The following is a 72089-nucleotide window of genomic DNA, read 5'->3' as shown; positions in this document are numbered from 1 at the left end:
AGTGAGTTTACCCAAATAGTTGACTTTTTCAAATGTGGGGATTAGATACATTTCATTCTAAATGGTGAAACATACAGTGCCTTCAGAAAGTATTCACACCTCTTTCACATTTTGTTGTTACAGATTAAATTGAGCTTTTTTGTCACTGGTCTACACACAACAACCCATAATGTCAAGGTGAAATTATGTTTTTATATATATTTTTTAATTAATAAAAAGTTAAAAAGCTGAAATGTCTTGAATGTCAATATGTATTCAACCCCTTTGTTATGGCAAACCTAAATAAGTTCAGGAGTAAAAATGTGCTTAACCAGTCGCAATAAGTTGCATGGACTCACTCTGTGTGCAATAAAACATTTGACCCCAACTCCAGAATACTGGAGGACATACAGTGCCTTGCGAAAGTATTCGGCCCCCTTGAACTTTGCGACCTTTTGTCACATTTCAGGCTTCAAACATAAAGATATAAAACTGTATTTTTTTGTGAAGAATCAACAACAAGTGGGACACAATCATGAAGTGGAACGACATTTATTGGATATTTCAAACTTTTTTAACAAATCAAAAATTGAAAAATTGGGCGTGCAAAATTATTCAGCCCCCTTAAGTTAATACTTTGTAGCGCCACCTTTTGCTGCGATTACAGCTGTAAGTCGCTTGGGGTATGTCTCTATCAGTTTTGCACATCGAGAGACTGAAATTTTTTCCCATTCCTCCTTGCAAAACAGCTCGAGCTCAGTGAGGTTGGATGGAGAGCATTTGTGAACAGCAGTTTTCAGTTCTTTCCACAGATTCTCGATTGGATTCAGGTCTGGACTTTGACTTGGCCATTCTAACACCTGGATATGTTTATTTTTGAACCATTCCATTGTAGATTTTGCTTTATGTTTTGGATCATTGTCTTGTTGGAAGACAAATCTCTGTCCCAGTCTCTTTATCTTGGCCAGGTCGCAGTTGCAAATGAGAACTTGTTCTCAACTAGCCTACCTGGTTAAATAAAGGTGAAATAAAAAAATAAAAAATAAAAGGTCTTTTGCAGTCTCCATCAGGTTTTCTTCCAGAATGGTCCTGTATTTGGCTCCATCCATCTTCCCCATCAATTTTAACCATCTTCCCTGTCCCTGCTAAAGAAAAGCAGGCCCAAACCATGATGCTGCCACCACCATGTTTGACAGTGGGGATGGTGTGTTCAGGGTGATGTGCTGTGTTGCTTTTACACCAAACATAACGTTTTGCATTGTTGCCAAAAAGTTCAATTTTGGTTTCATCTGACCAGAGCACCTTCTTCCACATGTTTGGTGTGTCTCCCAGGTGGCTTGTGGCAAACTTTAAACGACACTTTTTATGGATATCTTTAAGAAATTGCTTTCTTCTTGCCACTCTTCCATAAAGGCCAGATTTGTGCAATATACGACTGATTGTTGTCCTATGGACAGAGTCTCCCACCTCAGCTGTAGATCTCTGCAGTTCATCCAGAGTGATCATGGGCCTCTTGGCTGCATCTCTGATTAGTCTTCTCCTTGTATGAGCTGAAAGTTTAGAGGGACGGCCAGGTCTTGGTAGATTTGCAGTGGTCTGATACTCCTTCCATTTCAATATTATCGCTTGCACAGTGCTCCTTGGGATGTTTAAAGCTTGGGAAATCTTTTTGTATCCAAATCCGGCTTTAAACTTCTTCACAACAGTATCTCGGACCTGCCTGGTGTGTTCCTTGTTCTTCATGATGCTCTCTGCGCTTTTAACGGACCTCTGAGACTATCACAGTGCAGGTGCATTTATACGGAGACTTGATTACACACAGGTGGATTGTATTTATCATCATTAGTCATTTAGGTCAACATTGGATCATTCAGAGATCCTCACTGAACTTCTGGAGAGAGTTTGCTGCACTGAAAGTAAAGGGGCTGAATAATTTTGCACGCCCAATTTTTCAGTTTTTGATTTGTTGAAAAAGTTTGAAATATCCAATAAATGTCGTTCCACTTCATGATTGTGTCCCACTTGTTGTTGATTCTTCACAAAAAAATACAGTTTTATATCTTTATGTTTGAAGCCTGAAATGTGGCAAAAGGTCGCAAAGTTCAAGGGGGCCGAATACTTTCGCAAGGCACTGTAGCTACATTTAAAACTTTAGCTTCGCTGCCCAAATACATATGGAGGTGAGGGTATGTTTGCAAGCCATACAATGAAAAAGCAAAAGAAAAGTGGCCCATTGTGCACTGGGGATTTGGACAGATACAGAACGTGGGGCCCTATGGTTTGATCACAGTTGTTCCGAATACGTGGGTTGGCGGGCAGAAGAAGTTTCCCAGGTGCATAAGAAGGGGAGAGTGATACAGAGGAGTGACAAAATATCCCTGTGGGTATCTAATGTGGCAACAAACCAGCTGTTGAACCAGCTGAGATGATGTTCTGTTAGACTGGTGGAGCAGGGCCAGGGAGAGACCGTCGCTGGTCTGTCTGGGTGTCTTTCACATCCAAGACAAGGCAGTGGGAGGGGGGTATGCCGAATAAACCCTCACTTGTCCCGAGAAATGGCACTATCGAGATCTGGCAGACAAAACCAGGGAGAGGGGAAAAACCCAAACAGGGAATTCTATCAGAGATAGGTTTTAATACAGTCCCCTCCAAACAAACCTGAGTATGGAACAAGCATGTATTGTCTGATGTAAGACTGTTTTATGCCATTCTGACTAAAATTAGGCCTGATCCACTGTTATGACACAATAACATGAGTAACCACGGACACATTAACATGAGTAAGCACATTCACATTCATTGATACACATGTCCCTCACAAAACAGCTCATTATGAATCTGTCAGATGCTTGGGTGACTGTGTCATTGAGGCTAACTGCAGGTACTTCCTTCTTTGTGTGGTCAAATCTACACGCCAAAAGATAATGAGTCTATTGCTGGAGCCTCTCCCATGATGTGTGGTTTTTGTGGTGATTTTTTTTTTTTTTTACTAGGTCAGCAAGCTGGGTTCATAACAGTCCACTCATCCATAGCCCTGGCAGCCCTCATCAGCACCTCTCCAACCTTCAGACGTGTCTCCAGGGTCCTCTCCTTCTGAGAGGATGGACACTCTGGTACTCTTCCTGCAGCCGCAGCCAGGCCTGCAGAGAGAAGAGGTAGACAGAGAATGGGACACTGAGAAACCCCAAGCCCAATACAACCTATATACCACCATTAGGTGATTCCACTGCAGGTTAATGTCAATGTCATTCCAGAACATCCATTTCTAGGGCATATGAGATGAGATACAAGAGTCGTATCATATATATACTTGTTACAACTTTCTAAAAGGAAAGCCAGCCAAAGTCAAAGGTTAATAACACCCCACAAAACTAGAGTGAAGACCAAAGGTTTACACATGTAAGGTGAAGCACCACCTGGAGCCCCTTGACTTCCTACCTTGAATGGCTGACAAAAGAGTCTTCGTGCTCCAAGTTCTCCAGAAAGAGCTTTAAGACAAACTATAAAATAAGACACATTATACCAAATCTGCTCAACTTTCCCTGTCTGAAATGTGTATCTCCATAGTGCTTACTATTTGTCCCAAAACAACCCTAACACATCTTCAATAAGATGAACATTAAAGAGGAACCCCACCCCCCACTAGGTATGGTACCCCCTAAGCTGAGACAGACGGACGGACGGACGGACAGACGGGGGACGGGGTCGTGGAAGGTGCACACAAAAGGGGGCTCATTACGCTGAATACTAAATGAGAGCCAGGCCCAGGGGTGATAATCCAGTCTCCTCCACCTCAGTCACATTAACAAGTCCCCATAGACACCACTGTCACGCCTAGGGTCTCTGATCAACTCCCCTCATCTATTAAACATCCTCTCCACCCAAACAGACAGCAGCACCCACACAGATTGGTACTGCTGCCTGCTACTGTCCATGCCTCCAGGGCCTGCGTGAGGCCCAAGAGAGGAGCCTCTTCAAGGCAACAGTACCAATCTGTGTGGGTGCTGCTGTCTGTTTGGGTGGATTGGATGTTTAATAGATGAGTGGAGTTGATCAGAGACCCTGAGCGTGACAGTGGGGTCTAAGTTCACCACCTCATTACTTAATAGTTTTTTGTCAAACTTTTACTTTAAAGCTGCAATATGTAACTTTTTGGGCAACCTGACCAAAATCAGTTATAGTTCTGTAACTCTCATTGAAAGCAAGTCTAAAAAGCAGTATATCTGTTCTATGTGCGTTATTTATATGCTTCCCATTCTTAAGTTAGTTTTTGCGTCTTTTAGTTTTGTACATCAGATTCAAACAGCTGAAAATATAATATTTTTGGTTATGGAAAATATATTTCACAGTGGTTTAGATGGTACAATGATTATCTACACTATTCTTGCTTGCTTTGTAACATAAACTGATGGCGGAGTGATTTCTGCATAGTGCATCTTTAAGCGTCTCTGTCCTCTCCCTCACTTTAAGAGCTCTAAGAATAGCAGTGTCTGTCTCTGATGAGGTAAAAGACCCAGGGCTAACACTGTGCCATTTTGCATGAGGTAAACTCTTCATGCTCAGATTAGGACATGTCTCTGATAAACTGGTCTCAGTTTGGTTGATAAGCAGTAATTTTAGACGTCTTATCTCTACTGCCATTAGCCAGGTTTTTTTTTAATGAAAACTTTTAAAAAAAAACGTTTATGTCTGTGTTGGTTTCAGGATGTGATGGAACTCTTTAGTGGACACCCAGTGGTAGGAAATGTGTGGTTTGTACAAGAAGTTGTCTGTCTGTTCTCTCCCAGGTGGTGGAGTTCATCGTGCCCAACCCGCAGAGGGCCTGTGTGGGTCTGGACAAGATCTGGGATGTTGAGGGGCAGGTGGAGACCGAGACCCTCAGTATGGGAATGGGCCTGGTGGCCACCCTGCTCTCAGGACCCTCATTGGTACACGCACGTACGTTCAGGCAGCAGGCTTTAACATTGATATTACTAATACTGCTACTAGTATGCTACTAGGTTGATGTGGTCATTCTGTGTAATATGTGGTATTTTGTTTTGATGTCTCTTTTCTTCGCTCTCCCTCTGTCTCTTTTGGTCTCCTCTCTCTTTCTCCTTGTCACAGTTGAGTGCTGATGACTACTCAGCAATGCCAAGGCTCCTCCCACCCTTGGAGGAGATTTACCAGAGGCACCCTGAGGTGGTGGTCCAGGAGCTGGCCTCAGACCGCCGCCATCACCACATGGGGCATACCACCCTGACAACGTGACGTGAGCCGCTACATACCAAAACCCCAAAACTGACAATAACATGCCTTCTGAGAAGAACCTAAAGATCAAGCGTCCCAAACAAGTCACTCACAAGTCACCCAAACTAGACTCCCCTCACCCACCTCTCATTCCAACCACAGCACACATACTTCCCAAATGCCTAACACCCCAGCCCCTATTCAGACCTGCATCCCCAACCTCAGAACCCAGCTCTGGTGATGGGGATAGTCTGGCCCAGAACACTCATCCCATCCCAGATAGGGTCATCTGGGGCTGGCCAGGGTCGTATAGGGATAGGAACAGGAACAGCAGGAGGGAGGGATGGCAGCAGGAGCAGTGGGCCCTCCAATGGCGTCCCCAGTAGGGCCCTTCTCAGACTGCCTGCTGTAGGCTTGTGACCGTGACATCCCCACCAGAACAGTAACCCTGAGAACCCTAACCCGGGCCATACATAACGGAGACAGAGAGGCACTACAGAACCAGGTGAAAGTCCTCACGGTGAGTAGAGAGGTAGCGTATAGCTTATTAAATATGACTGTGGTCTGACTGTGAATAAACCAGGGGACCCCGTACAGAAATGGGTTTAATGGGTTCCCTCTGATTCAGTAGTATCTATCTATCATCCCAATTGCCCCCAGGATCTCCATCTCCCATGAGAGGGGCCTCTAACACCGTAGCCTTGAAGAGGCTCCTCTCCTGGGCCTCACGCAGGCCCTGGAGGCATGGACAATAACAGGCAGTAGTACCAATCTGTGATGCATAGTTATGCAGTGAAAGGCAAAGACTATATTGGTTAACTATGGCTTGCGCAGTAGTAGAGTATGAGGGAGACCTTCACACATGACAGTCAGGACCTGCAGTAGAGCCAGCTACTGACCCCGCCCTGTGACTTTCCCTCCTTCTCCAGCTGCAGTAGTGTCATGGCTGACGTGTCCACTTCCTGCTCATCTTCCTCCTCAGCCCAGCAAGTCAGTGTCTGGCAGTTGAAAAGAACATCCATAGTTACAGACCAACCTCACCTGGGCAACCCAGCAGGACAATAAAGACTCATGTCCAAAGCCATAGGCTGCCTCTCTGTGTGTGGTACAGTAGCTACCTGCAGAAGCTCCAGGAAGAAGTCTCCAGGCAGGTCACTGTCTATCTCAGCCAGCAGCTGGGCCAGACACTCCACCCTCCACTGCTCCCCAGACACCCTCTCATACAGAGCATCATCCTCATTACTGAGACATGCAGGGTAGAGGAGAGGAGGGGAGAGATACATGAAGGGAGACACTTCAAACATGTTTGAATAGTTTTGTCTTTCTATCCCTCCTTGGAATACTCCATAACATGACATGATTGGATTGGTGAATGTGTGGTTTCCACGACATTAGTTTCATCAATCCCAGTCGCATCAGATCAATGATTACTACCCCCCCCCCCCCCAAGGAAGAGAATAATTGGGGACCAGTTATTGTGTGATGCTGAATAGGAAAGAGAGGAAAGGGGGATACCTAGTCAGTTGTAGAACTGAATGCCTTCAACTGAAATGTGTCTTCCGCATTTAACCCAAACCCACTCACATGAGCAGGATCTCCAGACAGGGGGCGCTGTGGAGCACACATCATACAGGGAAAAGATAGAAACTATCTAAAAAGCAGAGACCAATCCATGACAAGATACATGTGAAACCATTGTTACATTGCTGAAGTGACCATCACAAATAGGGCATGTTGAGAAGTTCACAACTGGCAGCTTGCACAAGCACACACACCAAGTAAATAACTAGACTCATTTTCAGAGCAGTAAGGGCAGAGCAATCTTTTTCTTTTGAAAAAGGAAATGGTAAGCAGCTGAAATCAGTTCTGCACACTATCAACAGTGGTGGTTATTGTTCAGTTATATAGCCTATATTATTTTCATTTTTAACAAACCAACATAGGTGACTAAGTAGACTGAACAAAAATATAAACGCAACATGCAACAATTTAAAAGATTTTACAAAGTTACAGTTCATAAGAAAATCAGTCAATTTAAGTACATTTATTACACCCTAATCTATGGATTTCATATGACTGGGAACACAGTGTCTTCACTAAAACTTCCATCCTCTTCCTGACACTGTCTGTAATACACTACATGACCAAAGGTATGTGGACACCTGCTCGTCGAATATCTCATTCCAAAATCATTGGCATTAATACGGAGTTGGTCCCCCCTTTGCTGATATAACAGCCTCCACTCTTCTGGGAAGGCTTTCCACTAGATGTTGGAACATTGCTGTGGGGACTTGCTTCCATTCAGACACAAGAACTTTAGTGAGGTTGGGCACTGATGTTGGACGATTAGGCCAGGGCTCTGTGCAGGCCAGTCAAGTTCTTCCACACCGATCTAGACAAACCATTTCTGTATGGACTTCGCTTTATGCACCGAGGCATTGATCACCAACAATGATGAGACAGCCTATAGGAGGAGGTCAGAGACAACAACCTCTCCCTCAATGTCAGCCAGACAAAGGAGCTGATCGTGGACTACAGGAAACAAAGCGCAGAGCACACCCCCATTCACATCAACGGGGCTATAGTGGAGCGGGTTGAGAGCTTCAGGTTCCTCGGTGTCCACATCACTAAGGATCATGGTCCAAAACGTCTTTCTTTTTCCCAAAGCAGTTACAGTGCCTTGCGAAAGTATTCGGCCCCCTTGAACTTTGCGACCTTTTGCCACATTTCAGGCTTCAAACATAAAGATATAAAACTGTATTTTTTGTGAAGAATCAACAACAAGTGGGACACAATCATGAAGTGGAACGACATTTATTGGATATTTCAAACTTTTTTAACAAATCAAAAACTGAAAAATTGGGCGTGCAAAATTATTCAGCCCCCTTAAGTTAATACTTTGTAGCGCCACCTTTTGCTGTGATTACAGCTGTAAGTCGCTTGGGGTATGTCTCTATCAGTTTTGCACATCGAGAGACTGAAATTTTTTCCCATTCCTCCTTGCAAAACAGCTCGAGCTCAGTGAGGTTGGATGGAGAGCATTTGTGAACAGCAGTTTTCAGTTCTTTCCACAGATTCTCGATTGGATTCAGGTCTGGACTTTGACTTGGCCATTCTAACACCTGGATATGTTTATTTTTGAACCATTCCATTGTAGATTTTGCTTTATGTTTTGGATCATTGTCTTGTTGGAAGACAAATCTCCGTCCCAGTCTCAGGTCTTTTGCAGACTCCATCAGGTTTTCTTCCAGAATGGTCCTGTATTTGGCTCCATCCATCTTCCCATCCATTTTAACCATCTTCCCTGTCCCTGCTGAAGAAAAGTAGGCCCAAACCATGATGCTGCCACCACCATGTTTGACAGTGTGGATGGTGTGTTCAGGGTGATGAGCTGTTTTGCTTTTACGCCAAAGTTTTGCATTGTTGCCAAAAAGTACAATTTTGGTTTCATCTGACCAGAGCACCTTCTTCCACATGTTTGGTGTGTCTCCCAGGTGGCTTGTGGCAAACTTTAAACAACACTTTTTATGGATATCTTTAAGAAATGGCTTTCTTCTTGCCACTCTTCCATAAAGGCCAGATTTGTGCAATATACGACTGATTGTTGTCCTATGGACAGAGTCTCCCACCTCAGCTGTAGATCTCTGCAGTTCATCCATAGTGATCATGGGCCTCTTGGCTGCATCTCTGATCAGTCTTCTCCTTGTATGAGCTGAAAGTTTAGAGGGACGGCCAGGTCTTGGTAGATTTGCAGTGGTCTGATACTCCTTCCATTTCAATATTATCGCTTGCACAGTGCTCCTTGGGATGTTTAAAGCTTGGGAAATCTTTTTGTATCCAAATCCGGCTTTAAACTTCTTCACAACAGTATCTCGGACCTGCCTGGTGTGTTCCTTGTTCTTCATGATGCTCTCTGCGCTTTTAACGGACCTCTGAGACTATCACAGTGCAGGTGCATTTATACGGAGACTTGATTACACACAGTTGGATTGTATTTCTCATCATTAGTCATTTAGGTCAACATTGGATCATTCAGAGATCCTCACTGAACTTCTGGAGAGAGTTTGCTGCACTGAAAGTAAAGGGGCTGAATAATTTTGCACGCCCAATTTTTCAGTTTTTGATTTGTTAAAAAAGTTTGAAATATCCAATAAATGTCGTTCCACTTCATGATTGTGTCCCACTTGTTGTTGATTCTTCACAAAAAAATACAGTTTTATATCTTTATGTTTGAAGCCTGAAATGTGGCAAAAGGTCGCAAAGTTCAAGGGGGCCGAATACTTTCGCAAGGCACTGTAAGCCAAAACCACGCCCCCGTTATTCAGAGGGGCATTCTACAACACTTTGATCGCTCTCCAAGTCCAGAAGTGAATATCATGTAGCTCAAAATTTCATCTTCCAAATACGGAAGTGAGTAGCACGAAATTTCAGTCACTGATAAATAACATTTGCCCTTGTATTTCAAGATTGAGTAACTTGAAAGATAGAAATGATTAGCAAATAAATATTTGACAAATTATGAATAATAAGCATATGCGTTTACCTGACAATAGACTACTAATGATAATATAACAACTTTAAATACAGAGCTAGTAACGTTAAGTAGCCTAGCTTAAGTCAGTTGACCTTCAAATAAGGGAATTCCTCAGTATTCTCTGAGACATTTTTACAACTCATTGAAACTCTGAAAATAAATATATGGGCAAATGTTGTGTTGCGTGTTCGTTCATCCATGTCTCTCAACAGGCTGTGAGGCAATGCTGTCGCGAGCCAACAAACGCTAGCCAATGGAAGTGTAGTAGAACAACCCTCTGAATCGCCAAACCCACTGGCTCCATGTCATCTACAAGACCCTGCTAGGTAAAGTCCCCCCTTATCTCAGCTCGCTGGTCACCATAGCATCTCCCACCTGTAGCACACGCCACAGCAGGTATATCTCTCTAGTCACCCCCAAAACCAATTCTTTCTTTGGCCGCCTCTCCTTCCAGTTCTCTGCTGCCAATGACTGGAACGAACTACAAAAATCTCTGAAACTGGAAACACTTATCTCCCTCACTAGCTTTAAGCACCAACTGTCAGAGCAGCTCACAGATTACTTCACCTGTACATAGCCCACCTATAATTTAGCCCAAACAACTACCTCTTTCCCAACTGTATTTAATTAATTAATTAATTTTGCTCCTTTGCACCCCATTATTTTTATTTCTACCTTGCACATTCTTCCATTGCAAAACTACCATTCAAGTGTTTTACTTGCTATATTGTATTTACTTTGCCACCATGGCCTTTTTTGCCTTTACCTCCCTTCTCACCTCATTTGCTCACATTGTATATAGACTTGTTTATACTGTATTATTGACTGTATGTTTGTTTTACTCCATGTGTAACTCTGTGTCGTTGTATCTGTCGAACTGCTTTGCTTTATCTTGGCCAGGTCGCAATTGTAAATGAGAACTTGTTCTCAACTTGCCTACCTGGTTAAATAAAGGTGAAATAAAAAAAAATAAAAAAAAAATAACGAGACGTGGTTTTGCTTAACTGCGTTGGGAAAAAGAAAGACACGGTCCAAACACATCAACACAGCCATGAAGAGGGCTGATGCCTCTTCTCCCTCAGGAGGCTGAAAAGGTTTGGCATGGGCCAGCAGATCCTCATAAAGTTCTACAGCTGCACCATTGAGAGCATTTTGATTGGCTGCATTAAAGCTTCATGTGGCAATTGTTTGGCATCCAACTGCAAGGCGTTACAGAGGGTAGAACATACGGCCCAGTACATCACATAACTTTTCTATTATTTCTCTATTTTCTTTCTCTCTGCATTGTTGGGAAGGGCCCGTAAGTAAGCATTTCACTGCTAGTTCACTGTATGTGACAAATACAATTTGATTTGACTAACCTATCATCTGGCCACAGTAGTGGAGGGAGCTGAAGAGGGGATGACCAGGTATTGCTGGGTAAACTCTGGGAGGTCCTGCACCATGGTGAAAGCTGCCCTGGTGGCCACACGCTGGAACTTCTAAGATGTCAGCTTGTTTCTGAAGTGCAGGAGCTCCAGAATGTGACCATTATGAGCTAATATTATTACCAGACTGAACCTATCATGACTTTTATGCCGGTATCTATGGCAAGTTCAATTTCCACAAATCTTTTACAATATGACAGGTTTACATGGGGGCAAACCTGGCTGTAGTAGCTGTGTGGAGATAGAGACTGCTGAGGGAAGGCTGCTAGGATCCTGGCAATACTATCACATTTCCTCCGGTCCAACTCTCCTTCTGTTAGAGAGGGATGGAACAAATGGTGAACCTGCATTATTATAAAACAGGTAAGGATGACACTTAATGATAATTCAACAAAAATGATAATGCCTAAGAGTTTGGTGGATATGTTTCTCTCCCTGCTCTGTCTTAAGCACTTGATATTTCAGATATTCTAAATGTTCCCTCCACGTCTCCAGCTCACCACTCTTGGATGGCGCACACCACAAACTGGACTCCATTGGGCTGCATCAGCCTCTCAGACAGCAGCTGCCCACACAGACACCTCAGACATGAGGAAGCCTGGCTCAGAGGGCTTCTACTGGCACCACTAGCACCAGGGCCTGGAAGGGCCTGCAGGAAGAGAGAGACATGAAGTATAAGACCATAACAGAACACAGACAAAGCACCATATACACATATGAAAACCAAACATACTGATACATAATGGTGTACAGATACTTTACTGCACTGTGCTCTACGTCTTTAGGACCTCTTTGGAGCATAAGAAAGTATTTGATGACGATTGGCTGATAAACCTTTCCCGGAAGGCTTTGGAGAGCGTTCCTTACTGCTGAGCTCCTATGTTTTTTTTACACGAGATCATATGAAATCAGTCAGTGATGACAAGAAGACAGCTCATCATCAGCCTGCTTGCCAATAAAAACATTGGACTTCATATGGCAAATAGGCTAAATGTGCATTTGTTTGTTCTAATTTTGCTAAAACCAGAGTATTTTCAATCTTCATGATATCTAGGACGATGTATAATAACATTCATATTCAACATGAAAAGGCCTGACCAGTGAATGACCTTCTCATCCTTAGTGGTGCATTTCTCAGGGCAGAGTGGGCGATTTCCCAGCTGGTATAGTGCTGCCATGACGTCTTCCAGGTGGCGAGTGAAGACCATGGTGGCCAGGGATGACAGCACAGATAGCTCCAGCAGAACAGTGGTGGTGGTCAGGAGACGGCACTCAGGGACAATGGCCACATCCTGACGCAGCAACACTGTACATAGCCCATCTGTAAATAGCCCATCCAACTACCTCATCCCCATACTGTGTTTATTTATTTTGCTCCTTTGCACCCCAGTATCTCCACCTGCACATTCATCTTCTGCACATCTACCACTCCTGTGTTTAATTGCTATATTGTAATTACCGCGCCACTATGGCCTATTTTATTGCCTTACCTCCCTTATCTTACCTCATTTGCACAAACTGTATATATACTTAAAAAAAAACACATTTTTACTGTATTATTGACTATGTTTGTTTATTCCATGTGTAACTCTGTTGTTGTAGTATGTGTCAAACTGCTTTGCTTTATCTTGGCCAGGTCGCAGTTGTAAATGGTGAAATAAAAATAAATTTTAAAAACACCTCCACCATCGCCACAAGGATGGCTGCCATTTCATGGGTTCTTAACCAACAGCGCGATTTAGTTCATTTTTTGCATTTTTATGTAACTTATTTTGTACATAATGTTGCTGCTACTGTCTCTTATGAAAAGAGCTTCTGGAAATCAGAACAGGGATAACTCACCTTGAACTGGACGAAGAATTTCTCTTTAATGAGTCGGACAAGAGGGACTTACTCCAGACACCCAAACAGGCCCTCATAACTGTCATTCGCAGGAGAAAAAGAGAAGAGGTATCGCGGAAAGAGATCGGGGTGACTTGTGAGGATCCGCCGGCGAGTGGCTTATCTGCTGGATAATAAATTGGACAAACTAAAAGCACGTATACCGTACCAACAGGACATTAAAAACGGTAATATCTTATGTTTCACAGAGTCGTGACTGAACAACGACATGAATAACATACAGGCGGGTTATACACTGTATCGGCAGGATAGAACAGCAGCCTCTGGTAAGACAAGGGGTGGCGGTCTATGTATATTTGTATATCCGATATCTAAGGAGGTCTCTAGGTTTTGCTCGCCTGAGGTAGAGTATCTCATGATAAGCTGTAGACCACACAATCTACCTAGTTTTCATCTGTATTTTTCATAGCTGTCTACAAACCACCACAGACCGATGCTGGCACTAAGACCGCACTCAATGAGCTATATCCCGCCATAAGCAAACAGGAAAATGCTCATCAAGAGGCGGCTCCCCTAGTGTCCGGGTAATTTAATGCAGGGAAACGTATTTCCTTTTTACCACATTTCTACCAGCATGTTAAATGTGCAACCAGAGGGAAAAAAAACTCTAGACCACCTTTACTCCACACACAGAGATGCGTACAAAGCTCTCCCTCGCCCTCCATTTGGCAAATCTGACCATAATTCTATCCTCCTGATTCTTGCTTACAAGTAAAAATTAAAGCAGGAAGCACCAGTGACTCGGTCAACAAAAAAGTGGTCAGATGATGCAAATGCTAAACTACAGGACTGTTTTGCTAGCAGAGTGGAATATGTTGCGGGATTATTCCAATGGCATTGAGGTGTAACCCACATCAGTCACTGGCTTCATCAATAAGTGCATTGATAACGTCCCCACAGTGACTGTACGTACATATCCCAACCAGAAGCCATGGATTACAGGCAACATCCGCACTGAGCTAAAGTAGAGCTGCCGCTTTCAAGGAGCGGGACTCTAACCCGGAAGCTTATAAGAAATCCCTCTATGCCCTCCGACGAACCACCAAACAAGCAAAGCATCAATACAGGACAAAGACTGAATCGTACTACACCGGCTCTGACGCTCGTTGGATGTGGCAGGGCTTGCAAACTATTACAGACTACAAAGGGAAGCACAGCCAAGAGCTGCCCAGTGACACGAGCCTACCAGACAAGCAAAATTACTTCTATACTTGCTTCGAGGCAAGTGTGATCCCGCTCTCCGCAGCTGATGTAAGTAAGACATTTAAACAGGTCAACATTTACAAGGCCGCATGGCCAGACGGATTACCAGGACATATACTCCGAGCATGCGCTGACCAATTGGCAAGTGTCTTCACTGACATTAATCAACCTCTCCCTGTCTATGTCTGTAATACAAATATGTTTCAAGCAGGCCACCATAGTCCCTGTGCCCAAGAACACTAAGGTAACCTGCCTATATGACTACCGACCTGTAGCACTCACGTCTGTAGCCATGAAGTGCTTTGAAAGACTGGTCATGGCTCACATCAACACTATTATCCCAGAAACCCTAGACCCACTCCAATTTGCAGACCGCCCCAACAGATCCACAGACCGCCCCAGCACTCCACACTGCTCTTTCACACCTGGACAAAAGGAACACCTATATGAGAATGCTATTCATTGACTACAGCTCAGCGTTCCAACACCATATTGCCCTCAAAGCTCATCACTAAGCTAGGGACCCTGGCACTAAACACCTCCCTCTGCAACTGGATCCTGGACTTCCTGACGGGCCGCCCATTTGGTAAGGGTAGGTAACAACACATCCGCCGCGCTGATTCTGAACATGGGGGCCCCTCAGGGGTGCATGCTCAGTCCCCTCCTGTACTCACTTCACTTCACTCATGACTGCACTGCCAGGCACGACTCCAGCATGATCACCAACAACGATGAGACAGCATATATGGAGGAGGTCAGAGACCTGGCCGTGTGGTGCCAGGACAACAACCTCTCCCTTAACGTTTTTACAAAGCTAACTAGTCACAGCTATTTCTCTTCTGACATGGATAAATGTAAATGTAGCATTGGGGTAGACAGCTTTCCCTTATTCATATGTGGCTTAGCTAGCTAGCTAACACTGTACACAAACAGTACCAGTCAAAGGTTTGGACACCTACGCATTCATTTTTACTATGTTCGAGAATAATATAATAATAGTGAATACATCAAAACTATGAAATAACACATGGGATCATAAAGTAACCAAAAAAGTGTTAAACAAATCTAAATATATTTTAGATTCTTTAAAGTATCCACTATTTGCCTTGATGACAGCTTTGCAAACTCTTTGCATTCTCTCAACCAGCTTCATGAGGAATGCTTTTCCAATAGTCTTGAAGCATTTCCTACATATGCTGAGCACTTGTTGGCTGCTTTTCCTTCCCTCTGCGGTCCAACTCATTCCAAACCATCTCAATTGGGTTGAGGTCGGGTGATTGTGGAGGCCAGGTCATCTGATGCAGCACTCCATCACTCTCCTTCTTGGTCAAATAGCCCTTACACAGCCTGGAGGTGTGTTGGGTCGTTGTCCTATTGAAAAACCAATGAGAGTCCCACTAACTGCAAACCAGATGGGATTGCGTATCGCTGCAGAATGCTGTGGTAGCTATGCTGGTTAAGTGTGCCTTGAATTTTAAATTAATCACTGACAGTGTCACCAGCAAAGCACCCCCACACCATCACACCTCCTTCTCCATGCTTCACGATGGGAACCACACACAGCAGAAATCATCCGTTCACCTACTCTGCATCTCACAAAGACACAGCGGTTGGAACAAAACATCTCAAATTTGGACTCATCAGACCAAAGGACAGATTTCCACTAGTCTAATGTCCATTGCTTGTGTTTCTTGTCCCAAGCAAGTCTCTTCTTCTTATTGGTGTCCTTTAGTAGTGGTTTCTTTACAGCAATTCAACCATGAAGGCCTGATTCACGCAGTCTCCTCTGAACAGTTGATGTTAAGATGTGTCTGTTACTTGAACTCTGTGAAGCATTTACTTGGGTAAATGCTGCAATTTCTGAGACTGGTAACTCTAATGAACTAATTCTCTGCAGCAGAGGTAACTCTGGCTCTTTCTTTCCTGTGGCGGTCCTCATGAGAGCCAGTTTCATCATAGCGCTTGGTGGTTTTTGTGACTGCACTTGAAAAAACGTTCAAAGTTCTTGAAATGTTCTGCATTGACTGACCTTCATGTCTTAAAGTAATGATGGACTGTCGTGTCTCTTTGCATATTTGAGCTGTCCTTGCCATAATATGGACTTGGTCTTTTACCAATAGGGCTATCTTCTGTATACAACCCCTACCTTGTCACAACACAATTGATTGGCTCACGCATTAAGGAAAGAAATTCCACAAATAAACTTTTAAAAAGGCACACATGTTAATTGAGATGCATTCCAGGTGACTACCTCATGAAGCTGGTTGAGAGAATGCCAACAATGTGCAAAGCTGTCATCAAGGCAAAGGGTGGCTACTTTGAAGAATCTAAAATATATTTTGATTTGTTTAACACTTTTTTGGTTACTAAATGATTCCATATGTGATATTTCATAGTTTTGATGTATTTACTATTATTCTACAATGTAGAAAATAGTACAAAATAAAGAAAAACCTTGTAATGATTAAGTGTGTCCAAACATTTGACTGGTACTGTACATAATAATGATGAGCGTCTTTCGCTAAATCACACTGAATATTAACTTACCTCCGAGAGGTTTAGTGAGAACACTACGTGCAGGCAGTATGGCATATTTATGTTTTATATTTCTTTAGCAGAGGTCCTGTACCGTTTTTATTTCAAGACCTGTTATCTTTTGTAGCCATGCTGCTAAAAACACGTCGCCGAAATTTTACCCACTTTTCATGTGGGTAGTTCAGGAGTGGATCCGATTGGTTATAATTTAATAGATCTGAAAACAGAAGATACCGGTAAAGAATTGTCGGACGCCTTCAAGCAATTCATCTGCGCTCATTCTCAAATCGTTATTATAAAAATCTCAAGAGTAAATGATTGGCTAATGTAATAACGAAGGCTGTCTTGATGTTGCTTTTTAAATAACCTTAGTATATATTATAACCCCGAAGATTTATCCACCTTTAATAATTTAGGTTGGCCTAAATAAAGCATGATCGGCAGATATTTCATTAGTAATCTTTATTAAGGAAACAACAATAACATTTCATAAATTCTGCTACATTTCTATAAATTCATCACCCACGTACAATTTGTCAAAATCAATACCGATAAATAGCCTAATCAAACGATTCTTATAGTATACTGCGTAAAATGCGCAGAAAATTCAAATATTTACCATTTCCAATTTCAACAGAGGCAGCTATCTAAAATGTTTGATTATGTTGATGGGAAAACAGGAACAGAAGAACACATTGATGTTGAAAGGAATAGGCCTAATAACAAAAGTCACCAAAAAACATCGATAAATAAATAGCTTGAGAACATAGTTCAATAAATAGTTCGTCTCTGAAACCCAGACCTATGAGCAACAGCCGGAACATTGGTACATTGTGGGAGGAAACCCGTCTGCCGAGACTAATAAATAGTTAATAGATCATCAAATAAATACAACCTTGCAACACAAGTACTACATTAATGTACCTAAGAGTGTCATGTAAAAATCCATGTATTCTCGATAGCTTCGTATCCATAAGCATAGTGTTATACTTTCAATAACTTAAGTGCATTTTAAAACAAACACAACAAAATGTGAAACATGTCACTACAGTTTGTCTAAAAAATATCCTCTATGAGAGGCACTTAATATGTCCTAGCCTTAACGCAGGTGCAGGCAATAGGCACTTTAATATAATGTGAGCTGAATGAATATTTTCCTGGGTCGGTCGTGCAGTCGGTCTTCATCAAAACCATCTGGGATTGCACAACAGGCACAGAGTTATATCCATAATCTTCGTATTCGGCCCCGTGATGTCCGTGCCCTTTGACGATGATACATCCCGTGCATAGACATTCAGCAACAACAATCTTCTCAGGGAATCGTCCCTCCTTGCTATCGATGCTGTGGGAAAAGTCACATTCCAATGATCCAAATAGCCAACTAATCAATTAATAATGACATACGAAAGTGTATTTTCTTTCCTAGCCATATGTCATGCACATTGACTCAAATTATATTATTGTCCGAATGAGAATACTATGGCTGCATGAGTAAAATTGTAGCCTCGTACGAACCATCCTGATCTCGGAGCTCACATTCTTTGATCACGTTCTGTGCCGAAACAGAATATGAGTTCGCGAGATCATGATGGTTCGTACGAGGCTATAAAATGTTAGACCTATCCAGAAAGTATTTACTTCGAGTAGAAAGAGATGCCTTACCTGTACCGCCAGGGGGAGACAGAACGGTTGTTGTAGTCAACTGACTGTGAATGAAGCACAGCAGGGCAGGTCTTCTTCGTACCCAGCTTGTGATACTGCGTTTCATCAATATGACCGTCTTTCAGGTACCGGTTTCGACGCAAGATCTTAAGAGCTCCATCCTCCAGTTCTTCTGCACTGAAGCATCCCTTATGCTTGTGTGTCTCTGATGCCAAAGTCAATTTATCAATAAAAAGTCCAAGTAAAAGTAGAGTCTGCAAAGGAGTGAAATAAATGAATAAAAACGAACAAACACCATTAATAAATTACCATTTGAATAAAAACCAATCCAAAACGATGGATCAAAACGTAATCCAACATTCATTCAGGTGTAGTTAAATTTCAAACAATCAGGGCAGTCAAACTCTCACTTACCTGCATAATCTTGAATAGACCTGGCATTTTCTAATATCAAATATATATTTGTTAGTAGAGGAGTCCAAGTGCTTATGCTCTGTTTTGTGCCATAATGCCAGTGATCCTACAATTTATAGCGGATGTACCTGGTTGGGGAAATCCGTATGTAGGAGGAAATGGAAATCACTATATTCAGTTCCCAGCTTCCTCTTTCCTACAGTGAGTGTCCCCACTGTCAGGACTTGGCTTGTGTTTACATCAACATTACATCACCTGTTATTACATTAATCTATATGAGCTTGTGTACACCTATACATACTTATTCATATTGATTTTATTAGCTGCTATAATCAATATATTGACCATAGGCATACTATCAGACAGCTTGCATCCATTGACAGACAGTAATCTTACTGATATGTTTCCATAGTCAAGACAGAAGCTAGGAATTATGAAGAAATGTAACAAAACTGTTCATTTATACACACACGGATAAAATAGATCAAATCTGAATCCATAAAATAAATGTAGCCTAATTTTGGCCTATCCTACTACACCTTTTCAGTTTTCTACCAATAATAAATGTAACCACATACTGTATGCTAAAACTTTCAGAGGGAAAAAAACTGTAAATATATTTTTTCATGTTTAATTCAGCATGATAAACGAAGGATGATGATTGATGTATTCTTATTATAGTATATTTAGCTCATTCACTAGACAACCTCATCAGCCTTCCTACAAGGTGAACACTTTCTCCTGCAGCCTGGATCGTCCCACTCTGATGCAAACAATGGTGTCATCACAATAACCTCATCTCTCACAGCACCTCCTAGTCATACCCTTACTGAACAAGGAGTATTTTTCATGTTTTTCCTGATTGAAACATTTCCAACATAGTTGGTTCCAGAAATACAAGTCAGTTACAAAGAAAGCAGATAAGGTGTGAAAGCTGGGCAAACCAGTAAGTATGCCTTATCAGTGCATTATAATGACAAACATCACATGAGATTGTCAAAATGACAGGTATCCTCACCATCAAGCCACATGGCTTCAATAAACTGTCAGAAGACAACATGCTTCATTATAAATAGGTATTTTTCTTTGTGATGAAGAAGTTCCCTCTATCTGTAAGCTAATGAGCTGTCAGGGTATGGGACTTTTAGTATGCAGAATAATCAGACTGTATGCAGATAAAGTAGTAGAGCATGTGTTTTAATATATTCTGGTTATGTTGAAACAGACCCTAGACTATTAGTCTGCTTACTGATTAACATGTCTGAGAGATATACATTAACATCTGCCACTCTAGAGATGGCTCAGTGTAAACTGAGATGAGTCCAATAAGGGCAAGTACCATGAACTTTCCAATGATCAAATCCCTGCCCCGAAGAACAAACACACTAAATCAGTAGGACTTGTACCATTGACCAGTTTAGCTGGGCTCATATTTCCACCTCACTAACATTAAATCAATATCATCACGTCTTCTATCACATTTGCCTCCAGTCTCTTTTCCAGAGTAATTGCCTGGAGCCTCGGCCCAGCCCAGCCATTTACTGCCAGTGGAAAAGCACCAAATATCATTGGTTAATCCGAATGCATCTGTGATGTCCTTGCCCCACCCTAGAAAGCCTAATGTGTCCTGCCCATTATTATTCATAAGATCTGAGGTAATCATGTGAAAGCCTTGTTTTTCAAATTATATTTGGTAGTGAAAATGTACATCAACATGCAATACATTGCACTTCATCTCCTGTGAAGAACAAGAGAAAACAAGTGATTGATGGAGCCATGTATCCAATTAATATAGGATTGGGGAGAGTGAAATTATGGAGAAGGAACAGACACACGACAGATGGTTTCTCTTTATCAAAATAGTTTATTTAGAAGCCTTTTGTCACAAAAGCAAGATGCTCCTTATCCTCCGGTGTCCCCAACCATCTCTCATACTCTGTCAACTAAAAATGTGAGAAAAATAAAACACAGTAAATTACTTGAGAAGAGCTAGAGATTTTTTGGGGTAGATTAAAAAAGCAATACTTCACATCACTATCAATTTGTTCTCTACAATCATACACTTGAAAAAAATGGGTGCTTGTCAAATGCTCACTATTATTGTACACGGTATGTAAAATGAACACTGCAAGAGAACACAGAGCACAGGCCTAGAACAGGAGAAGTCATTGGTTAAGACATAACCACCATGAACAAGAGGTCCTGTGAGCGTGTTTCTCATTCTGAATGAATGCAGACGAAATGTTTGTACAGAGAACCAGTTGGGAGACTAGAGGCAGTTTCCAGGATCTTCAGAACGGAACAAATGGGGCAAGAGCAGCACTCGACCCAACAGAAAGAAAAAAGGACATGAGATAAGAGACAGTAAAAGGGGCAGACAGAGAGAAACAGTGTGGATCAAAAGTATATAAATTCACCTTATCAATGAGACACGATGGGAAGATTGTTCCTTCTCACTAAATAGACAACAGTGAGCAACAGTGACACCCTGCTACTACTTCTTTTCAGCACTGTAAAACCTTTTAGACAACCTCTCTCTGAGGGCAAACAAGCAGAAATGTTTTGGTGGCCATTTTGTTCAGTAACAATTACACAATGGCCTTTACATTTAGGGACAGACACCTTTTTTTACATTTCCAGAGAATGCTAGGCTTCTTGACAGGTATTGGTGACTTATGTCCCTTGATGCTTGATGTTGCCTGGGCGACTTGGGTAGGCAGGCAGGCAGGGTGAGGGTTATTTCCCTGGGATCTTGGCCCTCTTGCGGGCGATGGCATCCTCAACAGCTTTGAGCTGCTTCAGCAGCTCCTCACGGCGAGACAGTGTGCTGCTAGGCTTGCCGGAGCCTGAGCCCGGGCCGCCTGGGGGCTGTTTGCCTGAGCCCGAGGACAACACCCCTGGACCTTTGCCAGACGACTTTGGTGGTGGGGACAGAGGACGTTTTCTAAAGAGAGAAATGACATGATTGGGCTTAGTGCCACATGCCTATGACAATTTACAAGGGTTATCATGGGGATTAATCTACCTGTATAGAGAGGGTGCGAGTAGATGTATAAATAGTGACGACAGGGTCACATGCCCTGTGTATTGATGTATATCATATACTTCTGGGGCTTCCACTTTTGTGACTTGTTCCACATTCAAAACAAAGGCTTGTGGTTGCTCTAACATCCTAAAATGACATCACTACTGCAGTGGTGAAGGGCAGCACCAACAAAGAGGCGTCAGATTGGGGTTGTGTGTGTAGTTTTGGACGAGAAGCAGCAGAGGGCACCTACCTTTCTCCCGGTGGTGGCATGGGGCGAGGGCCCTGGCCTCTGGGCCGGTCCATTCTAGGAGAGAGTGAGGGCCGTCCAGGCATCCTCCTGTCACCACGACCTGTAGGACATTGATGGGAAGTTGATTACATACAGCAGGGAATTGTGGCCTCAGATGAATTACTTGGTTCAACACAGACAAAGCATATAGAAAGAACAGATAATGCAGCCTACGGTAAGGTTTCTCTGGTAGTTGGATTTCCACATTTGGTATAACCAAACCACGTGTGTGTGTGTGTGAGTTCCTTGGGAAGAACACATCATTAATGTCAGACTAAGCGTTTTCTGAACAGTTTGAGGCCCTCACCTCTCTCAGGAGACAATGCTATCCTCTTGCTGAGTGGAGAGGTAGGCCTGTCCTTGTCTGAAGGCATGTATCGCTTCCTATTACCCCGCTCTGCCTGCTGCTACAGAGTGAGAGAGCGATACATTGTTAGTCAGACAGTTCACAAGCAACAAAATTAGACAAAATCACATTTGCTCAATGATCAATGGTGGCATTTAAATACACAGGATTTCAGCGATACCAAAAGTATGGTATATTAGTACTAGTATCTAGTTTTTTTTTTTTTTAAATGTTACCCCTTTTTCTCCCCAATTTCATGGTATCCAATTGTTTTTTAGTAGCTACTAGCTTGTCTCATCGCTACAACTCCCGTACGGGCTCGGGAGAGACGAAAGTCATGCATCCTCCGATACACAACCTTGGTTAGCGCGCACTGCGCCCGGCCCGCCACAGGAGTCGCTGGTGCGCGATGAGACAAGGATTTCCCTACCGGCCAGGCCTAGGCCAATTGTGCGTAGCCCCACGGACCTCCCGGTCACGGCCGGTTACGACAGAGCCTGGGCGCGAACCCAGAGTCTCTGGTGGCACAGCTGGCTGGCGCTGCAGTACAGCACCCTTAACCACTGCGCCACCCGGGAGGCCCAGTATCTAGTTATTCAGTCTGACTGATAAGAGTATGAGGAAGTCACATTGACTGTCCAACCTCTCCTTCGCACAAAGATACTCACACCTCTAAACTCTAATGCTATTAGTGTCACAGGGTGTGATCAGTGTCACTTGTATCTAAATTAATGTTGTCACGATACCAGTATAGCAATCCTACAATGCCAGATAGTGAACTCTGTGGTCATTTAAAACATACATTTGTAAAATAGTGTGTGCTATAGCTTGCAAAATAAATAAATGTGACTGTGGGTGGCAACATAAGGCAGTTTTTTTCCAACATGAACATAATTTCTGTCGATACTAGTCTCGGGACAACACTAATCCACATATTTTTCCATAGTAATTCAGAGACTCAGTCTATTTGAATTGAGAGCAGTTGACTTTCAACAGTAAATCCAGCAGCGGTCACCTTGTTGAGAAGCGTGAGTTTGATGTCTTTGTGCTGGCCATAGCCTCCAGGGGCTCCCATGGGGGGTCCGTGGGGCGGGTGCATGGGGTGGCCGCCAGGACCGTGCCCCCCTGGACCGTGCCCCCTGCTGCCAGGCCCAGATCTGGGCATGGGGCCGTGGGTGTGTCTATGAGGGAGGCCTGAGGTATCAATCTTCCTCCGGTCCTCTCTGGGGGGATGGGGCTCATCTTTCTTAGTGGGCTTCCCTGTGGAGAGCAGACCGTATACATCACTAACATACAACCCATAGAACCACCAGATGCTGCCATTCTGTGATGACACGTCAACCACAATACAATCAAGAGTGAATTGCAGAGTCTATGACAAAAGCCTAACTGCTACCTTTGTCCTTGTTGGGACCCCTGTCCCGTGGCGGGACCCTCTCCTTGCGGGCATGAGGCTGTCCGGGGGTGGGGGATTGGGAACTGGCTGACGACACAGGGCTAGCCAGGTCAGCGTACATGTCATCTGAGTCAGCGCTCCTCACTGAGCTGCTGCTGGAGGAGGCCGAGGACACACTAGACACACTGCTCACACTCAGAGACCTAAACAGGGACCACACAGGCCACAGGGAGAGAGAGACTCAGTGCTGTGTCACAAAAACCTGCACACACACTAACTCAGGCTGAAGGAAATATTGACAGAATATCGACATTTGTAGTGGGGGGGATTTTATTAAGCATGACAAATTATGATTAAAACACACAAGAACAGAAGGTGGTGACTGAGTGGGTGGTGGGGCAAAATGGGGGAGAAATCAATCAAACGGATGAATCACGGTTAAGATAAATGAAGAGAGGAGCAGGTGTACAAGCCAGGGTAATATAAATGGCAGATATAAAATGGCATAGTACCTGGATTTTCTAGGTAGTTGACCAGTGGATAAACAGCAAAGAAAAACAAGAGAGAAGGTATTCAATACATATCGGTTTCAAAGTGGTACCTGCATCAAATCAAAGTTGATATGTTACATGCACCGAATACAAACAGGTGTAGACCTTACCGTGAAATGCTTAGTTACAAGTCCTTACTCTACAATGCGGTTCAAGAAAAAGAGTTAAGAAAATATTTACTAAATAAACTAAAATAATAATAAAAGTTTAAAAAATTATATATATAAAAAAAAGTTACAATAAAATAATAACGAGGCTATATACAGGGGGTACCAGCACCAAGTCAATAACTCCTTTCTGAGGCAAAATTCTCTCAACTGTCAGCTTTTAAAGCAGTGTAGTGGAAGTTAGTGGAAGTGGGATCGATTCATCCTACCTAGACTTCTTGGATCCAGAGCGTGAGATGGAGGCAGAGGAGGAGCGGGATCTGGAGCGAGAGCTGGAGCCAGAGTAACTACTGCCGCTCACACTGCCACTGACTGTCCGCCTAAACAGCGGAATAGAGTGAGAGGAGAGAGAAAGATTAACATATTTCAGTGAGCGAAGAGATCATCATACTTTTAATAGTAGATTGTACATCACAGTAACAACGTGTCAGTCCAATTGATCCTCAACACTGGAGCTCCACAGGGGTGCGTGCTCAGTCCCCTCCTGTACTCCCTGTTCACCCACGACTGCATGGCCATTCTCTGTTTATCATATATGCATAGTCACTTTAACTATACATTCATGTACATACTACCTCAAATGGGCCGACCGAACCAACGCTCCCGCACATTGGCTAACCAGGCTATCTGCATTGTGACCTGCCACCCGCCACCCACCAACCCCTCTTTTACGCCAATGCTACTCTCTGTTCATCATATATGCATTAGAGGTCGACCGATTAATTTTAATGGCTGATTAATTAGGGCCAATTTCAAGTTTTCATAACAATTGGAAATCAGTATTTTTGGACTCCGATTTTACAATAATTTTTTTTTACACCTTTATTTAACTAGACAAGTCAGATAAGAACACATTCTTATTTTCAATGACGGCCTAGGAACGGTGGGTTAACTGCCTTGTTCAGGAGGCAGAACGACAGATTTTTACCTTGTCAGCTCAGGGATTCAATCTTGCAACCTTACGGTTAACTAGTCCAACGCTCTAACCACCTGCCTCACGAGGAGCCTGCCTGTTACGCGAATGCAGTAAGAAGCCAAGGTAAGTTGCTAGCTAGCATTAAACTTATCTTATAAAAAACAATCAATCATAATCACTAGTTATAACTACACATGGTTGATGATATTACTAGTTTATCTAGCGTGTCCTGCGTTGCATATAATCGATGCAGTGCACATTCGCGAAAAAGGACTGTCGTTGCTCCAACGTGTACCTAACGATAAACATCAATGCCTTTCTAAAAATCAATACACAGAAGTATATATTTTTAAAGCTGCATATTTAGCTAAAAGAAATCCAGGTTAGCAGGCAGTATTAACCAGGTGAAATTGTGTCACTTCTCTTGCGTTCATTGCACGCAGAGTCAGGGTATATGCAACAGTTTGGACCGCCTGGCTCATTGCGAACTAATTTGCCAGAATTTTACGTAATTATGACATAACATTGAAGGTTGTGCAATGTAACAGCAATGTTTAGACTTAGAGATGCCACCCGTTAGATCATATACAGAACAGTTCCGTATTTCACCGAAATAATTAACTTTTTGTTTTTGAAATGACAGTTTCCGGAATCGACCAGATTAATGACCCACGGCTCCTATTTCTGTGTTTTATTATGTTATAATTAAGTCTATGATTTGATAGAGCAGTCTGACTGAGCGGTGGTAGGCAGCAGCAGGCTCGTAAGCATTCATTCAAACAGCACTTTTGTGCTTTTTGCCAGCAGCTCTTCGAAGTGCTTCAAGCATTGCACTGTTTATGACTTCAAGCCAATCAACTCCCGAGATTAGGCTGGTGTAACCGATGTGAAATGGCTAGCTAATTAGCGGGGTGCGCGCTAATAGCGTTTCAAACGTCACTCGTTCTGAGACTTGGAGTAATTGTTCCCCTTGCTCTGCAAGGGCCGCGGCTTTTGTGTAGCGATGGGTAACGATGCTTCGAGGGTGGCTGTTGTCGATGTGTTCCTGGTTTGAGCCCAGGTAGGAGCGAGGAGAGGGATGGAAGCTATACTGTTACACTGGCAATACTAAAGTACCTATAAGAACATCCAATAGTCAAAGGTTAATGAAATACAAATCGTATAGAGAGAAATGGTCCTATAATTCCTATAATAACTACAACCTAAAACTTCTTACCTGGGAATATTGAAGGCGCATGTTAAAAGGAACCACCAGCTTTCATATGTTCTCATGTTCTGAGCAAGGAACTTAAACATTAGCTTTCTTACATGGCACATATTGCACTTTTACTTTCTTCTCCAACACTTTGTTTTTGCACTATTTAAACCAAATTGAACATGTTTCATTATTTATTTGAGGCAAAATAGATTTTATTTATGTATTATATTAAGTTAAAATACGTGTTCATTCAGTATCGTTGTAATTGTCATTATTACAAATAAATAAAATACTTTAAAAAAATGTAATGTATTTTTAAAATCGGCCGATTAATTGGTATCGTTTTTTTGGTCCTCCAATAATCGGTATCGGCGTTGAAAAATCATAATCGGTCGACCTCTAATATGCATAGTCACTTTAACCATATCTACATGTACATACTACCTCAATCAGCCTGAATAACCGGTGTCTGAATGTAGCCCCACTACTGTATATAGCCTGTCTTTTTACTGTTGTTTTATTTCTTTACTTACCGATTGTTCAGCTAACACCTTTTTTGCACTATTGGTTAGAGCCTGTAAGTAAGCATTTCACTCTAAGGTCTACCTACACCTGTTGTATTCGGCACACGTGACAAATGAACTTTGATTTGATTGCATACTTGGGCAAGGCATTTTAGGTCACATTCATATAACTTAAAACAAACTGTTGTCCCTGCAGTGGAGTAGAGTGCTGCATCACAGATGAAGGGAGATTTCCCTCAGAGCAGGAACAACAGCTGTGTTCATTTGACGCCACTAACATCAAGTCACGTCGTGACTGACGATACAAGTTCACCTGAGAGGAAAACCTACGAAACTGCCTACAACAGTCTTCAAGTCCTACTCCTCTTGCCAAGGGAAACTCCCAGCGGCACCTCAGGCGTCATTGTGCCAGTCAGCTGTGAACATTCATCTCTGAGTGACAGCATCTTTTGTTTAAATTAATTAGTCAGGTTGGTCCTAGCTATGTGGTAACACTAAAAGCATCTAACATCCATTGAAATAATTTCTTGACAGCCCTTAAGATGCACGCACATCAATCCTGTGCCCGTCTTACTTCCTACCCTTTTGCCTGCTCCTGTGACATGGATACCTGGTGAGCAGTGCTAAAGTCATCACAACATTCAAATCACCATTTCATACAACGATGGGCTTTAACATCAAAGTTAATAGAATGTGCAAATGTTTGTACTTTACTACTTTCCACACCAGTCCTCCATGTTTCAATTACATGAACACTCTAAAAAGAGATAGAAAGTAAAGCATTCATACATTATTCAAAATGTATCCATGGTATGAAATGACGTTATGGTTCATGTTCCACTAAAGGAAAAGGGTTGAGGGCAAAGGGTTGAGGGCAAAGGGTTGAGGGAAAAGGGTTGAGGAAAAGGGTTAGTTTCATTAACTATGAATCATTGCTGAACAAAATGACTTACATAAACATGCAGTCAAGTCAATAAATTAACATTTTACAGGGGAGCACAATGCATCTTTAGAGCTGCAGGACCCCCGGCCAACAGGTTTTACATGAGATTTTCCACAGGGAGAACCACGCCACCCACACAGCGTGAGCCTAGTGCATTCTACCCATGCAGGCAGAGAAACCACAGCCAGTGGCTCGCCCCCTCGCTGTCCTTTCCTACCCTTTTACTGTCCTTTCCCTGACCACAGCACCAGCCCTGGGTTCTTCCCCATGCAGGCCCAGACATGGCCGTCAGCTGAACCAGAGATAGAGGATAGTTCTTTCACCAACACACAGTCCTGCTGCTGGAATAGGCCCCTGCTGATGCAAATCTACCTGCCATACAAAGTGGCTTTGTGAGCTGAGGGATACTCGTCGTGCAATTTCAATAAAAAAACCACACACACACACACACACACACTCACAAATATGCCTGGTATTAGGCCTACCTGTGACATATTGCCTGAAAATAAGGTTAACAATCTGATTTGCAAAATATTAAAATGTGAACCGGTTAAGTCTCAAGTTAGTGGAGCCGCAATAGAGTTCACTGCAATCATTTTAAAACAGACTAACACCCAGATGGGAAAAAATAGTCTCTCCTTGATTTGTGGCAATATTTTGTACAATCATTGCACCATGGTATTAGGGATGGGAACAGTTAATTGAATAATCAAACGGACGTTAGTATTGGATTACTTAAGTGAGTGTTCATAAAAAAATATATAATAATTGTAGGCCTATTTTAACAATGAAACAGCTGTCTAAATTAAATAAAATGATAGTGACAGTTAGCTACAAGGATATATACCATGACACTTAATTCTTAATTGAATAAAACACAATGTAGCTTTTATAACGTTGAGCTACTGCTGCACATTTAGCCCTCCAGTCCTCCCTGATATCGGTACACTTCAAACAGTTTCCACAAAACCCGAAACCCGAAACAGATCAATGCAAAACACACCAGAAAATGTGAAAAATCAGAATTCTCTTTCACTTTTGCTGTTAGCCAAAACTAGCGGAGAAAAGCAGTCTGTCCGCTGTTTACCACTGCCATGTGCATTTGTGTCATTTTGATTGGTCAAGAGCATTTTATTTGTGTGTTGCGTTTGGACTACCCGCATATACAAACAAATGTCATGATATCATTTGAATAGTAAAATAATTTCAAATGTCCATCCCTATTTGGTATATCACTGGATATCCTTGAGCTCTCAGGTTGGCTGTGTTATTAATATGTGACAGAGGAACCTGTGATAAGACGGATGGCCAGTAGAAGTGTGTACTTCTGTCCTACCTCCTGGGTGGGTTGTGCTGCTGCCTCTCCTTCCGTCGGCCCCCCTCCCGAGGCGGCATGGGTCGGCCCCCCTCCCGAGGCGGCATGGGTCGGCCCCCCTCCCGAGGCGGCATGGGTCGGCCCCCCTCCCGAGGCGGCATGGGTCGGCCCCCCTCCCGAGGCGGCATGGGTCGGCCCCCCTCCCGAGGCGGCATGGGTCGGCCCCCCTCGTGGGGCTCGCGGTGGTTGATGGGCTTGCCCCCTTCCGGGGTGGGTTTGGGGAGTTTCCCAGGCTGGCCTGGCAATGGTGGGCTGGGAGCCTTCCTGGGGGGTGCCTTCTCCCTACGAGGAGCGGGAGGTGTACCAGGCTTCAGTGGGATGCTTGAAAATAAGAGTATATTGCTTTGTTGTTTGGCATGCAGCATTCACACGTCACAGTAATGAAGGCAAAACCCATACTTTCTTCAAAAGACTGATTGACTATAGACTAACAACAGAAGCATGCTAGCTACACATCTCAGGTGAACCATATAGCATGTCAATTAAACGTAAACTACTCTATTATTATATAAGACTCAGTACCTATAGACTCTTGAGCTATGAAATGAAAAGTACAAACGATCTGTGTGAGTTGCGTATGAAGGTGCACAGCACAACTGATTGATAATATAGCATGTCTATGGATGAATGGATATGGCTGTACCCTTTGGGGCCTAGAGCTGGTGGGACCTCAACTTTATTCTTGGCGTTCCTCTGTGCTGAAGGGGTCGGAGACGGAGACGATGAGAACGATCTGGACCTGCAGTGACCATAGGTTAAAGGTTAGCATGGACTCAGTGAATGAGTGTCCTATTCGATAGACAGTGTTGTGGGGGTGTGTAAGGTGGTGCTGTGCGTTGACAGACAGGCAGGCAGAGTGTGTGTCGGACCTGGAGTGGCTGCCGCTGAAGGAGCTGCGCTGGGATGAGTGGCTGGAGTACGAGCTGAAGGACGAGGAGCCTGAGCGAGACCGAGAGCGGGATGAACCGGAGCCTGTGTAGGAGGAAGAGCGGGACGAAGACCTGCAGAACAGAACACACACTTAACCTCTCTCTTTAACACACAAAAACAGAGTACTCAAGTAGATTGAAACACTGCAGAAAATAGATGCTTTAGTAAGGTAGAGTACGAAAGTAGATGTATGGCTGAATTGAAAGCTACCTAGATGAGTTGGACAGCGATACAGAGGATCCAGAAGGCCGGTGTCGCCGGCGGCCCCGCGGTGGTGACCCAGACATGCCCGGAAGTCTCCTGGGGGATTTGGACCGGCGCCAGGGGTCCTTCCACTCATCTGGCCGCTTGGACATGGGCATCAGCTCCTTTTTGGAAGGTGCTTCCATCATCAGTCGACTGAGGGGTTGAGAAAGGAAATGGGGGCAAACCTTTTTTTTTTTTATCACACATTTTGCAGTAAAGCATCACAAATGAATGAGACTGAAATCATGGACAGAAGGCCAATGATGAATGAGGACACTTTGATTCCATTCACTATTTTCATTCCTTCCTTAACAAGCTTTTCAGTGACAGGTGTTATTTTTTTAATGAAAAGCTGTGGTATGACAACATCGTGCGTACATGGAACCAGTTCATGTTCTTGATAGAGTGTGGCACAACATACTGACACAACATACTTGAGCGACAGCCCTCCAGTTATTCCCAGGTAAGAGAAACCGAGACACTGATTTACAACATGAGTCGCAACATGAGCTGATGATGATCTAAAAAACACATTCAACTGTTCAAAAGACTGTTCCTTGCCATACCTATGTGTGTTATACGTCCTGCGCCCACTTCCTTACAGGTTGTCATTCTCAATAAGAATGTTGTTAATTGATTTACCAGTATAAAGAAAAATGTGAAAAAACACAGTGCATCTGGAAAGTATTCAGAGCCCTCGACTTTTTCTACATTTTGTTACGTTACAACCTTATTCTAAAATGTATTAAATTATTTTTTTCCCCCTCATCAATCTACACACAATACCACATAACGACAAAGAAACAGATTTTTAGAAATAGTCACAAATTTATTACAAATAAAAATACATTATTATCAATTTACATAAGTTTTCAGACCCTTTACTCAGTACTTTGTTGAAGCACCTTTGACAGCAATTACAGCCTTGAGTCTTCTTGGGTATGAGGCTACAAGCTTGGCACGCCTGTATTTGGAGATTTAGTTCCATTCTTTTCTGCAGATCCTCTCGAGCCCAGTCAGGTTGGATGGGGGGCGTTGCTGCACAGCTATTTTCAGGTCTCTCCAGAAATGTTCAATCGGGTTTAAGTTCGGGCTCTGGCTGGGCCACTGAAGGACATTCAGAGACTTCCCCCGAAGCCCCACGTTGTCGTGTTGGAAGGTGAATCGTCGCCCCTAGTCTGAGGTTCTGAGTGCTCTGGAGCAGGTTTTCATCAAAGATCTCTCTGTACTTTGCTTCGTCCATCTTTGCCTCGATCCTGACTAGTCTCCCAGTACCTGCCTCTGAAAAACATACCCACAGCATGAGGCTGCCACCACCATGCTTCACCGTAGGGATGGTACCAGGATTCCTCCAGACGCTTGGCATTCAGGCCATAGAGTTCAATCTTGGATTCATCAGACCATAGAATCTTGTTACTCATGGTCAGAGTGCTTTAGGTGCCTTTTGGCAACCTCCAAGCAGGCTGTCATGTGCCTTTTACTGAGGACTGGCTTCAGTCTGCCCACGCTACCGTAAATCAAATCAAACATTATTTGTCACATGCGCAGAATACAACAAGTGTAGACCTTACCGTGAAATGCTTACTTACAAGACCTTAACCAACAGTGCAGTTCAAGAAGAGTTAAGAACATATTTACAAAATATAATAAAGTAAAGGTACCGGTACAGAGTCAGTGTGCGAGGGTACAGATTAGTTGAGGTAATTTGTACATGTAGGTAGAGGTGAAGTGACTATACATAGATAATAAAACAGCGAATAGCAGCAGTGTACAAAAGGGAGGGTGGTCAATGTAAATAGTCCAATTTTATTGTTCGTTCAGTAGTCTTATGGCTTGGGGGTAGAAGCTGTTGAGGAGCCCTTTGGTCCTAGACTTGGCACTCCGGTACCGATTGTCGTGCGAGAGAAACTTGTGTGATTGGAGTCTCTGACAATTTTATGGGCTTTCCTCTGACACCAACTATTATATTAGGTCCTGAATGGCAGGAAGCTTGGCCCCAGTGATGTACTGGGCCGTACACACAACCCTCTGTAGCGCCATACGGTCAGATGCCGAGCAGTTGCCATACCGGGTGGTGATGCAACCGGTCAGGATGCTCTCGATGGTGGAGCTGTAGAACCTTTTGAGGATCTGGGGACCCATGCCAAATATTTTCATTCTCCTGAGGGAGGAAAGGTTTTGTCGTGCCCTCTTCACGACTGTTTTGGTATGTTTGGACCATGCTAGTTCATTGGTGATGTGGACACCAAGGAACTTGAAACTGGACCCGCTCCACTACAGCCCCGTCAATGTTAATGGGGGCCTGTTCAGCCCACCTTTTCTTGTAGTCCACGATCAGCTGCTTTGTCTTGCTTACGTTGAGGGAGAGGTTGTTGTCCTGGCACCACACTGCCAGTTCTCTGACCTCCTTCCTATAGGCCGTCTCATTGTTCTCAGTGATGTGTTGTCAGCAAACTTGGTGTTGGAGTCGTGTTTGGCCACGCAGTCGTGGGTGAACAGGGAGTACAGGAGGGGATTAAGTAGACACCCCTGAGGGGCCTCAGTGTTACGGATCAGCGTGGCAGACGTGTTGTTGCCTACTCTTACCACCTGGGGCGGCCCTTAGGAAGTCCAGGATCCAGGTGCAGAGGGAGGTGTTTAGTCCCAGAGGCCTTAGCTTGGTGACAAACTTCATAGGCACTATGGTGTTGAACGCTGAACTGTAGTCAATGAACAGCATTTTCACATTGGTGTTCCTTTGTCCAGGTGGGAAAGGGCAGTGTGGAGAAGGATTGAGATTGCATCATCTGTGGATCTGTTGGGGCGGTATGTGAATTGGAGTGGGTCTAGGGTGTCCTGGAGGATACTGTTGTGAGCCATAAGCAGCCTTTCAAAGCACTTAATGGCTAACGACGTGAGTGCCACAGGTGGTAATCATTTAGACAGGTTACCTTCGCTTCCTTGGGCACAGGGACTGTTGAACTGCTTGAATCATGTAAGTATTACAGACTCGGTCAGGGAGAGGTTGAAATTGTCAGTGAAGACACTTGGTCCGCGCATGCTTGAGTACACATCCTGGTAATCCGTCTGGCCCAGTGGCTTTGTGAATGAACACCCGTTTAAAGGTTTTGTTCACATCGGCTATCGAGAGTGTTATCACAGTCATCTAGAACAGCTGGTGCTCTTGTGCATGCTTCAGTGTTGCTTGCCTCAAAGCGAGCATAAAGGGCATTTAGCTCATCTGTTAGGCTCGAGTCACTGGGCAGCTCACGTCTGGGTAGCCCTTTGTAGTCCATAATAATTTTCAAGCCCTGCCACATCCGACGAGCGTCAGAGCCAGTGTAGTAGGATTCAATCTTTATCCTGTATTGACACTTTCTTATAAGAGTACGAATTAGTCTCCCGCTCCATGAAAGCAGCAGCTCTAGTCTTTAGCTTGATGCAGATGTTGCCTGTAATCCATGGCTTCTGATTGGGATATGTACGTACGGTCACTGTGGGAACGAAGTCGTTGATGCACTTATTGATGAAGCCAATGACTGAAGGCCTGGTTGGTGGAGTGCTGCACAGATGGGAGAACCTTCCTGAAGGACCACCATCTCCACAGAGGAACGCATGAGCTCTGTCAGTGACCATCGGGTTCTTGGTCACCTCCCTGACCAAGGCCCTTCTCCCCCGATTGCTCAGTTTGGCTGGGCGGCCAGCTCTAGGACGAGTCTTCGTGGTTCTAAACTTCATCCATTTAAAAATAATGGAGGCCAATGTGTTCTTGGGGACCTTCAAATGGCACAGACATGTGTTGGTAACCTTCCCCAGATTTGTGCCTCAACGCAATCCTGTCTCGGAGCTCTACGGACAGTTCCTTCCTCCTCATGGCTTGTTTTTTTCTCTGACATGTAGTGACAACTGTCAGAACTTATGTAGACTGGTGTGTGCCTTTCCAAATCATGTCCAATCAATTGAATTTACCACAGGTGGACAGGCTACAGGGAGATGCTCAGTGACCTGCCAATGTGGTTCCGGGACAACAACCTCTCTCTCAAAGTCAGTAAGACCAAGGAGCTGATTGTGGACTACAGGAAATGGGGGGGGACAAACACGCCCCCATCCACGGTGCTGCAGAGGAGCGGGTCAAGGACTTAAAATAGTCCACACACGCACAGTAGTAAAGAAGGAAAATCCTCAAAATGTTATACAGCTGCACCATTGAGAGCACCACTGTCTGCATCACCGCTTGGTATGGCAACAGTACTGAATGGCGGGGATATGGACAGCCCAAGCCCCCTGACATCCAGGACCTCCATATCACACCGTGTGAAAGGAAGCCCCGAAAAATCGTTAAAGACTCCAGCCATCTAAGCCATAGACTGTTCTCTCTGCTTCTGCATGGCAAGCGTAACCGGTCCATCAATTCTGACACCAACAGGCTCCTGAACAGCTTCTATTCCCAAACCATAAGACTGCTAAATAGTCACACAGATTATTGGAGTGGATCCTTGTATTTTATTTTGCACTGTCTCTCTACACACTCACAATGACACTGACTACACACACTCACAAAAAAGCTTATACTTTTTTAAACAAATGTCCCTATACATATCTACCTCACTTCACTGGACATTAAAACTTGAAACTTCAAATGTTGATTTAATACATTGTGACAATAATGACACGAGAATGGCAGCAAATGTTCAAATAGGATGAAAAAAGGGTCTCATGCTTATCTATTGAATATCGGTTATCGTGGAATTATTGGCCGATACCGATATAGCGGTAAAAAGGCCAATATCTGCCGAGAACATTGGTGAACCGATATATCTGCCGGGCCCTATTAAACACAGCTCTACCACAGTCTTCTCCAAACCTGAGGGTTTATTCCAGATACAGTGCCTATTGAAAGTCTACACCCCATTTGAACTTTTTCCACATTCTGTTGCATTACAAAGTAGTTGAAATATTATTTTTGTCATTGATATACAGTACCAGTCAAAAGTTTGGACTCACAAGGGTTTTTCTTAATTTTTTACTATTTTCTACATTGTAGAATAATAGTGAAGACAACAAAACTATGAAATAACACATGGAATCATGTAGTAAGCAAAATTGTTAAATAATAAAGTAGCCACCCTTTGCCTTGATGACAGCTTTGCACACTCTTGGCATTCTCTCAACCAGCTTCATGAGGTAGTCACTTGGAATGCATTTCAATTAACAGGTGTGCCTTATTAAAAGTTAATTTCCTTCTTAATGCGTTTGAGCCAATCAGTTGTGTTGTGACAAGGTAGGGGTGATATACAGAAGATTGCCCTATTTTGTAAAATACCAAGTCCATATTATGGCAAGAACAGCTCAAATATGCAAATAGAAATTACAATCCATCATTAGTTTAAACATGGTCAGTCAATCAGGAACATTTCAAGAACTTTGAACGTTTCCTTAATTGCAGTCGCAAAAACCAGACTGTGTGAATCAGGCCTTCATGGTCGAATTGCTGCATAGAAACTACTACTAAAAGGATGTGCCAGGGTGTGGAAGGAAATTTGCAACACAAACAAACATGGAAGAGGGGAAAGGTTGGTCGCATTGATGTGGTTTGGGAATGATAAGTAAAATATGCAGCAGGCCGGGCCCGACAACAGGCTCAAACACCACAAACCTCTTTTACCACCTACGCAAGAATCATGTGAAACAGTACGGAGAGAGTCTACAGATGAGACCCAGAAAAGTACAATCGAGTGCTCAAAACAAACCACCGACTCAGACGTTGCAAGAGGCTTTTGCCCGTGGCACACCAGATGGCAAAGAATCCCAAAGATGGAAGGAGATAACAGCTGCCGTTACAACTTACTAGAGGTCGACCGATTGATCGGAATGGCCGATTAATTAGGGCCGATTTAAAGTTTTCATAACAATCAGTAATCAGTATTTTTGAGCACCGTTCTTTTTTTTACACCTTTATTTAATCTTTATTGAACTAGGCAAGTCAGTTAACACATTCTTATTTTCAATGACGGCCTAGGAACGGTGGGTTAACTGCCTCGTTCAGGGGCAGAAAGACAGATCGGGGGATCCAATCTTGCAACCTTACAGTTAACTAGTCCAACGCAATAACAACCTGCCTCTCTCTCGTTGCACTCCACAAGGAGACTGCCTGTTACGCAAATGCAGTAAGCCAAGGTAAGTTGCTAGCGAGCATTAAACTAATCTTATAAAAAACAATCAATCATAATCACTAGTTAACTACACATGGTTGATGATATTACCAGATATTATCTAGCGTGTCCTGTGTTGCATATCATCTGACTGAGCATACAAGCATACAAGTATCTAAGTATCTGACTGAGCGGTGATAGGCAGAAGCAGGCGTGTAAACATTCATTCAAACAGCACTTTCGTGCGTTTTGCCAGCAGCTCTTCGTTGTCCGTCAAGCATTGCACTGTTTATGACTTCAAACCTATCAACTCCCGAGATGAGGCTGGTGTAACCGAAGTGAAGTGGCTGGCTAGTTAGCGCACGCTAATAGCGTTTCAAACGTCACTCGCTCTGAGCCTTGGGGTGGTTGTTTCCCTTGCTCTGCATGGGTAACGCTGCTTCGATGTGGTGGCTGTTGTCGTTGTGTTGCTGGTTCGAGGCCAGGGAGGAACGAGGAGAGAGACGGAAGCTATACTGTTACACTGGCAATACTAAAGTGCCTATATGTTTTTCAATAGGACAATGACCCAACACACTTCCAGGCTGTATAAGGGCTATTTGACCTGGCCTCCACAATCCCCCGACCTCAACCAAAATGAGATGGTTTGGGAAGAGTTGGACCGCAGAGGGAAGGAAAAGCAGTCAACAAGTGCTCAGTATATGTTGGAACTCCTTCACGACTGTTGGAAAAGCATTCCAGGTGAAGCTGGTTGAGGGAATGCTAAGAGTGTGCAAAGCTGTCATCAAGGCAAAGGGTGGATACTTTGAAGACCCACTTTTTTGGTTACTACATGATTCCACATGTTACTTCATAGTTTTGATACCTTCACTATTATTCTACAATGTAGAAAATAGCACAAATATTGAAAAACCCTTGAATGAGTAGGTGTGTCCAAGCATTTGACTGGTACTGTACACAAAAAAAACTCCATAAAAGTCCATGTGAAAATAATTCTACACATTTTTACAAATCAACACAAATTCAATAACTAAAATAGTTGTGGCTTAAGTATTCACCACCTTTGTTTAGGTAAGCCTAAATTCGTTCAGAAGTAAGATTTGGCAATAACAAACCGGAAATGGAATATATCTTTAAGTGAATCATTATGCTGTGGATGATATAATAAACCAGCTCTGTTAACTTAGTGCCTCAACTGAGACGGCACAGCAAGGTTACATCATGGGAATCTTTCCCAAACATCAGTGGTAATAAGCGAGGTGGGTGGGTGCACAGCTCAGCTAAACTTCCAAGCTGAGCCAACTGATGGAAGAAAGGACTTAAGGAGGAAGTATTACACTTGAGTCAATGACACAAACACTGAGGGAAAACAAGCACGTCTATACTCTGTGGGCGTCTCAGTGCACGCAAGATGATATTAGTCACCGCTCAGTGAAAACAGTGTGTGACAGCGACACTACTGTAAACGACTTAAGCCGGGCGAACACTACATGATTTGGCCCTGATTTAGATGTCCCAGACAATGAGACTCTGCACGGAACATGGACACGCTCAATGAGACACTGCACGGAACATGGCCACGCTCAATGAGATACTGCACGGAACATGGCCACGCTCAATGAGATACTGCACGGAACATGGCCACGCTCAATGAGATACTGCACGGAACATGGACACGCTCAATGAGATACTGCACGGAACATGGCCACTCTCAATGAGACACTGCACAGAACATGGGACACTCAATAATACTAAAAATATTAACAGATACTGCATGTCTGACATGGACGGGATGGGCAAGTTGCATCATGTTTCGTATGCAAAACTCCTCCCTCGCCACTCTTTCCAAACAAACCCAGAAACTAGGCACTCCTGTCATTGAGAAAGAAAACAGTGAAAAAATACATTACTTCCTGAGTGAATGAGTCAATCAATGCTCTGTCCACAGGCTATGCTACAAACTGGCAAAGGAGACCACAATGAAACTCAACCAGGGTTATGACTTAACAGGCCAAAGTCTCAAAACTTATAAACAGGAAAACAAATGCCAAACTCCTTTTAACTAACAGGTTGCCCTGCCTAAGAATTTACATCATGACAGCAAAACACAAACGCGAGTTGAGCCAGTCTAAGACAACTATGATTTCAATTGGTGGTCACAAACGTGAACAAATTATAAACAATAGATTAAATCTCAGAAAGGAAAAATGTGTCAAAGTTCTAGATAGTGGGTGGAAGGACTCAAACAATGCAGTTTGGAATGAAGATCAGGGAACCATCATCATGCTTGTGACTAGGGCTGTCCCTGACAAAAAAAATCTTGGTTGACAGAGTTGTCGGTTCTTTCAACCAATTGATTGGTCAACATTTTAAAACATGCCTAACCAGAAGGAAAAAAAACCTGTTCCCAACCAGACCCTCCTCCTCCCGCTGCCCGGTGCTGCTGGCCTTTACAGATTCTGCCATTATGCTCCTGAAGTTGCAAGCAATAGGCTACACCAGCGGTCGGCAACCTTTTCCATTTGGAGTGCCAAGTTATCGTACCATTTCTATGTGTGCCAGTTATGATTTTCATACACACATTTTTGTGGAACAGTTTAATTTAATTTATAATAAAGTCTTCATATCTCAAAACCAATGTTGTGGTTAATAACAACTCAAAATGAAAATTTGACTAATCTTAAAGTAACTTCTATTGCCAATATGTAAAAATAGCCTACATAAAGCCATCAAATAAAAACATTGCAGCCCGCAGGTAGAAAATATCCTGATAAAAACAAATATCCTATAAATCCCATTGGCAATGTATGGCCAGTCTGCAATTAACTTGAAACACTATCAATTACTAACTTGGATCAGGCCTGAAGGCACTTGAAAACTTGCAACATTGTCTAAAATATTGTGGGCCCTCAGAGTTACCGGAGTCAGTGAGCTCCAGACAAACAGACACAGCTGTAAGCCATTTGCGCAAGGGATAAGTAGTAATCAGGTTGGCCTTTTTTTCAAATAGGCTACATTGAGGAACTATTGTCATTCTCAATGGATGTAAAAACAGACTTTGTTTACTTGCATTTTGAGGTGAAGAAAAATAATTTGAGAAACTCCACAGTGATGTTGAGTTAAGTCCATCATAAATCGTGTCAGATACCCAAATGTGCACATTAATAAGCCTACATTTGCACGCCAGCCAGGTAACCTAGGCCCAGTTCATGCGTAATCAGGTGCGCGTCCTAACTCAGGATTGACAGGAGCGCTCCAAACAATAGACAATAAATTGACAAGTCTTAATTAAATAAAAATAAACAAAAACGTTTTCCTCACAAGTGTGCCTAGGTTGTGTGCTCAGCAAACAACGTGTCTACTCCTACAATGACAAAGGTAAGACTGTAATAATAATTGTAATAATAATAATAATATATTCAATGCATTAACAGAAATTACCGTAACCAAGCAAACATTGTAGATTACAAATGATGGTAATGGTAAATGTACTACTGGTGATACTGGTGCGCCACCCCTACGGCCTCTGCAATGGATTAATCCACTCAGACAGGTGTGAATAAAACAGGTGTCTCATGTGCCATTTATTTTATTTTATATATATGCCACTCCGAATAAAAAAAATCTCAGTCGACCGACAGCCAATCGACCAAGCAATCAACAGTAGACTAAATAGGGTCAGCCCTACCTGTGACATTATAATTTGGAGGATTCCCATCAGGTAACAACAGAAACCAAATACATTCCAGCGTCTTGCACTCATACATGAATACATTTTCTAGCCATGTGCCTCACAAATTATATGGAAGTAGTGTGGAGTATGACCAATAGCTGCCTTCCAGGTCCCTGTTATCTTTAGGTGCTGACAGCTCTGTTAACTTAGCTCCCCAACAGACGGGACAGCAAGGTTACATCATGGGAAACTTTCCCAAACATCAGTGGCCATAGGTGAAGGTGGGCGGGGGTGCACAGCTCAGCTAAACTTCCAAACTGAGCCAACTGACGGAAGGATATACTTGAGAAAGTATTGCACTTGAGACTATTACACAAACACAAGTATAATATGCATACAACCTGATATTAGTCACTGCTCAGTGTACAAAATTTAAGCCGGGCGCACACTACACGATCTGGCCCTAATTTAGCTGTCCAAGTTAATATCGAAAAAAAAAAATAAACAAACCAGTACATCTACGGCGCTACGTTGAGACATCGCAGCCTTTAACCTCAGCTCAATCAGTGAAAGGACTGGTGTCTTATTGACACTGTATAGGCTACTGTATGTCTAATATTAAAGAAGCCTAGAGGTATTGCTCATGTGAGGCAGAATACCTTATGATAAATTGTAGACCAAACTATCTACCAAGAGAGTTCTCAGCTATATTATTTGTAGCCGTCTATTTACCGCCACAGAACGAAGCTGGCACTAAGACAGCATTCAACCAAATCTAAGGCCACAAGCAAACAAGAAAATGCTCATCCAGAAGCGGCTCTCCTAGGGGCCGGAGACGTTAATGCAGGCAAAAATATGTTTTACATTCTACCTTCACATGTGCAACCAGAGAGAATGCTACAGGCCTGTTTTGCTGGCACAGACTGGAATATGTTCCGGGATTCATCCACTGGCACTGAGGAATACACCACCTCAGTGACCGGCTTCATCAATAAGTGCATCGACGACGTAGTCCCCACGGTGACCGTACGTACATATCCCAACCAGAAGCCATGGATTACAGGCAGCATCCGCATAGAGTTAAAGGCTAGAGCTGCCGCTTTCAAGGAGCGGGAGACTAATCCGTACGCTTTTAAGAAATCCCGCTATGAACAGACAAACCACCAAACAAGCCAAGTGTCAATACAGGATTAAGATTCAAACCTACTACACTGGATCTGACGCTCGTCGGATGTGGCAGGGCTTGAAAGCTGTCTCTGTGTTCTTCTGCCCATCTTAATCTTTTCTTTTTTATTGGCAAAGAGAAAGCCATCTCTGCCTAGAAGGCCAGCATCCCGGAGTCGCCTCTTCACTGTTACCTTGAGACTGGTGTTTTGCGGGTACTATTTCATGAAGCTGCCAGGTGACTTGTGAGGCGTCTGTTTCTCAAACTACACACTAATGTACTTGTCCTCTTGCTCAGTTGTGCACCAGGGCCTCCCACTCCTCTTTCTATTCTGGTTAGAGACAGTTTGCGCTGTTCTGTGAAGGAGTAGTACACAGCGTTGTACGAGATCTTCCGTTTCTTGGCAATTTATCACATGGAATAGCCTTCATTTCTCAAAACAAGAAAAGACTGATGAGTTCCAGAAAAAAAGTTTTGTTTCATGGCCATTTTGAGCCTGTAATCGAACCCACAAATGCTGATGCTCCAGATACTCAACTAGTCTAAAGAAGGCCAGTTTTGTTGCTTCTTTAATCAGAACAACAGTTTTCAGCTGTGCTAACATAATTGCAAAAGGTTTTTCTAATGATCAATTAGCCTTTTTAAAATGATTAACTTGGATTAGGTTACTCAACGTGCCATTGGAACACATGGTTGCTGATAATGGGCCTCTGTACGCCTATGTAGATATTCCATTAAAAATGAGCCGTTTCCAACTACAATAGTCATTTACAACATTAACAATGTCTACACTGTATTTGATTAATTTGATATTATTTTAAATTGACATTTTTTGGGGGCTTTTCTTTCAAAAACAAGGACATTTCTAAGTGACCCCAAACTTTTGAACGGTAGTGTATATATTTTCTGCTGTGGTGGCAACGTTAGGGGGGATACTGGGTGTGGCCAATGGTGCCGCTTCTGACCAAACATTTTAGAGGACCTCTTAACTGCGGAGAAAAAAAATGATGCTAATTTCCTGCAATTCTACACATTTCGCCATGTCTTTTAAGCTATCTGATTGACTCAAACATAACTAAAATCAATGGGGGCCCCAAGCCCTGACATTTGTTGTATTTTATTTTCCCTGACCGTCTAATTTTTCTTATTTAAAAATATATTGCTCCAATACATTTTCTACATACTTTATATCTGGTTTTAGTTGTTTAAGTTTACACTGAAAACATCTTACCATCCCAAAATTAAGTTTTGTTATTTAATTTTTATATCGTAATTTTGAGGAGTTTGGGAGTGGCGGCTGCTGCTGCTAAATTAATATAGGGCAAACACTAGTACATGTGCAATCTGTTAATCGTCACTGCTCAGTGAAAACGGATCATGTAACAGCGTCACTACTATACACAACTTAGGGAGTGGAGGGTAGCGCTGGGATGATAAAACGAAAATTATCGACACCAACCATACCGATCTCTTATCGCAAGCATTTTGATGATATCGTCCTATACTAGAAAAATGTAATACGTTTGCTATTATGTGTGAATTGTGTGAATTAATGAATACAACCATCTAACTAGTAGCAGTAGTTTAAAGGACCATTTGGAACTTAACGTTCCATTTATCATTATTGCATCAATTCAGGAAATTTATCGCAATATTAATCTTTCCCCCATATCCCCCAGCTCTATCGAAGGGGGAGTCAAAAGTGCAAAGTCTACATCAGCCAAAGTCTACATCAGCCAATGTCTAAATCAGGGCTGCCCAACCCTCTTCCTGGAGATGTACCGTCCTGTGGGTTCAGTCCAACCCTAAATTAACACACCTACTAATTAGCTGCTCAACAAGACCTTAATTAGATGAATCAGATATGCTAAATTAGGGTTGGACTGAAAACCTACAGGACAGTAGATCTCCAGGAAGAGCGTTGGGCAGCCCTGGTCTAAATCATGTCAAAATATTTTGCAACAGGTTTGTGTTAATATCCCAGTCAGATACAAAACGATCTACATTGGATGTCAAAAGATGAGTGCTCTATGACCAGACCCTGGTCAACTGAACTGTAAATGTTCACTGAGCTTTGCTGCGGCAGGGCAGACGTTTATGGCCAGCCACAACAGGTGTCGTGTTTACAGCCATGAGAGTCTGAGAGAAAACCCCAAACTTCCATAAGAGGTGTGTACTATATCTAACCCTAGTCAAGTGAGGGTCTCTCACTGAGGTGTGTTAACTGCTTTGTCCAGAGAACATGATAGTAGAGCATATGCTACTCACTTGGGGAGCATGTTGGTGTCAGTGGGGGACCTGGGGGAACCTTTAGGGTGCTTGTCCTCCCCCTCCTTCTCCTGAGGTTCCCGTGGTGGCCGCTCCCTGACAGGCCTCTCCTTCTCATCACGCTTCATGCGATCCCTCTCCCACTCCTCCTTTCGGCGCATCCTCTCCTTCTCTCGCTCCCTCTCTCTTTCCCTCTCACGTTCTCTCTGCCGGCGTTCTCGCTCGCGGTGGTCCCGCTCTCGCTCGCGGTGGCGCTCCCGCGGATCCCGCTCTCGTTCACGCTCCTGACATTCACACAGGTGGATTTGTGAACACTCGGTCATGGTCCTTACAGCAAGGCTCCTTTAATGGTTCCTTCAAGATCATCTTTAATCAATAGGCCAATGCGTAATAAAGTTCATATCTCTTTGTATTAATAAAGTTAATATCTCTGCGTATTAGTGTTTGTAAGGTGTGTAGTCCTTAAGGGGTGGACATCTCTGAGTGTACTCACACTGTAGTGGTAGGGCAGAGGGGTCTCTGTGTACTGCACTCTGAAGTTCTCATACTGTCCCCCTCTCCAAAAGGCCTCCATCTCGTAGTCATAGTAGGGATCAGCATAAGGGTCGTTACTGAAAAGAGATCCCAAACATGCGAGGGGAAATCAAAGTATATAGATGATTAGGAAATAAGATCTTTGTTTCATATGGTTGTGCAGCTACATGCTCTATGAGTCTCTGTATCATATATTTGTATCAAAGACAATTAATTCAGGGCAATGTGCGGTTGATGGCAGGAGTTGTTTGGGAAGAGAAAGTAAAGATAAGAGCTGCGTGAAAAGAGGATGCTGCTATTTCCCCTCCACTGTACTTACGGATAGACTGGGTCTCTGAACTCCACGTCACTAAGGGGAAAGGCAATAAATGTATTAAATATGAGACGTAGTCTAAAAACATCCACAGGCAAGATATTTTGCACTCACTTTAGGTCTCTCTTTTGACTAGAGCTGTTGAGCTTACCCTGGGTCTCTGATTTCTCTGGTGATGCGGTAGCTGCGTTCCCTGAAGAAGTCGTTTTCTTTGTCAAAGTCTCTCTCATCCTCTCCAATGGTCACGTTAAAGCGTTTCTCCTCAAAGTCTGGCTCCTGCTCTTTGCGTATGGTGGCTTTCTTCAACACCTAGAGGAATAGGGCAACATGTACATGGAAAGTCCACTAATGAATCATAGTCTACTGACTGAAACCACCATAAGGTGGTTACACACTCACATTGATTAGTATAAAGAGGCATGTTAATCAAAAAAGTATCAAACACGAAATTGGTTGGTGTTGGTGCTGAAACATAACATATACAGAAGGGGAGTACATTTAGCTTGTGAGAGCTGAGAGAGTGTTGTACCTCTTTGGCGTGTCTCAGACCCCTCTCCCAGGCACTCTCCACAGGAGGCTCCACTGGAGGAGGGGGTGGAGGGAGTTCCTCAACAGCAGGTCCACCCTGAGACAGAGGTAAAAGACAGTAACAGACATAAATACAACACATTTACTCACGTAGCCTACATACACACAGTCTTCAAATCATACAGCCATGCAGCGGCAGTGAGAGGTCAGGGGTGGTGCATACCCAGGGGTTATTGCCTGGCATGAGAGGGTGGGGTGCTCCAGGTGGTGCCCCGTTGGGAGAGAAGGGGTCTGGCTTGGAGATGAGAGAGTAGTTGCCCTTGTCATTGACGCCTGGATGGATGAACCTACAATTCATACCCCAGGTGCAGTTACCTGGGAAAGAAAAACAGAACATTTGGTATCATTTTGTGATAACAGATAAATGGGAATTGGAAAAAGTATATGTTCATTGAATACAAATACTTTGAAGAAAATTGTGGTTGGATGTAAATTGACATCAATCATCGGTGTATGTGGTTTAGCTCCTAATGCTATTCCATTACTACATTATCTTTATGTAAGATATGAAGTACAATGCTTCCCCCTGCTGTCTGAAAACAGTGTTTTTAATATCACTGCCTCACTGAACAAGTTTCAACAACAAGAGACATGCTTCACAAGCTAGAGAAGCAGCACATCAGTGAAGCAACAAAATGCAAGGTTTGTGTTAATGATAAAGTAGCTTACACTATCTCCATCATGATACGTCTTTGGTGTTGAATCGAATCCTCTAGTTGCACACGCAATGTTTGCCCAGCATAAATTCGTCAAAATTAAGACGGGTGCTGTACATGCGTGTGGTGCACAGGAGAGTATGTTGAGGTACCTTTCAAAAAGAAGCGGCAGATGGGCCTGGGTCTGATCTTCCTGTCCATGGGGTCCTTCACCTCTCCCTCCTCTAGGTCATCATCCTGCACAAAGGAAACAGAACCCAGGCTAAATATCAATCTACTTACCCATGTGTGTAACTGCTGTAACATTATTATGACACTGGAACAGGGTATAAATTGTATTGCATGGCAAGTTTATTGTATTGTTACATTGGTTCTGACTTTGCAGTCCTGTACTTGATCTGATCTACCGTTTTGATTCCCTCCCTCATGTTAGAGTGTGAGAAGCCCTGTATACGCAAAAAAAAAAAAATCGCTCTCAATGAAAATTACAACAATACAGATTGAAGACCGAGACAGCATATACAGTGCCTTCGGAAAGTATTCACACACCTTGACTTTTTCCACATTTTGTTGCGTTAGAGAATTTAACATTTATTAAATTGAGATTTTGTGTCGCTGGCCTACAAACAATACCTCATAATGTCAAAGTAGAATTATGTTTTTAGAAATATTTAAAAATGAATTACATATTAAAAGCAGAAACGTCTTGAGGCAATAAGTATGGCAAGCCTAAATAAGTTCAGGAGTAAAAATATGCTTAACAAGTCACATAAGTTGCATGGACTTAGTCTGTGTGCAATAATATTGTTTACAATTGTTTTTGAATGACTACCTCATCTCTGTACCTCACACACACACTTATCGGTAAGGTCCCTCAATTGAGCAACCACAAAGACCAGGGAGGTTTTCCAATACCTCGCAAAGAAGGGCACCTATTGGTACATTGGTATAAATAAAAAAGACGACATTGACTATCCCTTTGAGGATGGTGAAGTTATTAATTATACTTTGGATGGTGTACCAACACACCCAGAGATACAGGTGTCCTTCCTAACTCAGTTGCCGGAGAGGAAGGAAACCGCTCAGGGATTTCACCATGAGGCCAAAGGTGACTTTAAAGCAGTCACAGAGTTTAATGGCTGTGATAGGAGAAAACTGAGGATGGACCAACAACATTGTAGTTACTCCACAATACTAACCTAAAAAGACAGAGTGAAAAGAAGGAAGCCTGTACAGTCTACAAATATTTCAAAACATGCATCCTGTTTGCAACAAGGCACTAAGAAAAACAGAAAAAAATGTGGCAAAGGTATGTTAAGAGCTTTGAACACAAAGCACTATGTTTGGGGCAAATCCTACCCAACACATCACTACGTACCACTCTATTTTCCAGCATGGTGGTGGCTGCATCATGTTACGGGTATGCTTGTCATCGGCAAGGATTAGTACGTTTTTTAGGATAAAAATAAACGGTATAGAGCTAAGCACAGGCAAAATCGTAGCGGAAAACCTGGATCAGTCTGCTTTCCACCAGACACTGGGAGATTAATTCACCATTCAGCTGGACAATAACCTAAAACACAAGGCCAATTATACACTGGAGTTGCTTACCAGGAAGACATTGAATGTTCCTGAGTGGCCTAGTTACAGTTTTGACTTAAATCTGCTTGAAAATCTATGGCAAGACTTGGAAATAGTTGTCTAGCAATGATCACCAACAAATTTGACAGAGCTTGAAAAATTTTCTAAAATAATCATGTGCAAATATTGTACAATCCAGGTGTGCAAAGCTCTTAGAGACTTATCCAGAAATAGTCACAGCTGTAATCACTGTCAAAGGTGCTTCTACAAAGTATTGACTCAGGGGCGTCAATTGTTATGTAAATTAGATATTTAATTATTATTTAATTTTCTATACATTTGCAAAAATGTCTAAAAACATGTTTTCATTTTGTCATCCTGGGGTATTGTGTGTAGATGGGTGAGAAAAATTATGAATCAAATTCATTTTGAATTCAGGCTGCAACACAATGTGGAATAAGTCTAGGGGTAAGAATACTTTCTGAAGGCATTGTAAACCCCATTTACACTACTTACATCTATCTCTCCCTCATCAATCTCGCCATCATCCTCATCCTTCTTTTTGTCACGAAAGGAATCTCTCCTTCCTCTCTCCTGAGCCCTGGACTCTTCAAGCTTCTTAGGTGGACCGTCTTTCGGGGATGGAGGAAGGATTGGTATTTTCTCTTTCTTTTTGATGCTCTTGTCCTCTTTCTCTTCCTCCCCATCTCCAGGTCCTTTCTCCACCTCCTCATCCTCATCAGGCGCTAGAACATTGGGCTCCTCAGGAACCTCCTCGTCATAGTCCAGCTCATGTTCATCAAGCTCTCTGGACACAGACGACTCCATCTCATTCACCACCACTCTCCTCCTCCTCCTCCGCCCCTCTTCCTCCTCATCTTCTTCATCTACCTCTGCCGTCTCTGCTGCCAGCTTGGCTGATGGTTCCCCTCCTTCACCCCGCTCTTCTTCCTTCTCATATCTGGACATCTCCTGCTCAGCCAAGGGGGATGACCTCTCCTGCTCTGGCTCAGAATCAGGGGACTTAGGAGTTTGGCTGACCTGGTCCTCCTCTTCATCCTCATCAGCTGATTGGCTCACCTGTCCCATCATCACCATCCCCACTGACTCCTCCTGCTCCTGTTCTAAACCAGTATGGCTATCCCTTCTACCGTCTCCACCCGCTTCATCATCCTCTGGGTCAGAGATACGCTCCTTAACTATCCCCTCATCTCCGTCATCATCCAGCTCAGAGTCCCCACCTCCACCACCCTCTTCATCTAACTCGTCATTTTCTTCATCATTCAGCAGCTCGCTGTCGGAGAGCAGCCTGTCCTCCTCCTCGGGGGATGCCAGGAACTCGCTGTCAGAAATGCCCTTCTCCTCTTCCTCTGGGGACTGGGGTGACTGGCTGGGGCTTTCAGGGGACTGGGTGGGGCTCTCAGGGGTGTCCATTGGAGAATGATCCACTAAAATAGAGTAATATATTATATAAGTGTCTTATTAAAATTAGAATACATTTCTTTAATACACAAAAAAACATCTATGGGCAATATACACATTTTGGTACATACCATAAACACACCATCTACTTTTTGGAGTAAGTAGTTACAATAATTTTGTAGGAGGATTTACTAACCAGCTAGTAACTAAATATCATTATGGGAGTCATTTGACTACTGCCAGCTATCTATTTCTCGATACAATATGTCCAAGTGTGCTAGCCATCCGATCAACATTATAGCTACTACATACATTTCGTAATCAGATACATGCATGTAGAGAGAAGGCATCCGCCTCATCTCAAAAAGAGTCAACCTCACGCAGGTCAATAACATTCGGTCAGAAACACATTAGCTAGCTGGCTAGCGAATGATAGTAGCTATCTGTTTCAGCCGGTAGGTTATCATCGCTTCCTTTAATAATATATCAGATTAAAACTCGGGTACTTGGTGTTTACAGTAGAACAATGTCATAGGTAGCTAGCTATCTAGTAGATAAGCAAATCAAGAGGCAACTTGGGCGCTGTAGGACGAGACGTATCGTTAGCTTGCTAGTTAGCGCTTAGCTACAATACTAGCTAACTACCCGGTGAAGCAGGCCCGAAAACTGCCAGGGCTCTAGCAGACAAGAGACCAACGTCAACGTCTGATTTGTCTTTAAAAGAAGCCACAATGCACTTAAACAAAGGTGCAATCAACCAATACAACTGAAAAGCAACTTTACACACGCGAAACACCGCTTTCTGGTCTGCTATCGAAGCATGCGTGTCTTGTCTGTTCAATTAACAATGATGCCTTCCCTCTAAAAACACCAGTAACTACACTTTAAATATTTTCAGTCACCTTTCCAACCTGAACCTCTTTGAAGACAGGTTTGCGGCGTTAAGAACAACCCAGTCTGTTTCTTTATGTCTGACGCTCTACAATAAATAATTGTATGGTTATTTATCTGCTATGCATGAGAAAACAAAAAAACCTACACGATACATTAAGACCGGCCATTACCGTGACGTCATCAAAATACGACACTGTCAGTTTAGTGATTTGGCTTTGGCGCCACCGTGCGCTCAATATGAAGCATGACTTCAATAACTTAACAAAATACAACTCTGTCACTGTTTATGGTGTCATTGTATATATATTTATTTTTTAAAACCTATTTTCTATATCTTATTTTAAGGGTTATCCTACATTGGTGTCAGGAGTGGGATGGTGCTGGCGGGAGGCACATGGGGGTGATGGACTTGTGAAGGTGAAGGTTTTATCACCAAAGCCCCATATACTATATATATATTTATCACCAAAGCCCCATATACTACCCACCATTGCGACCTGTACGCTCTCGTTGGCTGGCCCTCGCTTCATACTCGTCGCCAAACCCACTGGCTCCATGTCATCTACAAGACCCTGCTAGGTAAAGTCCCCCCTTATCTCAGCTCGCTGGTCACCATAGCATCTCCCACCTGTAGCACACGCCACAGCAGGTATATCTCTCTAGTCACCCCCAAAACCAATTCTTTCTTTGGCCGCCTTTCCTTCCAGTTCTCTGCTGCCAATGACTGGAACGAACTACAAAAATCTCTGAAACTGGAAACACTTATCTCCCTCACTAGCTTTAAGCACCAACTGTCAGAGCAGCTCACAGATTACTGCACCTGTACATAGCCCACCTATAATTTAGCCCAAACAACTACCTCTTTCCCAACTGTATTTAATATTTATTTATTTATTTTGCTCCTTTGCACCCCATTATTTTTATTTCTACTTTGCACATTCTTCCATTGCAAAACTACCATTCCAGTGTTTTACTTGCTATATTGTATTTACTTTGCCACCATGGCCTTTTTTTGCCTTTACCTCCCTTCTCACCTCATTTGCTCACATTGTATATAGACTTGTTTATACTGTATTATTGACTGTATGTTTGTTTTACTCCATGTGTAACTCTGTGTCGTTGTATCTGTCAAACTGCTTTGCTTTATCTTGGCCAGGTCGCAATTGTAAATGAGAACTTGTTCTCAACTTGCCTACCTGGTTAAATAAAGGTAAATAAGGGCAGGTGGGGATTTCTGAGGATGGGGGGTAACACAATACAATTGCCTACTTTGTCCTGGACTAGTAAAATATTTTTATGGTCATTTTGATATAGGCCTAGACCTACTGTGGTAATTCAGGGCATAATGTAAATTGTAGGCTAGTGATTACTATCAGAAAAAGAGAACATTCCATGTAAGAAAGGCTCCAGACATAAATAAATGTAGCCTTCATGACTGGCTGAATTATCTATATAATTCTGTATTCTTGCATGCAGAACGGCATACTTTAGGATTCCATGGGTTAATGATTAACAAACACCGCTGTGGCAGTGGTTCAACGCAAGGTGGGAGACATGAGCTATGACGAAAGCGCATGGACTGCGTTGGAGAGGCTGTGAAGGCGCATCATAGTTTATGTCAGCGCATTGCTGGTCTGCAAGACTGTACATTCTCTTAGACAACAGAAACGAGTCTTAACTGCACAGTGTTCAAGGTGAATAACAGAGATGAAAATAATTTGAACAAACGAGAAATTGGGGAAGTGTGTCTATGCGCATCAATTAGCAAGAATGGATATAAGGTAGGTGCGAAAATTTTGAGATTGATTTGGGCAGGAAAGGTGTAAGGGATTAAAGTTATTAAAGGCATTATTAATTGTCACATTGTTTGCCTAATATTTCTGAAATTTTCCTGCAAAATTCACCATTAATTCTTAATCGTTTCTGGAAGTTGCCTCTACAGCAGGGTTCTGTGAAGTATTATTGTGGGTTTTTGGAGACAACGTGATAGGTGGGTTATGAATTTGAAAATGACCTGTAGTGGGGAAATTGTAGCTGTCGATTATTTTTTTAATGATAAATATCTCATATAGGGTCATCAGGTCCTCAGTGATGAATTAATTTGAATATTGATTTATGAGTTTGAATATTGATTAATGAGTTTGATGATTAGTTAATGTCATTGTTTTCAATAATTATGCTGATCCATATGACAAGATCATTTTTGTTCATTTACTTGTACATTTTAAGTGTCAATAGTCCATGATGCCCGAAAGATTGTGATGAGCCTCTATGAGCCACACATTTTGAACAACTCTTACTGGATTTGATGGCTACGCATGCTGCTGTCACATGCAGGCACAAAACACTGACAGAATGACAGATTGACAAACAAGCTCCAAAATGTTTCTTCCATTTATGACCATGCTGCTATAGGGAAACATGCCCAATCTCCAACAGCTTAATTAACATCACATGACTTCAGTTACCACCATCATTTCCAACAGAATCAGAATGAAAGTTTGGCATCCATCACAACACAAGACAATAGAAATCCAGAGCCCAGTGTAATAATGACATTCTGGATTGTGTGTACTGCAGTGATGATCAGAGCAACCAATGACAGCAGAGAGTTCAAACTACAGAGAACACAGTAAAGATATGTGTTGTTGATCAATAGGCAGAAATTAAACAATGAAATTAAAGACATTAAATGTAATAGTCACAGCAAAGTATCTGTGGCTAGCAAATAGGCTTACTTCTATTTTTAAAGACAAACCTAGTAAACAAACACATCTATAGTGTATTTAACAGTTTATTAAATGTACAGCCTGTAGCTGGTAGATGATAACCTATACTGACCATAATACAGAATTATTATTCTTCCAATCATCTCTGCATAGCAATGTTAAAATTGCTTCAGACCAACAGCCCAACATAATGAAAATGTAGAAATGGGTAAAACTAAGTTTACTGTGAGATGTGGGGGGATGGTGGTGTCTGAATTATGGTGGGATTCAGTTAAATTACTTTTCATTTCATGTCCACCTCAATTTATTAGAGGTATCCTCTGGGGAGGAGGCCCAATCTCATTTACAAGGCAAGGAGACTGAAAAGAGCAACAGATGTCTAGATGGCTTTCACTCACTAAATGTGTTGCACTCTGACTAAGCCTAAAGCAGATTTGAAACACAGTCTTTGAAATAAGCGATGAGGTTCTTGGGGTGATATTTGTAAAGAGTGTATTGATGTTTGTGTTGAATTGTATTGATATTGTGTTGAATATATGAAACTATTAGCTGCTAAATGGCCCCAAAAGGTAATTTATATTCTACTGAATATTAATCTGCATTATCTGGGCTTCAAGTAAACATACTGTATTTTGCACATGCATGAAAGCACACATTGGAATATAATTTGTATCTTTACCAATCTAAATGAATCATTTTGGAAATGTCAAGTGTCTGGAAAGCGCTGGCATGCTTTTTGGGATTTTGTTATGCTTAACTAATACTATGCAGAACTAAAATGCCTCATTTGAATAATTTTCTGTGGGAGCTTATGTCTCCCTAGTGTTTCCCCTATATTCATTTAGCGTTGCTAAATTGTTGCCACCGCTGCAAAAATATGTCATTTCTTTATACAGTATATATATTTCTGCCAAGACACACTTTTAGAACATAGGGGAAAGAATATAGGGGAAACACTGCCACCTGTTGGTCGTTTTTATTGCAGAGAACGAAACCATCTGTACAGATGGTTTATAATGTTTTGTTTTACCAACATGTGTTGAGCCAATTGTTTTACTCCTAATGTTGACATTCAAACAAACAGCATTTATCGATCATGTCCAACTAAATGTGTATTTAGCGATTGGCAATGCATGTCTTTCCCAAGGTAGATACTTTGATAGTAGTATTCTTTCAATTAACTACAATAATTGTTCTATTTTCAGGCGGATCAATGGCATTCTCATTTGTTTAAGGGCTAGAGGCAGAGGAAAATTCGCTCCAACATGTTGATTTGATTAATTAAATCAAATTATAACCCTGCAAAATAATTAAATAGGCTGAAGACAGACGGAACATTAAGTATACTATTAAAAGGGTATCATTACCAACAAATACAGAACACGTGTAGGGACATTTATTCCTACATTCCCACGCTGACATATCACACACTCACACATGCCAGTTCCTATGTCCTTCACTCTCTCCATCTTACTCACATAGAAACAAACTCATCACCTGCAAACATGACAGAAAATGTGAGCTCAAGGATGGACACCCCAACCAACATTTCCTTGGTGGGACCAGGGGACCCCATATCCCAGTCTCTGGAGTACAAGACTGTGGCAGTTTTTCTGGTTCTGCTAGTCTGTGGACTTGGCATTGTGGGTAATATCATGGTGGTTCTGGTGGTCCTCACCACGAGACACATGCGTACGCCCACTAACTGCTACCTGGTCAGCCTGGCCATAGCGGACCTGACCGTGCTGGTTGCCGCTGGTCTGCCCAATGTGTCAGACAGCCTGACGGGTACCTGGGTGTTTGGGCATGCTGGCTGCCTTGGCATCACCTACCTCCAGTACCTTGGCATCAATGTGTCCTCCTGCTCTATCACAGCCTTTACTGTGGAGAGGTGAGTGATGCCTCAACTACCGTAACCCCTTTATACCTCATCAACCAAAGCCATAAACAAAAACTATTTGGAATAATTTGCTGTATAAATGTCTTTGGAGAACAACAAGCCAAAGTGTCTGTTGTTTGTGCTTCTCCATTTCCAGGTACATTGCTATCTGCCACCCAATGAGGGCCCAGACAGTGTGCACGGTGTCCCGGGCCAAGCGGATCATAGCAGGGGTGTGGGTGTTCACCTGTGTCTACTGCATGCTGTGGTTCTTCCTGGTGGACATCCAGGTAATGAAGAGCGGCAGCATCCAGTGTGGCTACAAGGTGTCCCGTGACCTCTACCTCCCCATATACCTCATTGACTTTGCCATCTTCTATGTGATCCCTCTGCTCCTGGCCATCGTCCTGTACGGCCTCATCGCCCGCATCCTGTACCTCAATCCACTCCCCAACCGGCCCGATGTGGGCACGGTCTCCTCTGGTGCCACCATGCTCCGCAGGAGCTGCAAGGAACCAGCAGATGGAGGGAAAGGGGGTCGTCAGGGCCGCCCGAAGAGCACGCTCTCCTCCAGGAAACAGGTGCGTGCATCACAGAGCAAGGAGCCCCCTTTATGTCCTCCTGTAATTGACATCCAATGGCTTTGGTCACAATTGACCCCAGCATAATCTTTACCCTGCTCTCTGATCTCCACGGATTAGCGCATGATACCATCAAAGCATCATGTTCTTCCAATCACTTGGGATAAGTGGCCTGCTGTTTGCAGAGTCAACTGCACTGCCCACCTTGGTTATGACTGACCTAAGGGTGAAATAGCTGTAATGGTTTCTGGAGCTGTTGGGGTAAAAGGCTTTCTCAGGGGGTCTGAGTCTGTGGTGTTGCACAATGCCAAGTGCCTTAGCCGTAGCTTTGTACATGTTCTCTCCAAACTTTATAGTATTGTACACTGTGTACTATGCCTGAAAACCCAGATTCCCCTTATCCATTTAACATGAGGGTAAGCAAGGCCGTATTTGTATGTAGGCTATGTATGTATGTTTTGATTTCACCCATCAATTGTTTCCATACACATGTGTATGGTTATACCCACTTCCTTAGCAAATTCATGTAATTATTTATTTTCGCATTGCCTACATAACAGAAGCATTCAAAATATGAATACCTATCTAATCACAATGTTACAAAACAGTAAGTAAACAGTGACGTAGACCTTCAGGGTCTAGAAATTCAACCATACTGTAGAATGAAGAAAATAACTCCCATTTATCAGTCAGCATTGGCAAAATCCTTTGCATGAGACACATTTGGCTGAGGAATATCACACAGCCAGTTAGTGCTTGCTCGGTATGGCAGCATTGTAGGCTACATGTATTGCAATGGGGAAATAAAACACAGGATTGTAAAATCATACACATAGACACACACAAAAAAGTCTCGCCTCTGAAATAATGACTTCCCCAGGCTCTCCAGTGCATTGCACCTGCTGTGGGATACAGTGTCCACAGTTCCTTATTATCCACAGGTCCACAGCTATAATGATGTTTCAAGGCTGAAATGAAAACATAGACTAAAACAGAACACTGGGTACAGCTACAGCTGTCAGTTCTGTGACAGAAAAGTGAACATATGTCATGGCAGGATGCTCTAAATGACCTTGCGTGTGTGTGTGTGTGTGTGTGTGTGTGTGTGTGTGTGTGTGTGTGTGTGTGTGTGTGTGTGTGTGTGTGTGTGTGTGTGTGTGTGTGTGTGTGCGTGCGTGCATCGGTTTTTGATTGTGGGTAGATCTTAATCTCAAGTGTTCAAGGAGCTCCATTTGACAAAATATTTGCATAATAAGATTTGTAATTTCCATTGAAGTGTGCTTAATGCAGCAGATGATTATAGTCTCAGTTCTCCAACAGTTACTCTTTGCTCTTTTATTTATTAGACCTCTATTTGATTTGCTGATAAAAATCTGATGAAGTTATGATGAAACTCCTGTAGGATCTTAATTTGAACCAGTTTGCTACCGCAGGAAAGTAATCCTGCAGCAACAGGAAATGTGAATTCTTATGTGGATTATGATTCATGGACATTTTTGTAGAGGTTAATACATTTTTCGTACATCAAGTCTGACATTTTTAGAAGCCCTTTTAAACCTCAACTATACTACAAGTTGTATATTTCCTGTATTCAACCTAATTGAAACCTGCTATGATCTGCAGCAGCTTTGTTTGTGATCTACAGCAGTCTGCTTTAAAACTCCCTGTGCTGGTGATGCGTTATGAAAATATATTCAAAATGTCACAGTGATCCTCAGTGTCATTATCTCGCTGTTGTATAATTAAAGCCTTCACCTCCATGGCTCTCTCCGCTTCAATTAAACGCTTCAATTTTTTTATTTCACTCAAGGTTGCTGTCATCGACTGTCGTTTATCAAGGGAACCTTATCTCAAAAAGCATTTAGCTTAAAGAGGCCATGTATGATACGAGTATCAACCGCCTCTCTTTTGTGTTGCCATGATCAAACGTAGGACGACTAATAGAAGGTTTTGAATTGGTGAGAGTAAAGTGTTTAAAATTCGTACAGACAAAAAGGTGAGCAGGGGATAAAAGACAGCCTGTGCCATTGTTTGGGAGTGATAAGGCTAATCAGTGGAGTCTTACGGTGGTTCTTCATCTGTCTCACCGGGGTTCTAGAATGTCTGCCTGTGTGTTGTCGCCATGGTCACAAAGCCAGGGCTCGCTCTCTCTCTCTCTCTCTCTCTCTCTCTCTCTCTCTCTCTCTCTCTCTCTCTCTCTCTCTCTCTCTCTCTCTCTCTCTCTCTCTCTCTCGCTCTCTCTCTCTCTCTCTCTCTGAGGATATACCAACCTCTGAAATGGGGGTCTGTTCTCCCTAAGACACTGGGGGCCCCTGTGGCCTCGTTGACATAATCCACTATGCCTGCTGGCCAAGGCCAAACACTCTCTGGTTAAGAGTGGCCACAGTGTGTCTGTTTGCTTGATACAAGGCCCTCACACAGATAAACACTGCATTGTGGAGTGCTAAAGGTAATCTCTAATGTAATGTTGAGTGCGATAAGGGAATCAGATTAATGATACTGTAATACGTCCCACAGTATTTACCTGTGCTTCCCGATACCACTGAATATGACAGTTTGACACATATGTTTAAACGGTTATGTATGCATGTTCATCCAATTATTGGAATTAAAAGGTTAATGGCTTAGCCCAGGTTTATTGTGACATGAGTGAACATACAGTATGCATTAGATCTCCCCTGATCTAATCTCTCCTGTCTCTCTCACAGGTCACTAAGATGCTCTCAGTGGTGGTGATCCTGTTCGCTCTACTGTGGATGCCCTACCGGACCTTGGTCCTTATTAACTCCTTCATTGCCACACCCTACCTGGACGCATGGTTTGTTCTGTTCTGTCGGATCTGTATGTATGCCAACAGCGCCATCAACCCCGTAGTGTACAACCTGATGTCTCAGAAGTTCCGTTCAGCGTTCCGCGGGCTCTACAGATGCCAGAGCCAGGAGGCCCACCACCGCACCCTCTCCATGATCCAGAGCGGCTACAGCATGGCCAGGGACCCACGCACCCCACAGCAGACCAGCAACGGGACCAAACAGGGGGCCAGGAGAGTGACCTGCACTGACACAGTGACAGAGTGGCAGAGCAAAGACACCTCCCCAGCCAAAGAGAAGAAGGATCTGGATCACCTGAAGGAAGATAGAAAAGACACAAGCTGTGGTGAGATCAAATCAACACCTCAACAAACTGAGATCAACTCCACATCTGGGCAAACTGAGATCATATTCACGCCTAGGCAAAATGAGATCAAATCTACACTTGGGCTAAATGTGATCAAATCCACACCTGGGCAAAATGAGATAAAATCCACACCTGGGCAGAACGAGATCAAGTCCACAACTGGGCAAAATGAAATCAAGTTCACATCTGTGCAAAATGAGATCAAGTCCACACCTGGGCCAACTGAGATGACTGAGGCAGAAATGAATCACACAGTGCTGTAGATAAAACAAGCCTGTTTTCACATGAGGAAGTGAGTATTAGTCCTTCACCAATTCAAACACATTTCATATCAAGCCCTTGATGGGTATTGCAGGATGCATTGGAATGGAAAAGTCATCCATCTCATTACCCTTGAATAAGCACTATCACCTATTGTAGAATGAAACGATTCTGGCCAATAATACTATATACATTTAGGATTCTGGATTTTTGGCTGTTGCATATTCCCAAAAACCATCATCAACATGTGACAGAGTGGTATGGACCGCTTCCACGGATCACTGCAGGTCTCCTCTGCTCTTGTTAGTGAATTTCATTAGGTACACTTCTGTTGTTAAGCTCAGAGGGAAAGAGGAATAACATGCTGTTCAGAGAGAGAGAGAGAGAGAGAGAGCACTGACTGCCTTTAAGGGATGCCACAAATACATTTTTAGAAGTGCTTTTAGGTATGATTCTGCTTACAGAGCTCTTCTCATCATTCAGTTTCAAAGCCCTAAAAATCAGATGTGAAATAGCAATGATCTGTCCTCCCTGCAGTCCAGGAACAACACTGTAAAGCACTGCCATTTGTTCTGCATAAAAGCCCCTGCTCAGAGCACAGGACATATAGTTGTAACTCCACTTTGCCAAGAGATACATGTTAATGTTCTGGGCCACATGTAAGACACAGGTTAAATGCCCATAGATGTTAAATGTTTGGGTTAATATCCGGATAAACAGCCGTCGTAAATGATCCCTTAACAATGTTTGGGGAAGTGGGAATATTAGGATGCTGGCCTTCAAAGTGGTTCAGCCGACCCAGCTCTGCGAAAATGAGTTCAAGTTGTTGCATTATTGAAAGAGTGGCTCATCCGCTGTCTACACATCCACACCTCATTATGAGTCATGGTCCCAGCCCAACCTAGCCTGAATTAAAGTGGATTATGTGCACATTCTTTATCCTGTAATGAGAATACCACTCTAGTTTCAGTCATTGCTAGTGAGTAGCCATCAATACATGTATAGATGAGTAAGGTCTGCGGCATTTTAATACAGAGAGTTTCAGTGCCACAGATTTAGTCATCATCCGGTTCATGTCGTACACGTATAGGTCCCACGGCTATTCTACAGTATGTGATCTCCAATCCCAGTGGTCGGCAGACTATTACGTTTTATTACACAAATATGGACACATTTCAAATCTCTAATAATACGTTTTTTTGTTGAGAAATAAGTGCATCATATTGAGACTCTAGTGGATCCTTTGATATGAATAGAAATGCCTTTTAACACTATCCAACTATTTCATTCCTGAATGTCTTTCCAAAAGTGTGTTTTGTTCAGTCGTTCAGTCGCTGTCACTTGGTCTCTTTTCAATGCTTTTTTCAAAGTCTTGGTTCTCCCTCTCTGTCTTCCCAGTTTACCTTGTCTTTTATTCGTGCCATCTAAAAACCTGTGCCTCAAAGAAAAGCACTGAACATTTCTTCCTACGTCATCGAGATGGGTTGAGAATACTTCTGTCATTTTGCCAAAAAACTGAAACATAATTCATGTTTTGCTTTGTATTTGAAAAGCAGAACATCATTCTGTTTGTTAAGGATAATTACAACATTCTCAAACATAACTGCCGAAGCAACAAATGTGGCATAACAAAACACTCTTTATCTAGTTGTTTACACCGTGTATGGATTTGCTGATAGGATTTTGTAGTGTTATTTGGATGCTAGAAAGCGTGTATATTTTTTGGACTGATTTGATTTTGTTGTCATTATTGGGAGCTAGAAAGCTTGCCACTTTGATATTGTGTCATCAGTGCGTTGTAATCTCAATCTTAGAATTGTATTTGATATGCTAAACTGGTGTTTGTAATGATAAATAAGCTATGTACTGGTGTGTGGTGTACAGTATATGCACGCGCAGTAAGTACAGTGTTGTGTTTACAATTTTGCCAAAACATAATAAATTCATCCAAAACATGTTTGTCAGCAATTTTGTTATTCTTTGCCTTTGTTTCTTCATGAGCATCTTGCAGGAAAATCAGTATGGAACGCACAATCCAGATGTTTCTAATGGAATAGATGTTGCACTGCAATGGTTTTAAAATGGACTTTACAGCAATGAGTCGGAAAATTATTTATTTTCGCCTAAGTGATTAGGTTAATTGGTTAATTCAGTGTTTGGTTAACATTTTATATACTGTATATATATATATTTTTTACATTATAGTAAAATATGGCTTTCGGGTTCTTTTAAATAAGATGTTCAGTTGCAGAAGAGGGTTTGTTTGAGTTACAGCATTCTATTTGTAAAATTAAAGATTCTCCAGATGTGTTGCAAAAATCACATTACATGTTCAAATTACACCCACTCTTTTCTTACAATAATTTCAAGGACCCCTATATGGCTCAAAAGTATATTTTATTTTCTGGTATTGCAACAATAAACAAATCTAACTGTGGAATCTAACTCAGGTAGGCAGATGGTTGCTACGGTTACATACTGTTTCTGTGCTCAGAATAGAGGGCTGGAGGGCCACCTGATAAGATGCTGTGGGGAATGGGTCTCTCATCAGGTGCAGGTAGCAGTGCCATGGCTGTTGTTTATCAGTATTCTTTGTCAAAAAATAAAGTGTCATCACCCAGAGGATTCTAGAAGGCCTTTGAAAATGACAATATGCAAATATCAGAGTGTACTGTAGACCTTTGACCTAGAACAGATGTTTAAGAAGTATTTAGCTCCTCTGAGTAGGTGGCAACAACACTTCATCATCAGATCTGTCCTATTCCAGACTTCTCTTTGTTCATACCTTTGTCTCTACTGTTTCGATGTCTCTGATTAAATGGAATGAATGTCCCAAACTTTTCTAGAGGGGTAGAACTTTGACAGAAAAAAAGTGAGGTATAGCATCTAAATATGAGAGATACTGTTGAGCCCCCAAAGGATAACTTTTTTTTCGTATGGACATTTTCACTGTCAATTAAACTGCAAAATCTAAATTGTAAGCGTTCCTAATGTCACGTCCTGACCTTAGTTCCTTTTTTATGTCTCTGTTTTAATTTGGTCAGGGCGTGAGTTGGGGTGGGCATTCAATGCTTTTGTTCTAGGTTTTGTATTTCTGCTTTTGGCCTGGTATGGTTCCCCATCAGAGGCAGCTATCAACCGTTGTCTCTGATTGAGAACCATACTTAGGCAGCCTGTTTTCCCACTATGGGTGTGGGTAGTTGTTTTCTGTTTTGTGTATTCACCTGACAGAACTGTTTAGTTTCTTCCTTTCACTTTGTTATTTTGTTTTGTGTGTTCAGTCTAATAAATAATTAACATGAACACTTACCACGCTGCATATTGGTCCGATCCTTCCTACTCCTCCTCAGACGACGAAGAGATTTGTTACAGAACTACCCACCACAACCGGACCAAGCAGCGTGGTAACCAGGAGCAGAGGGTTCTGGACTCTGGACATGGGAGGAGATTTTGGACGGTAAGGGACCCTGGGCACAGGCTGGGGAATATCGCCGCCCCAGGGTGGAGCTGGAGGCAGCTAAAGCCGAGCGGCGGCGTTATGAGGAGTTAGTACGGCAGCACAACAGGGATGAGACGCAGCCCCAAAACTTTCTTGGGGGGGGCACACGTGGAGTGTGGCTAAGTCAGGTAGGAGACCTGAGCCAACTCCCCGTGCTTACTGTGGCGAGAGGTGGACCGGGCAGGCACCGTGTTATGCCGTGAGGCGCACGGTGTCCCCAGTACACAGGCATAGCCCGTTGCGCTACATCGCAGCTCCTCGTATCGGAAGGGCTAGAGTGGACATCGAGCAAGGAGCAATGAAGCCGGCTCAGACTCTGTGCTCGAGACCTCCAGTGCGCCTCCACAGAACTGTCCATCCGGTGCTTCCTCCACGCACCAGGCCTCCTGTGGCAGCCCCACGCACCAGGCAGTCTCTCCGTCTCCTCCCTCCAGGTGCTCCCTCCTGTCCAGCGCTTCCAGAGTCTCCCTCCTGTTCAGCGCTTCCAGAGTCTCCCTCCTGTCCAGCGCTTTCAGAGCCTCCCTCCTGTCCGGAGCTGCCAGAGCCGCCCGTCAGTCAGGAGCTGCCAGAGTCGCCCTTCACGCGGGCGCTGCCGGAGTCGCCATTCACGCCGGCACTGCCGGAGTCACCCTTCACGCCGACGCTGCCGGAGTCGCCCTTCACGCCGACGCTGCCGGAGTCGCCCTTCACGCCGGCGCTGCCGGAGTCGCCCTTCACGCCGGCGCTGCTGGAGTCACCCGCCTGTCCGGCGCTGCCGGAATCTCCCGTCTATTCGGGGCCCGCTGCAAGGGTCCCCAGTCCGAGGTTGGCGGCGTGGGTTGGCGCTCCAAAGGCACCACTTAAGTGGGCCAATACTATGGTGGAGTGGGGTCCACGTCCCTCGCAAGAGCCGCCACCGCAGACAGATGCCCACCCAGACCCTCCCCTACGGGGTTAGGTTTTGCGGCCGGAGTCCGCATCTTTGGAGGGGGGGGGGGGGGGGGCTCCTCACCTTAGTTCCTTTTTTATGTCTCTGTGGACGTGAGTTGGGTGGGCATTTGATGTTTTTGTTCTAGGTTTTGTATTTCTGCTTTTGGCCTGGTAAGGTTCCCAATCAGAGGCAGCTGTCAATCGTTGTCTCTGGTTGAGAACCATACTTGGGTAGCCTGTGTTCCCATTATGATTTTTGGGTAGTTGTTTTCTGTTTTGTGTCAGGACCTGACAGAACTGTTTCGTTTCTTCCTTTCACTTTGTTATTTTGTTTCATGTGTTCAGTCTAATAAATAATTAAGATGGACACTTACCACGCTGCATATTGGTCCGATCCTTCCTACTCCTCTTCAGACGACGAAGAGATTCGTTACACCTAACCACTCCAATCAAAAAGTTTGTGATTGAAGAAGGGGAGCGGGTGATACGACTATATTCACACACAGTCCTTGATCCTAGTTTAAAATGGTCCACCTTTTAATAATTCATTTATAAAAAGCATCTCAATTAATTATGTACTTTTTGTCCACCTTGCCACAAATGTAGTAATTATATTATGCGATTACTTTAGTGTCACAGAGGGTGCAAGCAACTGTTCACAGGATCCAAACCTGGCCAGATCAGGAGAGGTCATTGTTTCTGTCCACAGACCTGAAAGGCGTTAAGTGTCTGGGGGTGTGTGTTGTGAGGCACCTGACAGCACCCAGGTACAAAGCCTCATTCAGGCCAGATGTAGTGACAACAGGTTCATCAGAACCTCAGCACCTGCCATGGAGACTGTGTTGTCTGTCAGCCCTCCTCCAGTCCTCAGCCTCTATCTATCTAGTCCTTTATGCTGCTTTGTTTGGTGTTTGATGAGTGTCAAACGATATTAGGAAATACCAGACAGAGGCAGGGAGGGAGGCAGGGAGGCAGGGAGGGAGGGAGGGAGGGAGGGAGGGAGGGAGGGAGGGAGGGAGGGAAAAACTGAGGGGAAGTTAGGCATAAGTGAGAAACACTGGGTAGTTCCACGAAATGAGTTTCTTTTGCATCGCTGAAATTTTAAGTAGAAATTGTTCACCAACATTGAATTTTAAAAGCCTATTATATATATATACAAAAAAGTGCCCTTTAATATAGACCACATGGATAATTCAATCAGATTTTTATATGAATAAAGACTTGCTTTAGTGACAAAATTCCACATTTTGACATGTCCCTCCATGCACCCTATGTGACTTCTAGGAAGATTTTAACCCCAACATTTCAACATCAATTCCATGTTGGTTCAACGTAATTTCATTGAAATTATGTGGTAAAAACGTTGATTGAACAGTGTGTGCCCAGTGGGCTGTTACATAAACTGAACTGTTGTTTTAATATGATGAAACTATGCCTTTTTAAATATTTATTTTTTAAGGAACATTTAACATCTTATAGTCAAATCATAGCGCTCTTTATGACAGAATGTTAAAACTAAGTGAAAAGAAACACTTCTCAAAAGGCACTGAATTGTTGGAAGGACTCTTCTGTTCATTGGATTGGATATTGTGTGCAGCCCAGAGCCCAGCCAAGGCTGCCTGCTTGTTTTTAGCTCCATGTAATTACTTGATCCAGGCTGCTGCTCTCACCGAGTCAATTCGATTAGGTATGCTCTGCTGGGACAGCTCAGTTGCCCATCCTGGCTGTCACTCACTCCCCTGAGCAGCAGAGAGCAGAGAGAGCCCTCCATGCCTGCTGGAGCCCTAGGAATAGCTAGCTGGTCATGTGGGCACCAGGCCCTCAGAGAGAGAGAAGCAATACCTGGCCCTGAGAGGTGCACCTGCCTCACCTGGCATTGCCTGAGCTTCATTCACTCAACTCACGTATTCCCACTCCCACTCCAGGTGTCATGCATAGGTGTAAGGGAAGTCAGGCGCAGGAGAGTCAAACGGAGTGTAAAATGGAGTCTTTTAATAAAGTCCACAGAGTATGCTCCATAACACTCTATGTACATAAACACAAAACATGGGTACGAGGACCCGACGCGCACCTATACAACAATCACACTACACTGACAATAAAACAATCTCTGACAAAGACATGAGGGGAAACAGAGGGTTAAATACACAACGGGTAATGAATGGGATTGAAAACAGGTGTGTGGGAAGACAAGACAAAACCAATGGAAAATGAAAAAAGGATCAATGATGGCTAGAAGACCGGTGACGTCGAACGCCGAGCACCGCCCGAACAAGGAGAGGCAACGACTTCGGCAGAAGTCACCAGGTGAGAGGCCACAACAGTCACAGCACCACAGCCATCAAGATGATGCATCACACCGACATTAACAAAAACCTACAGTACAGGGAAAAGCATAGTTTTGTTTTAGAGAAAATATTTTCTCCCCAACACAATTGGGAATTTTAAAACAAACATCACATACTGTTCTGTATGTAGATAGGCACAAGAAATCCAAACAGTGGAATGACTCAAATAGAAAACCTGAGTGGTTCTATAACATATGGCAAAATGACATCTGCAGCTTGTGAGATGAGTTTGGGGTTAAATCTTGATATCACAAGGGTAATATTGTCGTTTGACAGGTGCGCTATATTGAGCTAGTCAATCTTGAATAATTCAACAAAGACATCCAACTGTGCTGTGTTATCTTTAGATTCCAGTGGGGGATGTAGCTACTGTCTCACATGTAGAGCTGTAATAAGACACAACCAATGGTTGCTCCCAAGAAAGAGTCTTACTTATTGTATTATCATTCATGAGAACATTTTGGTCCCGTGAGATAGGACTTGTACACTATCAACATCCTGACCAACAAATAAAGAACCTGTGTTCACCATTTACAATTTCTGAAATTACAGGACATTGTTATAGTGTACATGTCCTGTAGCCTAGCCTCAGGCTTCAGGCTTCTCACGTAAAGTCAACAAGACAGGATTTGGACAGTGACTTCCCTTGACTGCTTATCACTTACTAACCATAATTTCTTTAATAATAAATATTTGTTTTATTTGATTACTTTATTAGTTAATTACAAGTCATCATCTCATCTCTGTAGAGCTGATGCATATGCTGTCTGACAAAATCACAATTTTAGTAGTTCTTCAAAGTAAATAAGGCGTACCTTTATGACTACTGAATACTAGCTATCAATCACTTAGATCAAGTATTTTCAGGCTCTCAAAGCAACTGCTATCTATCCCTCTCGATCATGCATTCTCTCTTCTCTCTGTGTCAGCTCCGCACATACCCTGATAAGTTTTAGTGGGCGCACAATGGATTATGGTCATTGTAGTCATTGTAGTCATGGTCATTACCATGTTTTCTTTTGCTAAACTATGTAGAATATTTGCTAATTGGAAACTACAACTCCCTACTACATCTCACAGTTCATGCTTCATCTGATTTATTCTGTACAGAAACTGCACATTGAGCTCACAGAAAAAAAACGAACGAAATGGAATTAAAATAATTTAACGGTTGGTCAATTGGTCAATTAAAAAATTAAAAATAACCATTTCAGTTAATCGCACAGCACTAATTCGTTGCATTCACAGGTCCAGAGAAAAAAGTCGGAAAGGGAAAGGTATTATGGTGAGACTGAGCACACACCTCAATGAGAACATTTGACTTTTCACAGTTGCACTCTACAGCCCGACAAACGGGGTCAATGTAAAAAGAGCCAATAATTTGTTTTGTATTTTCTGCCCCAAAATGTGATAGTGGTGTCACTATGAGGTCATGCTCATGCCCCTGCAAAAGTCTTAGCTTACGGAGATTACACAGATCTCCTGACAAAGCAACCCTTGGAGTGGGAATGGAGATGTGGCTGTGAAGATTACCACAGGGCCAGCCACAGCACAGATGAGAATGATCCAATCTGAGCATCAGGCAGAGAAAGTGCTTTGAAAAGTGTCCTTCATTCATCCGTTCCCTGCGATATCAAACATTTCTCACAGGCTTTGGAGGAGTAAATCCATTGGCAGAACTATAGATAGATTTTAAAGTCATTAATATGATACATTTCTCATCCCTGCTGATTGCATGTACTGTAAGTAGACCAAGGTTCAGGTTAAGCTAAAACATAAATGTACCCTAGACACTCATCTTGCAAAATGATAACATTATAATTAACACTTGACTGACAACTAAAACTATGACTTGCCTCTCCTATCTATACAATCACTACAACATAGACATGACCCATGACACCACATCATTTGTAATTGTCAAACAGATAACTCAATTCACAATTCCTGAGGGCTCACTGCCAACTAATCAAGACACAGACAGCCATAAATCATCACTCTGGAAACAGACATGCTGAGTTTGAGAATAATCATATTTCATGCTCAATATTTACTCACTTCCCATGTAGATCTGTAAGGTATCAGGTCCTCTGTAGCTCAGTTGGTAAAGCATGGCACTTGCAATGCCAGGATAGTGGGTTTGATTCCCAGGATAACCCATATTTAAAATGTAAGTTGCTTTGGATAAAAGTGTCTGCTAAATGCCATACATTATTATGTACATTTTGTAGCTTGGTTTGGCATTCATACTCTCAACAGGGCACTTAATCCCTGATATTACTCTCAGAACAGCAGCTTTCAGGACCTTGTTGACATGTGTGGGTATGTGTGTGTGTTGTGTTGTGTTGTGTTGTGTTGTGTTGTGTTGTGTTGAGTTGTGTTGTGTGTGTGTGTGTGTTGTGTTGTGTTGTGTGTGTGTGTGTGTGTGTGTGTGTGTGTGTGTGTGTGTGTGTGTGTGTGTGTGTGTGTGTGTGTGTGTGTGTGTGTGTGTGTGTGTGTGTGTGTGCACATGCTGTGGCTGCCAATACTGTCATAGACTCTCTGACATCCTCCCCTCCTGCCTGGAATGTCAGTGAGAATGCACATGTGAAATTGATCTACCATACACAGATATTACTATTCTACCAGGATGGGCACATGGGTGATGTGGTTAAGTAGATATTGTGCAACTATTCGGGTTAGTTGCACAAAATGTGAGAGTTCGGAGAGAGGTTGAAGCCATGCGGTTGAGACAGAATTAAAGTGATTTGATTAGAGAAGTGTCGATGGCAGCTAATTCAAATCAGTGCACTCGATCTGGGAGGGCCATTCATTACGCTTAGAAGATGCAAGTCTACACAGGGAAGCCAACCAGTGGAGGTCCAGAGAAGAACCAGGAGATGCGGATTGTGCTTGACGTGACAGATGGACTGAGGGAGCACAATGTCACGTGTGACAATTTCTTCACCTCTTATGAACTCAGCCAGCAGCTCCCTGAAGAGGGAGATCATCATGGTTGGCACAGTTCGAAAGAACAAGCCTGAGCTCCCCCTGCACTCCTCGCAACAAGGGGGAGAGAGGCCTTCTCATCAAAGTTTGCCTTCACCCCCTGGTCATCTTCCATAACATTATTTAGGTGTCCTCATACTTTTGTGATATGGAACTCTCCCCCCTTTTTTTTAACCTTAGGCAAGTCAGTTAAGAACAAATTCTTATTTTCAATGACAGCCTAGGAACAGTGGGTTAACTGCATGTTCAGGGGCAGAATGACAGGTTTGTACCTTGTCAGCTCAGGGGTTTGAACTTACAACCTTCCAGTTACTAGTCCAACGCTCTAACCACTAGGCTACCCTGGCAGCTGGGAAAGGGTTAGGGTTAGCCATACACATTAGAAGAAGGGAGCGCCTCCCCCGCACAGCACCCTCTGCAAGCGCTTGTGAAAGCTATTCAATGGGCAGAATCTTGTCCTGATCCACCTGAGGCTGCAGCTGGGGCAGGCAAGAGGAGATGCCAGTTCTGCCCCCCAAAGAAGGACTGTAAAACAAATACTGTCTGCTGCACATGTGAGAAATACATCTGCAAAGCCCATGCACACAAACATGCATACTGTTCTACATGTGCTAATTAGAGTTTATTGATTTATGTTCTTCACTTTTTTGTTTTGTATCTATTATCTTATTTCATTCTTGTTTATTGTTGTTGTTTATACACCTTGTGGGTGGGGGGGGCAATGGTTAAAAAAAATGGGAGAAGACCAGCATTTTGTCAATGAATTCCTCATTGTACAGTATATAAGAATATATCACTATGTTGCCAAAAACGTTCAAGACTGTTATTGTTTCCCTTCAATAAAATGCATTAAAAACTACTTTCTGCACATTTCTGCTACTTTCTTAGGCTATACAAGTGCTATCTCTTGCTAAAACATTTAGGTTTACACTTATGCAGTACCTTTAACAATAATAATAATAATAATAATAAACCTCTACGTTAGTAAGGAAAACAATTATGACAGGTGTGTTGTAATAAAAACAACTGGTGTCCACTGATTAAATGCATGTCTTTCTGCATTGTGAAGAGGGAAAACCCAGATACAGTATTTACAAAGTTTGTGATGAATGACAGGTTGTTTCTTCATGCAAAATAGGTTTGGGGATTAAAATTCAATTAAGCTCCTTTATTTTAGGGGTTTAGTGAATGCGGGTCATTTTTGACCCATAGGACAAGGGGAGTATACAGAATGTTAAGACTAAATGAGGACAGAACACAGGGATATTGCTTTCAGTATTGGCCTGCTGCAGAGCTCCTTGTCCTTTCATTTGAACTCCATATGTACAGTGCATTCGGAAAGTATTCAGACCCCTTGACTTTTTCCAAATTTTCTTGTTTTTTCCCCTCATCAATCTACACACAATACCTCATATTGACGAAGCAAAAACAGGTTTTTCAAAAACAGGTTTTTTGAAATGAAAGAACTGAAACTGAAAGAACACATTTACATAAGTATTCAGACCCTGCCTGGGCGCTCTGGAGCAGGTTTTCATCAGGGATCTCTTTGTACTTTGCGCCATTCATATTTCCCTCGATCCTGACAAGGCTCCCATTCCCTGCCGTTGAAAAACATGCCAGGTTTCCTCCAGACGTGATGCTTGGCATTCAGGCCAAAGAGTTCAATCTTGGTTTCATCAGACCAGAGAATCTGGTTTGTCATGGTTCGAGAGTCCTTTAGGTGCCTTTTGGCAACCTCCAAGCGGGCTGTCATATACAGTGCCTTGCGAAAGTATTCGGCCCCCTTGACGTTATGTTTGGCGTAAAAGCAACACAGCTCATCACCCTGAACACACCATCCCCACTGTCAAACATGGTGGTGGCAGCATCATGGTTTGGGCCTGCTTTTCTTCAGCAGGGACAGGGAAGATGGTTAAAATTGATGGGAAGATGGATGGAGCCAAATACAGGACCATTCTGGAAGAAAACCTGATGGAGTCTGCAAAAGACCTGAGACTGGGACGGAGATTTGTCTTCCAACAAGACAATGATCCAAAACATAAAGCAAAATCTACAATGGAATGGTTCAAAAATAAACATATCCAGGTGTTAGAATGGCCAAGTCAAAGTCCAGACCTGAATCCAATCGAGAATCTGTGGAAAGAACTGAAAACTGCTGTTCACAAATGCTCTCCATCCAACCTCACTGAGCTCGAGCTGTTTTGCAAGGAGGAATGGGAAAAAATTTCAGTCTCTCGATGTGCAAAACTGATAGAGACATACCCCAAGCGACTTACAGCTGTAATCGCAGCAAAAGGTGGCGCTACAAAGTATTAACTTAAGGGGGCTGAATAATTTTGCACGCCCAATTTTTACGTTTTTGATTTGTTAAAAAAGTTTGAAATATCCAATAAATGTCGTTCCACTTCATGATTGTGTTCCACTTGTTGTTGATTCTTCACAAAAAAATACAGTTTTATATCTTTATGTTTGAAGCCTGAAATGTGGCAAAAGGTCGCAAAGTTCAAGGGGGCCGAATACTTTCGCAAGGCACTGTACCTTTTACTGAGGATGTGGCTTCCGTCAGTCTATTCTACCATAAAAGCCTGATTGGTGGAGTGCTACAGAGATGGTTGTCCTTCTGGAAGGTTTTCCCATCTCCGCAGAGGATCTCTGGAGCTTTGTGACCATTGGGTTCTTGGTCACCTCCCTGACCAAGGCCATTCTCGTCCGATTGCTCAGTTTTGCCGGGCGGTCAGCTCTAGGAAGAGTCTTGGTGTTCCAAACTCCTTCCATTTTAGAATGATGGAGGCCACTGTGCTCTTGGGGACCTTTAATGGCACAGAAATGTTTTGGTACCCTTCCCCAGATCTGTGCCTCAACACAATCCTGTCTCGGAGCTCTACGGACAATTCCTTCGACCTCATGGCTTGATTTTTGCTCTGACATGCACTGTCAACTGTGGGACCTTATATAGACAGGTGTGTGCCTTTCCAAATCATGTCCAATCAAATGAGGTGTACCAGAGGTGGACTCCAATCAAGTTGTAGAAACATCTCAGGGATGATCAATTGAAACAGGATGCACCTGAACTCAATTTCGAGTCTCATAGCAAAGGGTATGAATACTTATGCAAATAATTGTATTTCCGTTTATTTTTGATTTTGAATAGATTAGCAAAAATGTATAAAAATATGTTTTCACTTTGTCATTATGGGGTATTGTGTGTAGGTTGATGGGGAATTGTAAAAATTTATCCATTTTATAATAAGGCTGTAACATAACAAAATGTGGAATAAGGGACGGCATTTGAATACTTTCCGAATGCGCTGTACTATCTATTGTTCATTACCATGGAGATTGTGTTAAAGTGACTGTTTCTTTCTCATTCCCCATTGTTGGCCATGAGAAGATGATGGCCCTGATGAGCTCCATGGTGATTGTTAATAAACTGTGGGCGAAACAATTGGATGAAGGGAACTGCTAAAGACCTTGTTCATAACATCAGGGTCTCTGGAGGGCCAGAGGGCTCTATTGATGCTGTTATGTGTCTGAATAAAGAGAAAAGCACTTCACATGGGTACAAATACACAAGCACTTCAGCATGTAGTGGTTTGTGCATTAGATTATCTCATAATGATCTGTTTGTCACTTCAAAACCGCTACAGCATGGTCCCAAACTATTACTTGCTCACGCATGCGCACATAAGCACAAATACA

The 72089-nt window shown here is 42.9% G+C and overlaps 3 protein-coding genes across 8 annotated transcripts; 1 reads left to right on the top strand and 2 right to left on the bottom strand.

Annotated features, from left to right (window-relative positions):
* Positions 1-17284: 17284 nt before the first annotated feature.
* Positions 17285-18891, bottom strand: LOC109888639 (interleukin-17C-like). Its single transcript, XM_020479798.2, has 3 exons — positions 18886-18891; positions 18472-18725; positions 17285-18151 (listed from the first exon to the last, which is right to left on the bottom strand). Exons 1-3 carry the CDS (start codon positions 18889-18891, stop codon positions 17893-17895), a joined length of 519 nt encoding a protein of 172 aa, XP_020335387.2. The 3' UTR covers positions 17285-17892.
* Positions 18892-20729: 1838 nt separating this feature from the next.
* LOC109889300 (zinc finger CCCH domain-containing protein 18) lies at positions 20730-50205 on the bottom strand. 6 transcript variants are annotated; one of them, XM_020480637.2, is made up of 20 exons: positions 49257-50205; positions 48220-49151; positions 46275-46359; positions 45630-45781; positions 45408-45503; positions 45030-45187; positions 44885-44914; positions 44525-44642; positions 44032-44315; positions 30759-30947; positions 30488-30619; positions 30262-30357; positions 29580-29939; positions 24872-24982; positions 24457-24465; positions 23945-24147; positions 23564-23808; positions 22510-22609; positions 22164-22263; positions 20730-21829 (listed from the first exon to the last, which is right to left on the bottom strand). In XM_020480637.2, the coding sequence occupies exons 2-20, from the start codon at positions 49135-49137 to the stop codon at positions 21622-21624; spliced, it is 3594 nt and encodes a 1197-aa protein (XP_020336226.2). In that variant the 5' UTR covers positions 49138-49151; positions 49257-50205; the 3' UTR covers positions 20730-21621. The 6 variants fall into 6 exon arrangements, with proteins under 6 accessions (XP_020336226.2, XP_020336225.2, XP_020336227.2 ...); XM_020480636.2 differs by having other exon boundaries at positions 50028-50205; XM_020480638.2 differs by having other exon boundaries at positions 22510-22606; positions 50028-50205.
* A 3752-nt stretch (positions 50206-53957) lies between these two features.
* On the top strand, positions 53958-60601 carry LOC109888638 (thyrotropin-releasing hormone receptor). The gene is made up of 3 exons (XM_020479796.2): positions 53958-54639; positions 54785-55208; positions 57917-60601. The coding sequence occupies exons 1-3, from the start codon at positions 54254-54256 to the stop codon at positions 58646-58648; spliced, it is 1542 nt and encodes a 513-aa protein (XP_020335385.1). The 5' UTR covers positions 53958-54253; the 3' UTR covers positions 58649-60601.
* Positions 60602-72089: the final 11488 nt, after the last annotated feature.

This window comes from Oncorhynchus kisutch, linkage group LG4 (assembly GCF_002021735.2).
Source record: "Oncorhynchus kisutch isolate 150728-3 linkage group LG4, Okis_V2, whole genome shotgun sequence".
In the NCBI taxonomy this organism is placed as follows: domain Eukaryota; kingdom Metazoa; phylum Chordata; class Actinopteri; order Salmoniformes; family Salmonidae; genus Oncorhynchus; species Oncorhynchus kisutch.
This window is presented reverse-complemented; position numbering and strand designations above follow the sequence as displayed.

Bases quoted from the DNA above. Each gene is read 5' to 3' on its own strand.
- LOC109888639 (XM_020479798.2), bottom strand. The intron at 18,152-18,471 runs GTAAGGCATCTC...CTTTTCCCACAG, and splicing joins GTCTCCCCCTGGCGGTACAG to CATCGATAGCAAGGAGGGAC.
- LOC109889300 (XM_020480637.2), bottom strand. From the start codon at position 49,137: ATGGACACCCCTGAGAGCCCCACCCAGTCCCCTGAAAGCCCCAGCCAG. The intron at 30,620-30,758 runs GTAGCTTTCAAT...TCTGTTCTGCAG, and splicing joins TCGCTGTCCAACTCATCTAG to GTCTTCGTCCCGCTCTTCCT. The intron at 22,264-22,509 runs GTGAGGGCCTCA...AATGTCCTACAG, and splicing joins AGCATTGTCTCCTGAGAGAG to GTCGTGGTGACAGGAGGATG.
- LOC109888638 (XM_020479796.2), top strand. From the start codon at position 54,254: ATGACAGAAAATGTGAGCTCAAGGATGGACACCCCAACCAACATTTCC. The intron at 54,640-54,784 runs GTGAGTGATGCC...CTCCATTTCCAG, and splicing joins ACAGCCTTTACTGTGGAGAG to GTACATTGCTATCTGCCACC. The intron at 55,209-57,916 runs GTGCGTGCATCA...TCTCTCTCACAG, and splicing joins CGCTCTCCTCCAGGAAACAG to GTCACTAAGATGCTCTCAGT.